We start from the raw sequence: 72089 nt of genomic DNA on the forward strand, positions 1-72089 counted from the left end.
TATACCCTGCTACCTATACTGAAGGCCCATATACCCTGCTACCTATACTGAAGGCACATATACCCTGCTACCTATACTGAAGGCCCATATACCCTGCTACCTATACTGAAGGCACATATACCTTGCTACCTATACTGAAGGCCTATATACCCTGCTACCTATACTGAAGGCCTATATACCCTGCTACCTATACTGAAGGCACATATACCCTGCTACCTATACTGAAGGCCCATATACCCTGCTACCTATACTGAAGGCACATATACCTTGCTACCTATACTGAAGGCCTATATACCCTGCTACCTATACTGAAGGCACATATACCCTGCTACCTATACTGAAGGCCCATATACCCTGCTACCTATACTGAAGGCCCATATACCCTGCTACCTATACTGAAGGCCCATATACCCTGCTACCTATACTGAAGGCCCATATACCCTGCTACCTATACTGAAGGCCCATATACCCTGCTACCTATACTGAAGGCCCATATACCTTTCTACCTATACTGAAGGCCCATATACCTTGCTACCTATACTGAAAGCTACCAATATTGAAGGCACCCATACCTAGCTAGCTATACTGAAGGCACCTTTACCTCGCTACCTATACTGCGGGCAACTATACCACGGATCGCACAATTCGTATGTGCAGGATTCGTTAGATTCGGGATTCGAAAGGTTCGAGATATTCGAGAACCTTTTTAGATTCGGATCCGGATTCGGATTCGAAGAAATTGTGGATTCGTCCCATCCCTATCTTAAACCTGCATTGGTGGTGAGTTTTGGAAACCTTTTTGATTTACTCCGAAATTGGGAATTAAGTTGAACATAAGAAGGGCCAATGTGTGCAGGATTATCCGCCCCTGTCCCAGTTGATAGGTCGGACTGTGTAGCCTCAGCCTCACCAAAACCCTCAACGTATAGATCTTCAAGATCTTGTAAGGTAGCCAAGTCCTCCTCAGTCCAATCCGATGAAAAAACGTTGTTTTGTGGGGCCAAGTTTCGACCTCGGAATGACCTGAAAAGCGCCTTACGACAAAAAATCTGTAAATCTACAATGAATTCAAATTTATCGAGGTTCTGTACTCGACAGAAACCAAGGCCCTTTTGCAAGAGTGACTCAAGCGCCATTGGCAGCTGACATCCCGTAAGATTAATAACTTGCAGATCCTCCGAGGCCGGATCAACTTTCATCTTGACTGCCTCCTAGGGGACCACATTATTGTCCCCCAGAGGTTGCACTGTCATAAAAAAGCACCAGACGCTGAGGGTGAAGATGAGGCACTGGCTCCGGAATGGTCCACTGCTGTCCCACATCCTGCCCCTAAAGTTTCACCTGTATCTTAATCGTCAGTGTCTGACTTATTTTTATTCTTATTCTTCTGTGAATTTTTCTTTTTATTGGGGTTTAATGATCTCAAAGGATATCGAGATTTTGTTTGTTGTTTATCTGAATTCTCTCCTGCCGATTGAGGCTGCGAGTCCTCACTGCCCACTATAGAATCCGATTCCCCACTTGTTGGTATTGGTTTTGGCCCCTGTCTGGGGGGCTTACCCCTAGGTAGAGGATTTCTAGGTTTGCTCTCCCAGCGATAGGCAGTGCCAATTTTGTAGGCCAAACGATCGCCATTGATTTTGCGATCCTTAGCAATAATCAATTCACGATTGTATTTCTTAATGTGGGCAGTCAGCGACTCGCTCCTCTTTCTATAGAGAGAATCCCCAGAGTAATCACTAAGTTCGCCTGTAATCTTTTTACTTTCAGCTTCTACTTCCCCCAACTCAGTCTCGTCTAATTCTGTTAGCAGAGACAAGCACACTTGTGCACAATTGTCAAAATTACTTTCCCACTTTTTTTTTAAAATCAGAAGTGATGTTTTTTCGGTGGGGAAAAATCTGGGTCCTCAACCATGCCGGTGCAAAATGTTCATCTGAATAAATTTTATTATATTTTACATTCCACCATAACCTGGACTTGCGTTCATATAACCGTTCTAATTTTCTAAAACCGGAATTGATAACCTGTTGTGCCCCCCTACTCTCCGTCGTAAGTGCACAGTCACTCTCCACCTCGGACACAATCTCATCCCACTGTAACATATTATCTCTTACAAAAAACGAGGAGTGTCCTCACTGTCCCCCTAGGGCTAAAATGCCCCAGTGTAACCTGTACAAGCAGGTATTCTACTCCACAGGGAGAGTGGGCTAAAACTCCAAAATCTGATAAGAATCACTGTGCATCTGACACAAACGTTTGGAGAAGATAGAATTCTACAGATGCTATCGGTGATATTCCAAAAATCAATAAAGAAAGATGATATCATAAATCTAAACAAGTATATTTTTATTAGAATTACATCAAGGAGAATGATAAAAAACCCATGAGATGGCCACCTCCTCACATAGACCCCAAGCACACCTCTGACACACACATCACTGGCCAGGTAATGGTATGAGCTCATATATTAGGAGGAACCTGTCCAGAGTTCAATCAGCAGATGAGAGACAGTCCAGGATTGACCCAGCAAAAGCAGCAAATAATCATCCAGAGTAGCAGAAAAGCAGGCTGACAGTGTGTTAGGAGGCAATAGCGTTGCTTAAGCCATGCATCAAACCATGGCAGTTATAATCACTTGTATGAGCACTACCACAATATCTCACCCTCCTGTGATCCACACGTGTCTGAGGATGTGAGCAGTCTGTCAGTGATGATGGGTGACGAGCCAGATGGGGTTCTGGAGTCCACTGGGCTATGGATGTGATGGCTATCAGCGTCCGCTCCTGACCGTGGGTGGTTATGGTCAGCCAGATAACCCTGCAAGCAAAGCCAATGGTAATGATCCCGGTGTGCTAGGAGCGCTTAGGAGCGCCAGTCCGATGTTGCGTGATGTCCTCCAAATCATGTGGTAGATGGCAAGGTAGGCGAGGGGCCCGTGGGAGGAGATGGCGTCTCATGCAGGCACGGCCCTTACATGTTTCGCCGTTCTCACGGCGTCATCAGAAGGCATGCCTGCGTATCCGGAGTGCAGATTCAAATCTGCTCACAGAGCCAATCAGAGCTGAGCTGAAGTGCGTATCCGGACCAGAAGTGACGCGTGCGGGCCACCGGAGCGAGCAGATGGATAGCAAGCTCTTGCCCTCACGTCACATAGGTCCATCATAGCGCACCTCCAAGCTACGGTGGTTCTAACTAATCAAACGCACCACACACATCACATTCACACTAGCCTCAGATGAAACAAAGGGACAAACCCAAACAACTTGAGATATTGCATATATAGAAATGTCATGCGTAAAGAGATAAAGGGACATACACAAATACAGCTCAAAGAGCGTCTATATAAAACAAGACGCCAGCGAGCAATGCACAGCATATTGTTACAACCAGATGAAGACGCTAAGCAAGTTACACCACCTCATATGTCTGAGTTAGGCGACACTATGGACATAACGTGTGAGGAGGAGAATGATGAAGTACCTGCTGTTGGTGCAGTTTTGGAGGTGTCTGAGGCAAGCAAAGCTGGGCAGGATGATTATGATGATGACGATGATATGGATGCCACGTGTGTTCCCAATAGAGGAGGAGACGAGTTCCTGAAAGAAGCAGGGGGAGCTCATCATCAGAAACAGCTGGTGGCAGTGTCCAGCACCATGTATCGCCACCTATGGACAGCCAGCCAACATGCCCTTCAACGTCAGCTGCTGATGCCACGATAGTGCCATCACCCCAGGGGGCTCAGCGGTTTGGAAATGTTTTAATGTGTCTGCCTCAGATCAGAGCAATGCCATCTGTTCTCTCTGCCTCCAAAAATTGAGCCGTGGAATGGTCAACACCCACGTAAGGACAACTGCCTTATGAAGGCACATGCAGAAAAGGCACAAACTGCAATGGAAAGAGCACCAGAGGAAAAGCAGCACGCAAAAGAAAAGCCACCCTCCTTCTCCTCTTCCTCTTTTAGGTGCAGCATCTTCAGCTGCTTTCTCCCTTGCACCTTCACAGCCACCCTCCTCCACTCCGCCTCTGACCTTGAGCGGTTCCTACTCCTCTGCCCACAGCAGCCAGGTGTCTGTAAAGGAAATCTTTGAGTGGAAGAAGCGAATTTCTGCCAGTCACCCCCTTGCCCGGTGTCTGACAGCTGGCTTGGCGGAACTGTTATCTCGCCAGCTGTTACCATACCAGCTGATGGACTTTCGTAAATTTGTGGCCATTGGGACACCGCAGTGGAAGATGCCAGGCTGCAATTATTTCTCTAAAAAGGTGATACCCAAACTGTACCGTGAAGTTGAGAGGCAAGTGGTGTCATCTCTGGCACACGGCGTTGGGTCTAGGGTCCACCTGACCATAGATGCCTGGTCTGCCAAGCACGGTCAGGGCAGGTACATTACTTACACAGCCCATTGGGTCAACCTGGTGACCGATGGCAAGCAGGGAGTATGTGGCTGGGCAGCGGACCATTTTGTGACACCTCCTCTCCTCCTGCCACCTCCTCTCCTCCTGCTACATCCTCTTCGCTGTCATCGTCCTCCTCCTCCTTGGCAGTTCAACTCTACTGGTTCTGCAATCTCCTCTCCAGCTATACAGCCCCAGCTCCCCAGGGCCTATGCTGCATGCCAGGTACGACGGTGTCACGCCATCTTAGACATGTCTTGACTCAAAGCGGAGAGTCACACTGGAGCAGCTCTTCTGGCTGCTCTTAACAAACAGGTGGATCAGTGGCTGACCCCGCACCAGCTGTAGATCGGCAACATGGTGTGTGACAACGGCAGCAATCTAATTTCTGCTTTGAATTTGGGAAAGCTGACACATGTACCCTGCATGGCACATGTGCTGAATCTAATCATTCAAAGATTTGTGTCAAAGTACCCAGGCTTAGAGGACATCCTGAAGCAGGCCAGGAAGTTGTGTGGGCATTTCAGGCAGTCTTACACGGCCATGGCATGCTTTGTCAATATTCAGAGGAGAAACAAGTTGCCGGTGAGACGCCTGATGTGCAATAGCCCAACTCACTGGAATTCAACCCTCCTTATGTTCTCTCACCTGCTAGAACAGGAGAAAGCCCTCACCTAGTACTTCTACAACTACAGTAGAAGGACACACTCTGGGGACATGGGGATGTTCTGGCCCAAGAACTGGACACTCATGCAAAATTCATGCAGGTTCATGCGGACGTTTGAGGAGGTGACCAACCTGGTGAGTCACAGTGAAGGCACCATCAGCGACTTGATCCCATACGCTTACTTCCTGGAGCGTGCCGTGCGTAGAGTGGTGGATCAAGCTGTGGAGGAGCGTGAACAGGAACCGTTACAGGAGGAAGCATTGTGGGATCAATTCTCATCAGAACCAGATGTTTCCTCAACACCTGCGGCAGCACAGAGGGGGGAGGAGGAGGAGGAGGAAGAGTCGTGTGGGGAAGAGGAGTCAGACTCGGATGATGAGGAAGGTGTTTCTTCTTCTTCTTCTTCGGAGGAGGCGGCGGCAGAAGAACAACTGCAGCAGGCGTCGCAGGGGGCTTGTGCTGCTCAACGTTCCCGTGGTATTGTTCGTGGCTGGGGGAGGAGGAGGACTTACTTGACGTCACTGGGGAAGAGCAAGAGGAGATGGATAGTACGTGTGGATCCAACTTTGTGCAGATGGCGTCTTTCATGCTGCCCAGCCTGTTGAGGGACTCCAGTATAAAAAAACTCAAGGGGAATGAGCTGTACTAGATGGCCATGCTACTAGACCCTCAGTATAGGCACAAAGTGGCAGACATGTTTCCAAATCACCAGAAGGCAGAAAGGATGCAGCACTTGCAGAACAAGCTGGCAACTATGCTTTACAATGTGTTTAAGGGTGATGTCACAGCACAACGCAATAAAGGAACCACTGCCAGTAATCCTTCTCCCATGTCGATGCAGGCAAGGACAGGACACTCCAGTGATCTCATGGTGATGTCGGACATGCGGACATTCTTTAGTCCAACCCCTCGCCTTAGCCCTTCCGGACCCATCCTCCACCAATGCTTGGACCGGCAGGTAGCCGACTACCTGGCCTTAAGTGTGGATATAGACATTGTGAGCAGCGATGAACCCTTGGACTACTGGGTGCGCAGGCTTGACCTGTGGCAAGAGCTGTCCCAATTTGCCATCCAACTTCTCTCTTGCCCTACCTCAAGTGTCCTGTCAGAAAGGACCTTCAGTGCAGCTGGAGGCATTATCGCAATTTGATCAGCTGGACAGTCACTGTTGTTCTATCATTGAGCTACCACAGCCCGGCGACCATATGGGCTTGAAAACCACCACAGCCTGCACTCTTGCCACGGTGCGCACCAGTCCAGCACAGCCGTCACAACACACACAGCTGTTTGCGGTGCGTTACACAGTGAGTTTGGTGTGTCAGTGTGAAGCAGTACTCTAATTACAGTCCCTGATTGATGTATACACATGCAAGATGTTTTAAAGCACTTTAGGCCTCCAATTTAGCATACAACGTGATTTCTGCCCTTAAAATGCTGCTTTGCATCAAATCCAGATTTTTTCCCCCGGACTTTTGGCATCTATCCCACTCAACCATGCAAAAAATCAGATGTTAGACCCCTTGAAACATTTTTTCCATTACTTTTGTGGCCACCATAAGTGTTTCTAGTTTTCAAAGTTCGCCTCCCCATTGAAGTCTATTGCGGTTCGCGAAAGTTCGCACGAACCGAACTTTTGCGGAAATTTTGCGTTCGTGGTTCCCGAAATGAAAATCAGAGGTTCGGGCCACCTCTATTCATAAGGTTTGATATCTTTTCATAAGGTGTGATATTAGTTCATAAGGCGTGATATCTTTGATAAGGTGTGATATTTGAGTTATCATGGTTTAGTGAATCAAGCCCAATGTATGTCAATTGAACACTTTTTTGGGGTCTTTTTTATTTTATTTTATTTGTTTAAACACATGCATTTTTATACCAATGAGGCCTGGTGATGTATCTCCTGCCACCAGCATCCTTCAAAAAATACAAACATTTGCAGAAAAAACACAGACAAAAACATAGCAGGAAACACATAAAGACAAACTGACAAACATGCAGGCACATACACATTAAAATGTCTTCTTTTTCACAGGTATACCTGTATACATGTTCAGGAAAGCTGCTCTGTGGCACTGTGGTGCAGACCTCATCTCCACAAGGGACAGCATTTGAATGACGTTTATGCATTTTACACATGTTTTTCTGCACTTCCTCAGGGTTATCCAGTTTCTTCCATGCTCTACAAATTTACAAACAGATTATTTGTTTTTTACTCAGAAGCTGATGATAACATGTGACGTGAGTTCCCTTCAGGGCATGGACTGATATCAGCGGTTCATTGACCTTTGTATTGCTCTGCAGAATATGGTGCTATTTGAAGAAAGAAACTGTTTGGAAATGTAACTTCATCTGTGGTGTATTTATGGCTGCTAGAGGCAAATATGAATGATAGCATTAAGCAAGGGAGGCTCTAGCTTTTCTCAGTTCCGTACATGCAACATAATCACTTTAAGTGAAAGGGAAAACAATATAAATGGTCATAGTTGTTGTGCCCTCAGGTTAAACATTGACTGATAAACTGCTCCATCAGCAAACATTCAACTGTTTCTGACTATATTGACATTCCAACTATCCTCTGACACCTCAGTAATATCAGTAGGGAAGCAGCAGGGGAGCGATAACTCTTCACGCTACTACACTGGTAATGGTGACAGTGTTTATTCATGCAAGAACTGGAAGCCATCTTTATATTGTTCCAAATTTTACTGACAAGTTAGAGAGACACTTGTGGCAGTGGTGTCTCCAGGTAGGGTTTCTGTGTGTGTGTAATAGTAAAAAGTGTATTGCTTAACTACCTGGGGACTGCCTAACACCGATGGGTGTGGCCACGGCGGCAGCCTCAGGACCACCTAACGCCAAGTCCTGGGGCTGCAGTTTGCAGGAGATCCTGCGCAGGCTGTGCACGCATCTCCTGCTCGGGGGGCGGAGCTCCGTCCCGCCTTCAGTCTCCGAGCGGCAATCGCTGCTCGGGAGACTGTTAGACGGTGAAAGCGCCGTCTCATTACATGTACAGCGCTGTCCCCCTGGGAGACATGAGGGTGATCGGCTGTCATAGGCTAAAGCTTATGACAGCTGATCACGCTGATTGGCTGGCGGAGGGAGGGAGGGGGGAACAAATACATAATAAAAAATCAATGAAATTTATTTAAAAAAAAAGACAAACAAACACAAATAAATAAATAAACAAACCGAGCCAAATCCAGGGGGCAGTCTGACCCCACCAACAGAGAGCTCAGCTTGGCTGCAGTGGCCAACAAAGAGCTCTGTTGGTGGGGAGAAAAGGGGGGGGGAATCACTTGTGTGCTGTGTTGTGCGGCCCTGCAGCTTGGCCTTAAAGCTGCAGTGGCCAATTTAAAAAAAAATGCCTGGTCTTTAAGGGTGTTTACCACTGTGGTCCTCAAGTGGTTAAACAACAGCTATCAAAGAAACTGTTCTTCTGTAAACCCCACATACCTAAATGGCTTTTAGCCAGCAACAATAGGAAACTTTTCAGGAGTCTCTCATCACAGCCTGTGTGAAAAAAAGTCTTGTTTACCTGCTGTTTGTAGCAATTTGTGTCGGCATTAGGGGGAGGGGGAGGCAGAACTGAACTGTAACCTAGCTGTAAACTGTTTACTTTCCACTGCGAGGCAGAAAGAGAGAGAGACAGAAACACACAGACATAGCTGCAACTGATGATTATTTACACACTATTAGAGGCTATATTTCTGATTTCTATGATTCTGAACACATTTTACTCACAGTATTAGAGCCAGTGAAGATTGTTTATGTATGCTGGATGTGCTGGGCACAGTCCTACATAATAATGCTCACAGTGAAAACTGTTCTCTGTAAATGTCATATTTTCTTCTCATAACAAATGAAGAGATGAAAACTATCCTTTGTATTGCTATTTGCTAGTAATTACTGGAAATAAACGTGGCATTTAGAATTTTAGTTAACTTTGATAGTTGTCCTTTAAGTATCCAAAGTTCAAGAAAGTAGACATATATCATTGGATTAAGTAGTAGGCTTATATTAGAGCATTTCAGAACACACACTAGTTGTTTCAAGTTTGACCCTTGAACATATACATTGTGACTAAATACCCACCCCACAGGAAGTGACATATAGCATAAATATGAATTGCCTAGAGTGCTGAAAAGTTTTTAACAGAAGATGAAAAATTTACCGTCTAGGAGAAAACTTGGGAGAAAAAAGGGAATAGGATCAGGCTCATAATGTCTACCTCTAAAGTGTGAGGCTAAAGCTACAAAACGTACATTCTATCATCATATGCATTCTATAATACCATTCCAGTAGATTTATTTCTAAGTTTCAGTCCATAACTGAATTATTTATACTTAATTTTTCTGTAGTAGATTCCCCCCTGTAAAGAACAACTATACATACTATTAAACACATTCATCCATCTTGGATCACATTGTAACAAAATGTTATTCCTGTCCCTTCTTTCCAGGTTTCTTGCCAGTATTAAAATTGTCACCACCTGTGATAAACTGAATGTAAATCAGGTAGAGGTACTATTTAACAACGAGAAAACAGTTACGTGAATTGGATATTGGGGCTGTTCTAGATGCAGATCTATGTCATCTGCCCATCACATTAGGCGCTTTCTTTTGGCTTCTATGACAATGTAATAGACAACCTCTCCTACTACACAGAATCAGAAAATCCAAGCTATGCTTGAGGGTTCTTCCGGATTTCAAGGAAACCTATGTTGATCTTCATGATGTGAGTTATAAGTTGCTGGTGCCTGGGGATCTGTACAGTGTGGAGTATATAAGAACCCCTGCTCTGGTACATAAGAACCTTCACTAACTTTCCTTCCAGCAAGCACAATACTCACTAGAATCATCAGAATTATGTGTATCTAGAATCCATCTTAAAGGAGAACTCTGAATATAGTCTTCTGCTGAAACAGTGGTTCTTAAAGTAAATTAATAGCAAGAACCTAGAAGATTCTTACATCTATAGCTTGTCTTAGATGACGATTATAGATTTCCATCTAGAAGAGCTTTAGGGTCTTTTCACTTCCCTAGCCTTTTTTACATCCTCCAATTCGGTTTCACATAATTGGCTCTCAAAAACGGACTCTTTCTCATGTGGGCTAAACACAATGCCGTTACTGTCATGTACATGAGAGGGGGAGGCAGATTGTGTCTTTTTCAAATGGCAGCATGTACTGTATCCAACAATTTATCAACAACAGCCAATGGCCCATATGCAATTAACTTTTTCTCCTGAGTTTTCTACTAGATGATATTTATAAACAAGTCAATAAAATGCATTTGAAGCCACCAGAAAAAAAGAAAATACTCAAAATAATTTTGGTAGTACTTTTCACTTACTTTTTGGTGCCTTTTTAGTTAAAAAGTGCTGGAAAGTTATTTTAAATCAAAGATGAAAAATGTTCTTCTAGGAGAAAACTCAGGAGAAAAAGTGAATTGCATATGGCCCAATATGTTGTAGATGTTGTTTCATGCATGATGTATCGGGAACAGTATATGGGCTGCACCACTAGACTTCGTGGACTTCTAGTAATAAACAAGTACATGCAGAGAATATGAGATCCTTTAATTTTAAAGGTGTGGAGAAATTAACTCATGCAGTTAGAGGAGGGGATGCATATCACAAGCTTCTATTATGTGAGGCTAAGTGGATCTATAACTTGGGGACTAGAATACTGGGAGATTTGAATGCAAAATGGGATCTTTTGTACTAATATCTATGTTACACCTCAGTCGATAGGCACCCTAGTGAGGGTATCCGTGTGCTAAGCTGATATGGCGCTGTAGTCCAGCAGCTCCCAAAGCATAAGTAGAAGAGATCAGCAGCACCACGCAGATGTATTTAAGCTCTTTATTGCATAAAGATAAAGCCCAGGGACAGCGACAGACGCTGTTTCGGAGGCAAACTCCTTCCTCAAGCTGTATAGGCTCACTCAAAGAGATAACAACCACAATAGCATTTATATACAGTTTCTTCATATGTAGTTTATGTATTTAAATGCCCATGTGGGCTATTATATGTGGGAGAGACCACCCAGCGTTTGCGTGAACGTATCTCCTCACATAAATCGGCCATTAGGACCAAGAATATGTCTCAATCTGTCTCGGCCCATTTTACCCAGTTCCGCCACCCTATACCACAGCTCCGTGTGCAAGTCATTGATGGGGTTCCTGTTCATTTTAGAGGTAACAGGGAAAAATAATTACTTAGGTGGGAGGCGGGTTGGATCAAGAGGTTGGGTACCCTGGGAGGGGGCGGTCTTAACCGGTATTACGAACTTTCTTTTTGCATTTAAACCTTTATATTCAAATTGAGTGTAAGATTAATTGATATATTGTGCCCTTACATATTTTTGTGTGGTCTGCTATGCCGCGTTGGCGGTGTGCTGACTGCCGAGTCCAGCTATGTGTGTTTCCCTTGTGGGTTACACTTTGAGTATACTGGGAGTTGCTGTTTTTTGATGTGTGGGCTTCTTTATTGCTATTGTATTTTTTACATCTAATACAATGATTTATTCATAAGGGGGGTTATCCATTATGGCACACTCAGCGTTACTTATACCACAGCACTAACATTTTTTGCTTTTGGTCATCATTTGATGATTTATGATGCTGACTTTGTCAGCATGTGATGTATTACATGCGTTTTACGCTTCAAGTTTGCGGATTTCTGCGTTCGGCATAGCGGCTATTTGTATGGTTCCGCATATGACCTTATGCGTACGCTTTTACGCTTTCTTTAGGACACTTTTATGCATGGACGCAGTTTAGTTTTTAAGGATATGACACTTTTTAAATTCTGCTGTGGTAACGGCTGCTGATTTGCATATCTGTTCCCCATCAGGTCCTCTCATTATGCTTTGCCCTGTGATTGGACATTCATGTTTTTTTGTATTGTGATGTTATCTGATTGGTCCATGTGACCTTATTGAAACTGTATATAAATGCCATTGTGGTTGTTATCTCTTTGAGTGAGCCTATACAGCTTGAGGAAGGAGTTTGCCTCCGAAACAGCGTCTGTCGCTGTCCCTGGGCTTTATCTTTATGCAATAAAGAGCTTAAATACATCTGCGTGGTGCTGCTGATCTCTTCTACGTATTAATATCTATTACATTAATGTGTTTAGGTTTCTTTTGAAACGTTAGCATTAAAGTGATATTATATTGAATTTAACTGTGTTGTGACAACTCCGGTCCATACTTTCTATAGATCTGATTACCTATCAGTTGTGTGGCGGAGTTGACCCTATATATGTCATATCCTTTGTGTGTTGCCCAAGATATGACTATGAAACAAGTCACCTGCCTTTTCTACTTGTCGTTTGTGCCTAATAAAAGTTCCTGGATGCATTATGCCGTGGTGTGCTGCGGGCTTTCTTGCTGAAACTACATTTATTAATAAATAAGAGTTTTATATAGAAGAAAGTCTCCAGGTGTTTGGCAACTTGAACGATGGCTGGAACAGGGACACTTTGCTTGAGGATTATAAGTGGCATCCCTACCAATAAGAACTGTAGATAGTTAACTAAATATCTAATAACTTTCTAAGAGGGATGAGAGGGGGCAAACAACCCTCCTTGACCCTGCCTGTGGACACCCATGCATACATAACTCCCCTTTACACGCTTAATATATTCAGACACCTTCTAATTCTTTTCCTCTGTAATCCTGAGGATGTATCTTTCTTGTGTCATTTTTATTATATTGCTTTTCATCTGGGACTCTGTGCCAAGTCTGCCAAGTTTGAATATATTGCATTAAACATGAGGAGGAAAAAAGTTTTAATAGACTAATATTTTACAAAGGTCATTTGTATAGAAACGGATTTGGTGATTTTTTTTAAAATATGTGTTTACTGCGTATCCTGCAATACACCTGCAGTGAGGAAGATTAAAGTATCTAACTTATTATGAATGTACAATAAAAAATGGAAAATGCTCCTTTTTGAATGGGGAGATAATTGAACTGTGATTTAGAATAGAGACAGTTTGTTCAAGCACAACATTGCGGTGAACATTAAATTCATCTGGAAGTGAAAATTTTAGGGTTTCTTTAACCTTAAAATTCTTTAAAAAAAAACTTAAACCATAGAAATAAGCATTATGCTTAACTCACTAAAAGGTTTGCCAAAGCTAATATCAAAAAATCTTTATGACAAAAAAAACGAGTTGATGACCTCCAACAAATAATTTTTTATCTTATCAAGGTTATAAAGACCGCAGGAAAGCAATCTCTTATCTTCTTCTGAATAATTTTCCACAATAAGTTACTTATTTAAGGTTAATTTGCTTCTCTCCACATAAACACATTATGAATTCCATAATGATGCATTAAGATAACTCCAATGAACACATCTGATTTCACAGACAATCCATTAGACCACCACACTGGTCAGCCATCAGTCCTGCACTCACATTAACATAAGTAATTAGCATTTGATCACTGTCTCAGTTAGCCTGGTGAGACTGCAGCCATTTTGAATTCTTAAAACTGTAACCTAGCACATAAGATTACATCCCTTATAAATATACTGCTTCCCAACATTATTTTTTTATACAATATTTTATAGTAGATATCAAGGTCAGAGAACAGAAAAAAAACTTGCAAGTTTCACTATATATCTATTTGCCAACATAAAACCAGCAAATGGTTATTCAGGTAATACCTTTAAATTTGGGACCAGGGTAAGTAGAATCTATGCTGCATCTGTGGGTCTCTAACTCTGATGCAGCATAGATTCTACGCCATGGCTTACCATGGTCCCGAGCCAATTGCTGCTCCAGGAGGAAGTGAACTCGGCTGCCAAGTGACCACCAAGCATCCTCCTATCAGTCAAGAGCCATTTTCACTGGCTCCTGACCTCCTGATCACTGTGAGCCAATCATAGTGATCGGGAAGTGAAAGCATGAAAAAAAAAGCCTTTGGTCTTTAAAGGGACCAGAGGCACCCGGCCCAAAGGAGTTAATCACTAATTGCACTTAGTTTATTGCAAACTTTCAAAGCTGACAGATTTTAACTGTTTATTTTTTCCGCTGGAGTGGTCCTTTACGTTTCTTCTTCAGCCTGAAACAGAACTGGATCAGAACGGTACAGTAAGGTTTTCATCCAGTTCTGTACAATGTCTGGAGAAAAAACGTATGGTTTGATTCACTAAGGTGCAGGATCATGTCCTAAACAGCTACAGGACGCGACAGGGCTCAGGGCAGAAGTGAAGGAGCATGGTGGGCAGCATGGTGGCATAGTGGTTAGCGCTCTCACCTTGCAGCGCTTGGACCCCAGTTCAAATCCCAGGCAGGTCAACATCTGCAAGGAGTTTGTATGTTTTCCCCTTGTCTGCCGGGGTTTCCTCCAGGCACTCCAGTTTCCTCCCACATCCCCAAAACATACAGATAAATTAATTGGCTTCCCCCTAAAAATTGGCCCTAGACTACGATACATACACTACACGATACATACATAGACATAAGACTATGGTAGGGACTAGATTGTGAGCTCCTCTGAGAGATAGTGTCAAGACAATATACTCTGTACAACACTGCGTAATATGTCAGTGCTATATAAATACTTAAATAAATAAATAAGAGCGGCCTCTAAATACAAGGTTAGCAGCACATGGTACACGGGCTGCGTGTAGCGTGTGCTGAGGATTTTAACTAGCGCTGTCCTCATGGGGTAATCTCAGTATTTTCTTTATTCTTTACAAAAGCAGTTCCTACCTGTTTGCATACAGTATATGTTGCCAGTTTGAATGAGCAACTGCCGTTCCATAGGTGCCTTCGAAAATAAAGAAAGACCTGAGAATTCTCCATTAGGAGGTAAGCTAGTCCAAAACCTGTCAGATTTTTACTATCTTCTTTCTCCCCTTCTTTATTTAATTTTATGAAATAATTAAATTTGATTGGCAAATTCTGATTAGCAAATATGATGAGACTTTATGCCCAACACCAAGAGAGTGGTGATGAAGCCTATCAATATGGTTGGGCCTTCATAAACTGTGGCTAGGCTCTGAGCTAATCAAGAAAAAAAAAAAAAAGATTTTTACTATCTACATAGGGAAAAAAATAATAATTAGAACAATTAGCTCACTTTACTTTAGGGAAGATGTACATTTTAAATATACTGTATGCATAAGCAAGATTGAAGATGTTACACTTTTTCTTGACAATGGGGCTTTAAAGAGACTCTGAAGCAAAAAAAAAAAAATATTATGATTTAATGAATTGGTTGTGTAGTACGGATAATTACTAGAACATTAGTGGCAAAGAAAATATTCTCATATTTTTATTTTCAGTTATATAGTTTTTTTCTTTTATAACATTGCATCATTCTCTAATATTTGCAGTTTACACACTACTCGGCATTCTAAATGCATTTTACAGAGCAGGCTAGTGAACTTTTGAACTGTCCTCTGCAGGAAATAAAAAACAATACAGTGACTGACACTTGAGATAATAAGCTTCAGAAGACAGAGCTCTTTGTGACTTTGAAAGTCGTGGAGCTCAATGGCTCTTTTGCATAGATAACAATGGGAGTTTCTTAACTCTTCCTGTACTGGAAATAATATTTGACTTATGTCTCTGCTCCTAATGTTTTATTTCTTAGCTGTACTACACATACAAATCATTATATCATAAGTTTATTTGCGCTTCAGTGTCTCTTTAAGCAACACAAATATAGTTACATCTCTTTCAAATGCTGCAACAGCTCTTATATGCAATCATATTCAGGCAGCTTACAGTAAATAATAAGGTACAAAAATAGATCCATGAGTGAAATAATTAAATTTACTTTATTCTGTAATCAAAGATATCTCCAAGTGGCATTACAATACAGGCATTCTTATTTCCATGGAAAAGGAAATACATGCTAGCATCACTTTTAATTATGCAAATATGGTCATTCAGTTTCATTTTATGAGAAGCATTATTTAAATGAGTTTTAATGTTAAGTGCAGCTTCTGGGCAATCTATGTATTCCTGAGAATCATGAGACTATTGTAATTGAACCATTTCAAAACTATATGCCCTTTAAAGTTCTTGCAGAAACAGCACTACTGTTTTTTTAAGCAAGATTCTATACTTTTTTTTAAACTTCTCTACAGAATCAATTGAAGTCAGCCTCTCAATTTTAATAGCTGCTTATAAAATAATTACTTTCCTTCGTAAAAATTATGCAAGGTTTTCAAGAGGTGCATAAATGTCAATAAATAATTAATATTTTATTATTAAACATATTTTTATTACTCAAACATGTATTAAAGAACCACAGTAAGTATGTTTTTACTTACCATACCTGAAGTTATGCAGAAAATTAGAGAGCTGTAGTTGGGCTATTAATAGCTTTGCTGAAGACGTACCTCTAAGTTACAGTGGTTCAGTGCATTTAAAGAAAACCTGAAGTGAGGGGGTAGTGGAGGCTGCCATTTTAAGCAATGCAAATTGCCTGGCTGTCTTGCTGATCCTCTGCCTCTAATACTTTTAGTGGCTGTATATTGTAATGGTTAAGGGCTCTGCCTCAGGAGATGTGGGTTCAGAACTCGGTTCTTTCTGTTTAGTAAGCCAACACCTATTCAGTAAGGAGTCCTTGGGCTAGACTCCCTAACATTGCTACTGCCTATAGAGCGCGTCCTAGTGGCTGCAGCTCAAGTGCTTTGAATCCGCTCGGAGAAAAGTGCAATATAGATATTATTTGTCTTCTCAAGCCATAGACCCTGAAGAAGTATGCAGATCACGCCGCTGACGTGGCGTGTGTGACGTCACACATGCACCGCCGTGCTATGCGCTGGGAGCTTGTATGAGGCTAATTGAGAATCGGACGGGCACTGCAACACAGGACAGGTAATGTATAAATGCACACATGCACACATGTACAGTTATACACTGGGAAAACAGTGTCGGGGGTTTTGTAACGTTCTTTGCTCATCTTGGTATCGCTCCCCATTACCGCCATTCACCCGATCGAGCAAGTCGGCCCTACATCTTGCAGCATGTATGACTGAGACATTGCATCGTCGATCAGGCATGCACTTGGTAACTAGAGATGTCACGAACATCACATTTTCCGTTCGCAAGTTGCGAATGGAAACTTTTGCAAATGTTCGCGAACAGGCGAATCCGGCAAACTGCCATCGACTTCAATGGGCAAGCGAGTTTCATAACTTATAAAGACTGTTTCTGGCCACAAAAGTGATGGAAAAGTTGTTTCATGGGGTCTAAGACCTGGACTGTGGCATGCCAAAGGGGGATCCATGCCAAAAGTCCCACCAAAAATAACGGAGTTGATACAAAGTTGGGTTGTAATCTCTAAAGGGCAGAAAACACATTACATTCCTACAAATAATGCACTGGAGTGGTAATGTACCTGCAACTTAACCACTTGCCGACCGCCTTAAGCTGATGGGCGGCAGCAAGGGCTGGGCCCAAACGACCGCAATACGCCCATCGGCGGTGGCGGCGGCGGGCGTGGTTATGTGTGAGGCGATGAGCTGCCGGCGACTGGCTCCGCCCCCCGCGCTGTAACCCGCCGGCCGTTCGCAAGCGCCGGCGGGTTACTAGCACCCGGATCGCCGCACGGATAGTGTATAATAGGCTTTGTAATGTATACAAAGCCTTTTATACTGGCTGCCTCATGCCCTGGTGGTCCCAGTGTCCGAGGGACCACCAGGGCAGGCTGCAGCCACCCTAGTCTGCACCAAGCACACTGATCCTGCCCCCCCCTTCCCTCTAATCGCCCACAGCACCCCTCAGACCCCATCCCCCCCTGCCCACCCCCCAGATCCCTGTTTGCACCCAATCACCCCCCTAATCACCCATCAATCACTCCCTGTCACTATCTAAAAACGCTATTTTTTTTAACCCTAAACTGCCCCCTGCTCCCTCCTGATCACCCCCCCACCCCTCAGATTCTCCCCAGACCCCCCCCCATGTGTACTGTATGCATCTATCCCCCCTGATCACCTGCCAATCACCTGTCAATCACCTGTCAATCACCCATCAATCACCCCCTGTCACTGCCACCCATCATTCAGCCCCTAACCTGCCCCTTGCGGGCAATCTGATCACCCACCCACACCAATAGATCGCCCGCAGATCCGACATCAGATCACCTCCCAAGTGCAGTGTTTACATCTGTTCTCTACTCTAAACACTCACTAATTACCCATCAATCACCCATCAATCACCCCCTATCACCACCTGTCACTGTTACCCATCAGATCAGACCCTAATCTGCCCCTTGAGGGTACCCAATCACCCGCCTACACGCTCAGATTGCCCTCAGACCCCCCCTTATCAATTCACCAGTGCAATATTTACATCTCTTCTTCCCTGTAATAACCCACTGATCACCTGTCAATCACCTATCAATCACCCATCAATCACCCCCTGTCACTGCCACCCATCAATCAGCCCCTAACCTGCCCCTTGCGGGCAATCTGATCACCCACTCACACCAATAGATAGCCCGCAGATCCGATGTCAGATCACCTCCCAAGTGCAGTGTTTACATCTGTTCTCTCCTCTAAACACCCACTAATTACCCATCAATCACCCCCTATCACCACCTGTCACTGTTACCTATCAGAATAGACCATAATCTGCCCCTTGCGGGCACCCAATCACTCGCCCCACATGCTCAGATTGCCCTCAGGCCCCCTCTTATCAGTTCGCCAGTGCAATATTTACATCTCTTCTTCCCTGTAATAACCCACTGATCACCTGTCAATCACCTATCAATCACCCATCAATCACCCCCTGTCACTGCCACCCATCAATCACCCCCTGTCACTGCCACCCATCAATCAGCCCCTAACCTGCCCCTTGCGGGCAATCTGATCACCCACCCACACCAATAGATCGCCCGCAGATCCGACGTCAGATCACCTCCCAAGTGCAGTGTTTACATTTGTTCTCTACCCTAAACACCCACTAATTACCCATCAATTACCCCTTGTCACTGATACCCATCAGATTAGACCCTAATCTGCCCCTAGGGCACCCAATCACCCGCCCACACCCTCAGAACACCCTTAGACCCCAGCCCTGATCACCTCGCCAGGGCATTGCTTGCATCTATTTCCCCCCTCTAATCACTCCTTGAGACACCCATCAATCACCTCCTGTCACCACCTGTCACCCCCTAGCACACCTACCCATCAGATCAGGCCCTAATTTGCCCCGTGTGGGCTCTTGATCACTCGGCCAAACCCTCAGACCCCCTTCCGATCACCTCCCCAGTGCATTGATTGTATCTATTTTCCCCTCTAACCACCCCCTGAGACACCCATCAATCACCTCCTGTCACCCCCCTAGCACTCCTATCCATCAGATCAGGCCCAATACAACCTGTCATCTAAGAGGCCACGCTGCTTATGACCGGTTCCACAAAATTTGCCCCCTCATAGACCACCTGTCATCAAAATTTGCAGATGCTTATACCCCTGAACAGTCATTTTGAGAAATTTTCCTGACTTCTCATGGTTTTGGGCCCGTAAAATGCCAGGGCAGTATAGAAACCCCACAAGTGACCCCATTTTAGAAAAAAGACCCCCCAAGGTATTCTGTTAGGTGTATGACGAGTTCATAGAAGATTTTATTTTTTGTCAACAGTTAGCGGAAATTGATTTTTATTGTTTTCTTCACAAAGTGTCATTTTTCACTAACTTGTGACAAAATGGGGTCACTTGTGGGGTTCCTATACTGCCCTGGCATTTTAGGGGCCCTAAACCGTGAGGAGTAGTCTAGAAAACAAATGCCTCAAAATGAATAGTGACGTTGGGCCCCTTAGCGCACCTAGGCTGCAAAAAAGTGTCACACATGTGGTATCACCGTACTCAGAAGAAGTAGTATAATGTGTTTTGGGGTGTATTTTTATACATACCCATGCTGGGTGGGAGAAATCTCTCTGTAAATGGACAATTGTGTGTAAAAAAATCAAACAATTGTCATTTACAGAGATATTTCTCCCACACAGCATGGGTATGTGTAAAAATACACCACAAAACACATTATACTACTTCTCCTGAGTACGGCAGTACCACATGTGTGGCATTTTTTTGCACCCTAACTGCACTAAGGGGCCCAAAGTCCAATGAGTACCTTTAGGAATTCACAGGTCATTTTGCGACATTTGGTTTCAAGACTACTCCTCACGGTTTAGGGCCCCTAAAATGCCAGGGCAGTATAGGAACCCCACAAAAAAAATCAAAAAATTGTCATTTACGGAGATATTTCTCCCACCCAGCATGGGTATGTGTAAAAATACACCCCAAAACACATTATACTACTTCTCCTGAGTACGGCAATGCCACATGTGTGGCACTTTTTTGCAGCCTAACTGCGCTAAGGGGCCCAAAGTCCAATGAGCATCTTTAGGCTTTACAGGGGTGCTTACAATTAGGCACCCCCCAAAATGCCAGGACAGTGAACACACCCCACAAATGACCCCATTTTGGAAAGTAGACACTTCAAGGTATTCAGAGAGGAGCACAGTGAGTCCGTGGCAGATTTCATTTTTCTTTTGTCGCAAGTTAGAAGAAATGGAAACTTTTTTTTTTGTCACAAAGTGTCATTTTCCGCTAACTTGTGACAAAAAATAAAATCTTCTATGAACTCACCATGCCTCTCACTGAATACTTTGGGATGTCTTCTTTCCAAAATGGGGTCATTTGGGGGTATTTATGCTATCCTGGAATTTTAGCACCTCATGAAACATGACAGGGGGTCAGAATAGTCAGAGATGCTTGAAAATAGGAAAATTCACTTTTGGCACCATAGTTTGTAAACGCTATAACTTTTACCCAATCCAATAAATATACACTGAATGTTTTTGTTTTTTTTATCAAAGACATGTAGCAGAATAACTTTCGCGCTCAAATGTATAGGAAATTTTACTTTATTTGAAAAATGTCAGCACAGAAAGTTAAAAAAGTCATTTTTTTGACAAAAATCATGTCTTTTTTGATGAATATAATAAAAAGTAAAACTCGCAGCAGCAATCAAATAGCACTAAAAGAAAGCTGTATTAGTGACAAGAAAAGGAGGTAAAATTCATTTAGGTGGTAGCTTGTATGACCGAGCAATAAACCGTGAAAGCTGCAGTGGTCTGAATGGAAAAAAAGGCTCTGGTCCTTAAGGGGCGAAAAGACTGTGGTCCTCAAGTGGTTAATGTAGCAACAATAGCAGTAGTACTGTGCACAGCTCTGGATGTCAGTGGGCTGTGGAGTGTCACACACAGAGAAATGCAATAGAACTATCAGAATACAGTTAAATAATAATGATGCACTGGAGTGGTACTGTGCCTGCAGCTTAATGTAGCAACAGCAGTAGTGTGCACACAGCTCTGGGTGTCAGTGGACTGTGGAGTGTCACACACACACACACAAAAAACAGGAGACCAATGTACTAGCCCTTTAAAAGGGCTGTTTTGTGGTTCTTTCACAGCATGTGAGTAACAAGAACACAGGCCTAGCTAATACTTTCCCTACCTATCTGCTGCAAGTCTGTCCCTGCTCTCACTAGTCACACAGTCAGCAGCAAGCAGAGAATGAATTCAATATGGCCATCGCAACTGCTTTTTAATAGGGGCAGGAGTCCAGGAGGGGATGCTAGCTGATTGGCTGCCATGTGTCTGACTGTGAGGCAAGGGGTCAAAGTTTGGCTCCATGATGATGTATAGAGGAGGGTCGAACATGCCATATGTTCGCCATGAATGCAAACAGTGGAGATTCGCCGGCAACTGTCCGCCGATGAACTGTTTGGGCCATCTTCTATTGGTGACACCAATTTTAATATGATTCGATTATAATAATTGAGTTGGGTGATCTATTGGCAGCCAAGTCGGCTTAATAGTTAATCAGATAACCAGATGTGGAGGTTTACATCAGGTATTTGCATCTGCCTTAAATTAGGAGGCCAAATTCATGAAGCCTGAACACCTTCCTGTATTGAATATTAATACCACTCTTAATAACAGTGGTGGCAATGCAAACACAGTAACACCGTTTTATCTTAAATGTACAGTCTTGTGAATAATGGAAGCCTGTGGGTAAATGTTTTTGCTTTGCTGTTTAAAGCTGGATTACTGCAGCTCAGAATTGTAAAGTAAAAATAGCAACCCATTACACATATTTATATGAAAGTCCATGAATCTCATGCAATATACAAAATGTAATGATATTTCTATGTAAATGGAATGACCTGCACAGAAACCTCTCATGCTTCTATATGTAACGATGATTTGTATTGAACATGATGTCCTAATTCATATAATTAATCTACGTATCTTTATTGCAGTTGACCTTGGAAAAGTCAATGAGTCTGCCAATGGAGAATGTCTAGACGATGTGTAATTGATTCAGACCCTATATAAAGCAGCATAAGTGCCTATTTCATCAAATCCCTTTGTGTTTGTGAGATTCTTCCTATGAGATTATTGATTTGCTAGACATGGAGATGTACATTGATGAGGCTCTTGTTTGCGAACTAGCTCAATGTGTTGTTTACATACTTCAGAATGTTAATCTTCTTTTTATTAAAAGGTAAAAAAAAAAAAACTGCTCTCCATACACCACTGTTGTACTTAGTGTTGTTGCAGGGCCACCATCAGAAATGTTTGAGCCCCATACTGGGCAAACCTACTGGGTCTCCTCACTCCCATCTGCCTCCACATGGCAAAGCACAATTTTTGAATGCCTGAAAACACTAACGTCCAGGTGTCCACTTTTCATGCACTCCCATGGCTGGGAGCATTCTGTGTATGCTCAGTTTGTCAAGACTGCACAGAATGCTACCAACTATGAGTGTATAATGGAGGAAACATGCGGCACAGAACAGTGCATGTTCAGTGCCCCACAACCCAGCTGGATTGTGTGGACTTCAGAAGAGCACACCGGATAGGACTGAAAGGGTATTGAGGAAGCTGATGGACTACAAGGAGTTGGAAGGAGCTTCAGGTAAGTAAAAATGCTTTCCCGTCATTCGTCGGTTAGGTTTACTGTAATCACTAACTGACTAAGGTAACTCCTGGATGAGCCTCCACCACCTCTCATCATATTAATGAGCAGCCCATGTGTGGCACTGTTTGCTGGGCCCCATATTCACGTGGGCACCATAAAGCGGCCCTGTATTGATGTATTGCAGAGGTACACATCTTAGTGCTGGTAAGTCCCGGTGAGGAATGTAATTGCCAGCTAGTTAGCTACCAAAAAAGGATTGGCTGGTTATTGCTTTGGTTTTGAGTGGTGGGATGCTATAATGAAAAGGCGTACATAAGCTTATATACTTCTTTTACCATAGAGGAGACCAGCTTGGGAGCTCCTTGAGCCAAGACAGTAAAACACGCAGCGTGGTTTATGTGTTGAGCCATTCAGCTCTTAGTCACGGCTCAAAATATATAAACTACACTGGCTGTGCTCTAATAAATAGTCTGGAAGATCCCAGGCTGCCTGCTGGCTAATCTGTTGTAGATTTCATCTGTTTGTAAGTATATTGGGCTGTGCGTGGTTGCTGGCTTGGTACCAAGGACATGACAGGTGAAAGCTCTGCTATTATGCCTTCTGCACTATATTGGTTCACTTCTATCTATCTATCTATCTATCTATCTATCTATCTATCTATCTATCGACACATCTTTTCCATGTACTCAGACAGCCACATAATGTTCACGGAAGATGAATTCCACTTCCTTGGCAATAGATGGCTACAGAAGTGATTATGGTTCTATGCATAAGGACTACAACTAGGTGTGCACTACATTCAAGCGCTCTAAGCAATTTGGCAGCTCTGTGAGAACTCTTGTGTTTGCAACTATAGGTGTTTGGGTGTGGTAGAACTCATGAAGAAGAATTTGAACATTCGTACACAAATAAGAAATGGAGGGGCACAAAAAGGAACAAATCCAGAGAAAGCATTACCAAAAATAGCCACAGGATGTACCTTTTGATTCTAGGCCACCGCAGTTAAAATCTATGCCCTGTTTATGTCCTCTTTAGCCTGCCAGAGTGTAGATTTCACCTTTTGCGCACATCAGCCCTTCCTGTGGCTCTTCACGATCTTGCAACACTGCAGCCTGCTCACTCTGCTGTCACAGTGACAGCAGAGCTTCCATATTTCGAACAAGAGCCAATTTCACTGGCTTCTGACCTTGTAATTACTATGAGACAATCACGGTAATCACTGTTTACTAAAGGGAAAGGACGGCTCTGGTCCTTAAAGTGAACCTCCGGGCTAAAAATCTACTCAGCAGAACTAAAAAGGCTTGGTGTTTCTTTAACAGTTTCACAACATCAGAACTTTGTTTTTTCTTACCAAAGCATCATTTTTAGCTGCATTTTTAGCTAAGCTCCACCCATCAAAGAAAAAATGCCTGGGCTTTTTTTCCCTGATGCTGTGCAGAGCATTATGGGATTTCCTATGTTGTTATTCATGTTGCCTAGCAACTGGGGAGAGGTGCTCAGGACACAGGACAGATGGAACTGTGTCTCATGCTCCCTGTCACCTCCTTTCAACCAAAAAGATGGCTGCCATCATGAAATCAAACATATGCCTGTTCTTTTAAAACAGTGTGGGTAAGAGATTATATTACCGATCTATATTAATTAACATAACTAATGTAACTTAATGACAGTATGTTTGTTTAGGCTGGAGTTCCTCTTTAAGGGGTGGAACCGTCCGGTCCCAAAAGGGTTAATATTCAAATAAAGACAAAACAGAAGACACTTATATAGCGCATTTCTCCTGGTGGACTCAAAGCGCCAGAGCTGCAGCCACTAGGACGCGCTCTATAGGCAGTAGCAGTGTTAGGGAGACTTGCCTAAGGTCTCCTACTGAATAGGTGTTGGCTTACTGAACAGGTAGAGCCGAGATTCGAACCCAGGTCTCCCGTGTCAGAGCCAGAGCCCTTAACCATTACACTATCCAGCCACTCCAATACATTCCAACGACCCAAGATTATAGGTAGTTTGCCCCACAGAATGAACAGACAGTTGTATTCAATGAGGAGTATATGAATGGACATTGTTATCTTACCGGATCTTCTATTTAAAGTTGAGCCAATAGCAAGCAGAAGACATGAAGCTAGAAATAATCAGGGCAGTTTGTAAATGCTGAGGAGGATACAGATACAGCACTTGTTAACAGCTACAGTGGTCTAGGAACAAGGACTGCAATACTTGCTCAGGTGTAGCAGAATCATGAAGAAGTGTTTGAACAGTTTGATCAACAGTTTTTTTTTTGTTTGTAAGGCTCTGACTTTCTATACTCACTTCCTGATTCAGGCTGCATAGAAAATAAAAGTGACACATGATCATTGCCAGAAAACCAGTGATACACACAGGGCTGTATTTAGGGTTTGGGCTCCCCTAGGCACCCCAAACCTACGACCCCCCCCCCCCAGGAGGAGGACATTGGTGATAATTAGGCATGGCCACAGAATGCGGTGGGCGTGTCCATAACACCGTGGGTGTGGTCAATTAAAATTTCCTAGTAAGAGTGCAGCCCAAAGTCGGTGGGGCCATGTTTTCTCCCCAGGTATGAGTAAAGTGACCCTAAAAAAGCAAGTAGGAAATGTCCCCCCCCCCAACCCCCCCCCCCCCCACACACACACACACATTAGCCAGTGTTCTCTCGCACAAAATAGTGGTAGGTATTAGATTGTGAGCTCCCCTGAGAAAAGTCAGTATGACTATGTTCTCTGCAAAGTGCTGCAGAAGATGCCAGTGCTATATAAATACATAAGAATATGGTAGGACATTAGACTATGGTAGGATTAGATTGTAAGCTCCTCAGAGGATAGTCAGTGACATGACTATGTACTCTGTGAAGTACTGCTGAAGATGGCAGTACAATACAGTACAGTAGTATGGCAGCATGGTGGTGTAGTGGTTAGCGCTCTCGCCTTGCAGCACTGAGTCCCCGGTTCAAATCCCAGCCAGGTGAACATCTGCAAGGAGTTTGTATGTTCTCCTTGTGTCTGTGTGGGTTTCCTTAAGACACTCTGGTTTCCTCCAACAACATACAATACAGATAAGTTAATTGGCTTCCCCTAAAAATTGGCCCTAGACTACGATATATACATACACATATGACTTTGGAAGGGATTAGATTGTAAGCCGCACTGTAGGACAGTTAGTGACAAGACAATACATACTCTGTACAGCGCTGCGTAATATGTTGGTGCTATATAAATAACTAGTATAAGTACAGTCAGTGGCGGCTCCAGGGTTTTTTGGGGGGGTGCTATGCAGGTGCTGGACCAATTTTTGTGGCTATAACCTGCAGCGCGCGAAAAAATGGGCATGGCCATGACCAGATGAGGGCGGAGCTAACTGTAATTTAAAGTGAACCCGAGGTGAGAGTGATATGGAGGCTGCCATATTTATTTCCTTTTAAAGGGACACTTAAGCCAAATAAAAAAAAATAGTTTTACTTACCTGGGGCTTCTACCAGCCCCCTGATGCTGTCCGGTGCCTACATAGACTCGCTCCGATGCTCCTGGCCCTGCCGGCAGCCACTTCCGGTTTTGGCGACAGGAGCCGACAGGCCGGGAACGCGAGAGATTCTTCGCGTTCCTGGCCGTAATAGCACCCTCTATGCTGTTATAGCATATAGCATATATCATATAACAGCATAGAAGGCGCTATTACGTCCAGGAATGCGAAGAATCACTCGCGTTCCCGGCCTGTCGGCTCCTGTCGCTGAAACCCTAAGTGGCTGCCGGCAGGGCCAGGAGCATCAGAGCGAGTCTACATGGGCACCGGACAGCTTCATGGGGCTGATAGAAGCTCCAGGTGAGTAAAACTCATTTTTTTAATTTGGCTTAAGTGACCCTTTAAACAATACTAGTTGCCTGGCAGCCCTACTGATCTATTTGGCTGCAGTAGTGAACTGAATTACGCCAGAAACAAGCACGCAGCTAATCTTGTCAGTTCTGACAATATTGTCAGAAACCCCCGACCTGCTGCATGCTTGTTCAGGGTCTGTGGTTGAAAGAATTAGAGGCAGAGGACCAGCACGGCAGCCAGGCAACTGGTATTGCTTAAAATATTGCTCTCACCTCGGGTTCCCTTTAAAAGTGCAACGCAAAGACAGTGGGCCCAAGTTTTGGTCACCCTTTCCCCAGAAAATTCACATAATTGTGCAGGTTTTCTCAAGAAAATACACGTAATGTGAGCAGATTTGATGGGAATACGAGCAATAATGTCAGCAGATTTGATGGGAATACGAGCAATAATGTCAGCACAGATTTGATCAGAAATACGAGCAATAATGTCAGCAGATTTGATCAGAAATACGAGCAATAATGTCAGCAGATTTGATCAGAAATACGAGCAATAATGTCAGCACAGATTTGATCAGAAATACGAGCAATAATGTCAGCAGATTTGATCAGAAATACGTGCAATAATGTCAGCTGATTTGATCAGAAATACGAGCAATAATGTCAGCACAGATTTGATCAGAAATACGTGCAATATTGTCAGCAGATTTGATCAGAAATACGAGCAATAATGCCAGCAGATTTGATCAGAAATACGAGCAATAATGCCAGCAGATTTGATCAGAAATACGAGCAATAACGCCAGCAGATTTTATCAGAAATACGAGCAATAATGTCAGCAGATTTGATCAGAAATACGAGCAATAATGTCAGCAGATTTGATCAGAAATACGAGCAATAATGTCAGCAGATTTGATCAGAAATACGAGCAATAATGTCAGCAGATTTGATCAGAAATACGAGCAATAATGTCAGCAGATTTGATCAGAAATACGAGCAATAATGTCAGCACAGATTTGATCAGAAATACGAGCAATAATGTCAGCACAGATTTGATCAGAAATACGAGCAATAATGTCAGCAGATTTGATCAGAAATACGTGCAATAATGTCAGCAGATTTGATCAGAAGTACGAGCAATAATGTCAGCAGTTTTGATCCGAAATACGAGCAATAATGTCAGTAGATTTGATTAGAAATACGAGCAATAATGTCAGCACAGATTTGATCAGAAATACGAGCAATAATGTCAGCAGATTTGATCAGAAATACGTGCATTAATGTCAGCAGATTTGATCAGAAATACGAGCAATAACGCCAGCAGATTTGATCAGAAATACGAGCAATAATGTCAGCAGATTTGATCAGAAATACGAGCAATAATGTCAGCAGATTTGATCAGAAATACGAGCAATAATGTCAGCAGATTTGATCAGAAATACGAGCAATAATGTCAGCAGATTTGATCAGAAATACGAGCAATAATGTCAGCACAGATTTGATCAGAAATACGAGCAATAATGTCAGCACAGATTTGATCAGATATACGAGCAATAACGCCAGCAGATTTGATCAGAAATACGAGCAATAATGTCAGCAGATTTGATCAGAAATACGAGCAATAATGTCAGCAGATTTGATCAGAAATACGAGCAATAATGTCAGCAGATTTGATCAGAAATACGAGCAATAATGTCAGCAGATTTGATCAGAAATACGAGCAATAATGTCAGCACAGATTTGATCAGAAATACGAGCAATAATGTCAGCAGATTTGATCAGAAATACGAGCAATAACGCCAGCAGATTTGATCAGAAATATGAGCAATAATGTCAGCAGATTTGATCAGAAATACGAGCAATAATGTCAGCAGATTTGATCAGAAATACGAGCAATAATGTCAGCAGATTTGATCAGAAATACGAGCAATAATGTCAGCAGATTTGATCAGAAACACGTGCAATAATGTCAGCAGATTTGATCAGAAATACGAGCAATAATGTCAGCAGTTTTGATCAGAAATACGAGCAATAATATCAGCAGATTTGATCAGAAACACGTGCAATAATGTCAGCAGATTTGATCAGAAATACGAGCAATAATGTCAGCACAGATTTGATCAGAAATACGAGCAATAATGTCAGCACAGATTTGATCAGAAATACGAGCAATAATGTCAGCAGATTTGATCAGAAATACGTGCAATAATGTCAGCAGATTTGATCAGAAATACGAGCAATAACGCCAGCAGATTTGATCAGAAATACGAGCAATAATGTCAGCAGATTTGATCAGAAATACGAGCATTAATGTCAGCAGATTTGATCAGAAATACGAGCAATAACGCCAGCAGATTTGATCAGAAATACGAGCAATAATGTCAGCAGATTTGATCAGAAATACGAGCAATAATGTCAGCAGATTTGATCAGAAATACGAGCAATAATGTCAGCAGATTTGATCAGAAATACGAGCAATAATGTCAGCAGATTTGATCAGAAACACGTGCAATAATGTCAGCAGATTTGATCAGAAACACGTGCAATAATGTCAGCAGATTTGATCAGAAATACGAGCAATAATGTCAGCAGTTTTGATCAGAAATACGAGCAATAATATCAGCAGATTTGATCAGAAACACGTGCAATAATGTCAGCAGATTTGATCAGAAATACGTGCAATAATGTCAGCAGATTTGATCAGAAACACAAGCAATAATGTCAGTAGACTTGATCAGAAACACAAGCAATAACGTCAGCAGACTTGATCAGAAACACAAGCAATAATGTCAGCAGACTCGTTTAGAAACACAAGCAATAATGTCAGCAGACTTGATCAGAAATACAAGCAATAATGTCAGCAGATTTGATCAGAAACACAAGCAATAATGTCAGACTCAGCAGATTTGACCAGAACCAGACTACAACAAATACCTTACCTATTCCGGCGCGCAAGGGAAACTCTGCATGCCACCGCCTGGTCTAGTGATGTCACTAACTAGACCACAGCAGCGGCATGCAGAGATCAGGATGATGTCCCAGCCGGCCGCTGCCACTCTACTGGAGGGCGGCTGGGAGCGATTTCCCCTCCATGTTTGTGCGTGCTCTCCGCCGCTCCCCCCTCATCCCCCCCCCCCCCCCGAAAAAAAAATACAAAAATTTGCAAGAAAAAAAATGTAAAAGAAAAAAATATTAAATAAATTCACCATAGGTGCCCCCCCCCCCCTGAGGACCCGCCCATGGCACCGTCCCATGGGTGCCTCTTAATAGATACGGCCCTGGATACACAGAGTATCTAGTAAAATCAAAGTGAATGGGAATTGGTAGGATTTTGTAAAAGAATGAAAGGAATCTTAAAGCACCCTCATTAACCACTTCAGGACCACAGTCTTTTCGCCCCTTAAGGACCAGAGCCTTTTTCTCCATTCAGACCACTGCAGCTTTCACGGTTTATTGCTCGGTCATACAACCTACCACCTAAATGAATTTTACCTCCTTTTCTTGTCACTAATACAGCTTTCTTTTGCTGCTATTTGATTGCTGCTGCGAGTTTTAGTTTTTATTATATTCATCAAAAAAGACATGAATTTTGGCAAAAAAATGACTTTTTTAACTTGCTGTGCTGACATTTTTCAAATAAAGTAAAATTTCCTATACATTTGAGCACGAAAGTTATTCTGCTACATGTCTTTGATAAAAAAAAAACCATTCAGTGTATATTTATTGGATTGGGTAAAAGTTATAGCGTTTACAAACTATGGTGCCAAAAGTGAATTTTCCCATTTTCAAGCATCTCTGACTTTTCTGCGCACCTGTCAGGTTTCATGAGGGGCTAAAATTCCAGGATAGTACAAATACCCCCCAAATGACCCCATTTTGGAAAGAAGACATCCCAAAGTATTCAGTGAGAGGCATGGTGAGTTCATAGAAGATTTTATTTTTTGTCACAAGTTAGCGGAAAATGACACTTTCTGACAAAAAAAAGAAAAAAAAAAGTTTCCATTTCTTCTAACTTGCGACAAAAAAAAATGAAATCTGCCACAGACTCACTATGCTCCTCTCTGAATACCTTGAAGTGTCTACTTTCCAAAATGGGGTCATTTGTGGGGTGTGTTCACTGTCCTGGCATTTTGGGGGGTGCCTAATTGTAAGCACCCCTGTAAAGCCTAAAGATGCTCATTGGACTTTTGGCCCCTTAGCGCAGTTAGGCTGCAAAAAAGTGCCACACATGTGGTATTGCCGTACTCAGGAGAAGTAGTATAATGTGTTTTGGGGTGTATTTTTACACATACCCATGCTGGGTGGGAGAAATATCTCCGTAAATGACAATTGTTTAATTTTTTTTACACACAATTGTCTATTTATAGAGATATTTCTCCCACTCAGCATGGGTATGTGTAAAAATACACGCCAAAACACATTATACTACTTCTCCTGAGTACGGCGATACCACATGTGTGGCACTTTTTTGCACCCTAACTGCGCTAAGGGGCCCAAAGTTCAATGAGTACCTTTAGGATTTCACAGGATGGTGAGTTCATAGAAGATTTTTTTTTTTTTGTCACAAGTTAGCGGAAATTGATTTTAATTGTTTTTTTTCCACAAATTGTCATTTTCCGCTAACTTGTGACAAAAAATAAAATCTTCTATGAACTCCCCATACTCCTAACGGAATACCTTGGGGTGTCTTCTTTCTAAAATGGGGTCATTTGTGGGGTTCCTATACTGCCCTGGCATTTTAGGGGCCCTAAACCGTGAGGAGTAGTCTTGAAACCAAATGTCGCAAAATGACCTGTGAAATCCTAAAGGTACTCATTGGACTTTGGGCCTCTTAGCGCACTTAGGGTGCAAAAAAGTGCCACACATGTGGTACCGCCGTACTCAGGAGAAGTAGTATAATGTGTTTTGGGGTGTATTTTTACACATACCCATGCTGGGTGGGAGAAATATCTCTGTAAATGACAATTGTTTGATTTTTTTTACACACAATTGTCCATTTACAGAGAGATTTCTCCCACCCAGCATGGGTATGTGTAAAAATACACCCCAAAACACAATATACTACTTCTTCTGAGTACGGCGATACCACATGTGTGACACTTTTTTGCAACCTAGGTGCGCTAAGGGGCCTAACGTCCTATTCACAGGTCATTTTGAGGCATTTGGATTCTAGACTACTGCTCACGGTTTAGGGCCCCTAAAATGCCAGGGCAGTATAGGAACCCCACAAGTGACCCCATTTTAGAAAGAAGACACCCCAAGGTATTCTGTTAGGAGTATGGTGAGTTCATAGAAGATTTTTTTTTTTGTCACAAGTTAGCGGAAAATGACACTTTGTGAAAAAAAAAACAATACATATCAATTTCCGCTAACTTGTGACAAAAAATAAAATCTTCTATGAACTCATCATACACCTAACAGAATACCTTGGGTGTCTTCTTTCTAAAATGGGGTCACTTGTGGGGTTCCTATACTGCCCTGGCATTTTAGGGGCCCTAAACCGTGAGGAGTAGTCTTGAACCCAAATGTCTCAAAATGACCTGTGAAATCCTAAAGGTACTCATTGGACTTTGGGCCCCTTAGCACAGTTAGGCTGCAAAAAAGTGTCACACATGTGGTATCGCCGTACTCAGAAGAAGTAGTATAATGTGTTTTGTGGTGTATTTTTACATATAACCATGCTGGGTGGGAGAAATATCTCTGTAAATGACACATATTTGATTTTTTTTACACACAATTGTCCATTTACAGAGAGATTTCTCCCACCCAGCATGGGTATGTGTAAAAATACACCACAAAACACATTATACTACTTCTCCTGAGTATGGCGATACCACATGTGTGACACTTTTTTGCAGCCTAGGTGCGCTAAGGGGCCCAACGTCCTATTCACAGGTCATTTTGAGGCATTTGTTTTCTAGACTACTCCTCACGGTTTAGGGCCCCTAAAATGCCAGGGCAGTATAGGAACCCCACAAGTGACCCCATTTTAGAAAGAAGACACCCCAAGGTATTCCGTTAGGGGTATGGTGAGTTCATAGAAGATTTTATTTTTTGTCACAAGTTAGTGAAAAATGACACTTTGTGAAAAAAACAATAAAAATCCAATTTCCGCTAACTTTTGACAAAAAATAAAATCTTCTATGAACTCATCATACACCTAACAGAATACCTTGGGGTGTCTTCTTTCTAAAATGGGGTCACTTGTGGGGTTCCTATACTGCCCAGGCATTTTACGGGCCCAAAACTGTGAGTAGTCTGGAAACCAAATTTCTCAAAATGACTGTTCAGGGGCATAAGCATCTGCAAATTTTGATGACAGGTGGTCTATGAGGGGGCAAATTTTGTGGAACCGGTCATAAGCAGGGTGGCCTCTTAGATGACAGGATGTTTTGGGCCTGATCTGATGGATAGGAGTGCTAGGGGGGTGACAGGAGGTGATTGATGGGTGTCTCAGGGGGCGGTTAGAGGGGAAAATAGATGCAATCAATGCACTGGGGAGGTGATCTGAAGGGGGTCTGAGGGGGATCTGAGGGTTTGGCCGAGTGATCAGGAGCCCACACAGGGCAAATTAGGGCCTGATCTGATGGGTAGGTGTGCTAGGGGGTGACAGGAGGTGATTGATGGGTGTCTCAAGGTGTGATTAGAGGGGGGAAATAGATGCAAGCAATGCACTAGCGAGGTGATCAGGGCTGGGGTCTGAGGACGTTCTGAGGTGTGGGCGGGTAATTGGGTGCCCGCAAGGGGCAGATTAGGGTCTAATCTGATGGGTAACCGTGACAGGTGGTGATAGGGGGTGATTGATGGGTAATTAGTGGGTGTTTAGAGGAGAGAAGAGATGTAAACACTGCACTTGGGAGGTGATCTGATGTCGGATCTGCGGGCGATCTATTGGTGTGGGTGGGTGATCAGATTGCCCGCAAGGGGCAGGTTAGGGGCTGATTGATGGGTGGCAGTGACAGGGGGTGATTGATGGGTGGCAGTGACAGGGGGTGATTGATGGGTGGCAGTGACAGGGGGTGATTGATAGGTGATTGACAGGTGATAAGTGGGTTATTACAGGGAATAACAGATGTAAATATTGCACTGGTGAATTGATAAGGGGGGTCTGAGGGCAATCTGAGCATGTGGGCGGGTGATTGGGTGCCCGCAAGGGGCAGATTAGGGTCTAATCTGATGGGTAACAGTGACAGGTGGTGATAGGGGGTGATTGATGGGTAATTAGTGGGTGTTTAGAGGAGAGAAGAGAGGTAAACACTGCACTTGGGAGGTGATCTGATGTCGGATCTGCGGGCGATCTATTGGTGTGGGTGGGTGATCAGATTGCCCGCAAGGGGCAGGTTAGGGGCTGATTGATGGGTGGCAGTGACAGGGGGTGATTGATGGGTGGCAGTGACAGGGGGTGATTGATAGGTGATTGACAGGTGATCAGTGGGTTATTACAGGGAATAACAGATGTAAATATTGCACTGGCGAATTGATAAGGGGGGGGGGGTCTGAGGGCAATCTGAGCGTGTGGGCGGGTGATTGGGTGCCCGCAAGGGGCAGATTAGGGTCTAATCTGATTGGTAACAGTGACAGGTGGTGATAGGGGGTGATTGATGGGTAATTAGTGGGTGTTTAGAGGAGAGAAGAGATGTATACACTGCACTTGGGAGGTGATCTGATGTCGGATCTGCGGGCGATCTATTGGTGTGGGTGGGTGATCAGATTGCCCGCAAGGGGCAGGTTAGGGGCTGATTGATGGGTGGCAGTGACAGGGGGTGATTGATGGGTGGCAGTGACAGGGGGTGATTGATAGGTGATTGACAGGTGATCAGTGGGTTGTTACAGGGAATAACAGATGTAAATATTGCACTGGCGAATTGATAAGGGGGGGTCTGAGGGCAATCTGAGCGTGTGGGCGGGTGATTGGGTGCCCGCAAGGGGTAGATTAGGGTCTAATCTGATGGGTAACAGTGACAGGTGGTGATAGGGGGTTATTGATGGGTGATTGATGGGTAATTAGTGGGTGTTTAGAGGAGAGAATAGATGTAAACAATGGATTTGGGAGGTGATCTGATGTCGGATCTGCGGGCGATCTATTGGTGTGGGGGGGTGATCAGATTGCCCGCAAGGGGCAGGTTAGGGGCTGATTGATGGGTGGCAGTGACAGGGGGTGATTGACGGGTGATTGACGGGTGATTGACAGGTGATTGACAGGTGATTGACAGGTGATCAGGGGGGATAGATGCATATAGTACACGGGGGGGGGGGTCTGGGGGGGGGGGGTCTGGAAAGAATCTGAGGGGTGGGGGGTGATCAGGAGGGGGCAGTGGGCAGGGGGGGGGGATAAAAAAAAATAGCGTTGACAGATAGTGACAGGGAGTGATTGATGGGTGATTAGGGGGGTGACTGGGTGCAAACAGTGGTCTGGGGGGTGGGCAGGGGGGGGGGGGGGGGGTCTGAGGGGTGCTGTGGGCGATCAGGGGGCAGGGGGGGGGAAATAAGTGTGCTTGGGTGCAGACTAGGGTGGCTGCAGCCTGCCCTGGTGGTCCCTCGGACACTGGGACCACCAGGGCAGAAGGCAGCCAGTATAATAGGCTTTGTATACATTACAAAGCCTATTATACATTGTTTCAGCGGCGATCCGGGTGCTAGTAACCCGCTGGCGCTTCCGAACGGCCGGCGGGTTACTACGAGCGGTGGGCGGAGCCAGTCCCCGGCGGCTGATCGCGTCACGAATGACGCGATCGCCGCATAGCCACTCCCGCAGCCGCCCCCGCCGATGGGCGTATTGCGGTCGTTTGGGCCCGGACTTTGCCGCCGCCCATCGGCTGGGGGCGGTCGTTAAGTGGTTAAAAGCTATGCTGAATATAAATTTGCCTTTTTAAAACAGAAGGTGTTTTTAATAATTCAGCTTAAGCAAAAAGGAATGCCCGGTTGCCAATTCTGCTGTGGGAATGAATATGCAAATCACTCCTTTATGGGGTCAATTCATAAAGCATTACCGCATTCGATAATGCAGAAAACAGCTGACTTTACCCAGCACTAAGGAATTTAAACAAAATGTTACCACAAATTCGAGAGCAGTGAGGTGAATTACCAACTTGTGCGGGAAATACCTCAACACAAATATCAGTAAATGTCAATTCATAAAAGCTACAACATGCGGTAAAGCACAGGAAAATTACCATCAGATTTGATGTGGTGAAATCAGAGCAGAGTTTGTGCAAGAATGGGCTGGGAGCCGTGACTCTGAAGCAAAAGCTTCAGTGAGCTATGATTGACAGGAGCAGGGAGTCAATAGAAAGAGCCCCTGCAAGAACCCTGTGAACGTATCTGATTGGACCCACAGACTTCTCCGGTGGGACCAGCATTCCTACCCCCCATGCAGCTAGCAGAGAGATTACAGAACAAAACAGGATGTCTCTTACTATTGTAATGCTGTCTGTGCATGGAACAGCATGTAGCAACACAGACAAATCACACTGTTCTGCTGTTAACGACAAGGAGCTTCGGTAAATTACCGAACATCTACCGCACCTGTGAAAATATTAATAAATTAGCACACAAAAGTGCGGTATTAGCCCAACCAGATTTTTTTCCCACACAGTCTTTTATGAATCGAACCCTATGTCTCTGAAAAGTCAAGCATACACCCAGAACTGCAGGTTAGCAGTGTGCCTATAACCTCTTTTACAGTGCCGTACTAATCCAATTTGCTGACAGTCATTTTTGGCTAAATTGGCCTTCATCTGTCTAAGGCATGGATTAAAATGGTTCCATGGGTAGGACTTGTGAAGTATAGGTTTTACAGAATTCACAGTTAAAGGGGAACTTCAGCCTAAACAAACATACTGTCATTGAGTTACATTAGTTATGTTAATTCAAATAGATAGGTAATATAATCTCTTACTCACCCTTTTTTAAAAGAACAGGCAAATGCTAGTGATTTCACGGGGGCAGCTATCTATTTGGTTGAAAGGAGGTGACAGGGAGCATGAGACACAGTTCCAACTGTCCTGTGTCCTGATCGCCCCTCCTAGCTGTGGACGCTAGGCTACAAATCTCAAATTCAAATTAAAAATAAAAACACATTTGCGCAAAAACAGCAGAAGGAGAACAACAACATCAGAAATCTCATCATGCTTTGCACAGCATCAGGGGAAAATGCCTGCTCAGATTTCGTTGATGCTGCTGAGTTTAGCTTCTGTGCAGCTAAAAATGAGGATTGGGTAAGAAAAACAACGTTCTGATGCTGTGAAACTGTTAAAGAAACACCAAACCTTTTCAGTGCTGCTGAGTAGATTTTTTTATTCTGGAGGTTCACTTTAAGTCATGGTGAATCAGAACCAATACTATCTCTTCTTACAAAAAAGCTATATTAAATATAAATTTGCTTTGTTAAAATGGAGGCATTTGCAATGAATCAGCTTAGTGAAACTCCCATTATTAATTATTATTATCATTTATATGGCGTTGACATCTTCCACATGGCTTTATATAATATATAGTAACTGTCTCTCTGAGGGGCTCACATAGTATTAAGTCCATCTTAGTCTAGGACCAATTTTAGGGGGAAGCCAATTAACGTATCTGTATGTTTTTGGGACGTGGGAGGAAAACAAAGTGCCTGTAGGAAACCTACACAGTCACAGGAAAAACATACAAACACCATTCAAATACTACCCCGGCTGGGATTCAAACCAGGGACCCAGTACTGCGAGATGAGAGTGTTATCCACTATGCCCCCTTACTGCCCATGATGCATCACTTCTGCTGAGTGAGTGAATATGCTTTGGAGTCTTTTATATAGTTCTGTATGGCAATGCCTTGCTTGATACAGCATGACAGCACCTGAGACCTAAATGTCATACAAAATACATTTCTTGTGGCCAAAAACACAAAGTAAAAAACAAAAACAGGTACATAATAACATGTTTATTCAACAAGGGAAACTAAAGATTAACCAAAAACAATATCAGACATTGCAGTACCACCTTCTGGCATCCTTACGGTATCTTGATCTTTGCATGAAGTAGATTTCAGATTAGACTAAGCTCTGCCCTCTAGTGTCTCTCAATGAAAGGCACCTCTGTTTTATACACATTTCAGATGTATGTGTGCCTCCATCTTTGTTAACTTCATTAACTCAGCAAGATCATAGGTTTATTGACCAGACAGATAAGAGAAGAGTTGTGCGGCTCTTGAAGATTAACATGCCCAGCCCTTCTAGCCATAAAGCAGTTAACAGCTGTAATTCATCTGCTGTAATGGAATAATTATTGATCTACTAAAATGCTACATAGATGGCTGATTGTAGGAAGATATTGCTACATTTTATCCCTGTGCTCAAATATCACTGTTATTGAATAAAAGAGAGGCAATATTATCATTTAACACGGTGTTATTGTTCTTCCTCAAGAGACAGTGTCATTTATTAGTCAGTGATTGATTTCACATGTATTGTACCTCTGCCTATTGCTATGCATATTTTGTAGCAATTCTTGAAGGTTAAACTAGAACACAATGTCCACAGAGGAAAGGACTTGAGGATGCTTCAGATAAGATAAATAATTCTTTCCTCATATGGTCCACTTATTTATCTTACAATTACACTACCCTTTTTTCAAGAGAATTGTCTGTGTTTGTTCCAAGACTGCTTAATATTTCCCTTTATTGATGTCTAGTACAAAGTTAATTCCATGTCCGTGACATTCTAGTAGTCCTCAAACATACAATATTTGCATTCACTCTAATGTTAATCTTGGAGTTCCCAGCCTCTTGATTTAAGCATGTCTTTGTTTTCAAACTCTCTGAACGTTTTTATGCTGGGTAAGAAGAAAGCTTTTCCATATTCACAGGAAGTGGAGATTTATCTGCAAACATTCAACTGAAAAACATGCGATTAAGGGTATAGGTAGGAATCACAATGTTCCACTACAAGTGCAGAATGTACTTTTCATTGAATATGTTGCCAGAAATACAACAACCCACCAGCATGTAGCTACTAGCTGGTGATGACGAAAACATTTTTGAGCAACAATTCCATCAAACTTTTTAATTTTTTGGGTTCTCGTATTTATCATGAAATGTCACGGTAAAAATATCAATTTTTCACAATAAAAAAATTCACAGTAAAAATATAGTTTTTTAACATGTTTGCACTTTTCCCAAATTATCATGGTAAAACATAAAAATACAAGGTACTTTTACATACATTTTCTCAAAATTGAAAATCGCATTTTCATTGTGAAAATGACTGGTGAAAATTCGCAAGCAACACTGCTACTAACTAGTTTAAGTTGTAGCAAACCTTACTCTACAAAAGTCCCCTCAACTTCTCCCTACATCATACATGTCAAACTCCAGCCTGTGGACCAAATCTGGCACTCAGAGTCATTAAATTTAGATCTCAAGTGGTTACCCAACTTTGCATTATGTTTGGCCCACTCTAGACCAGCAGGGAAGCTATATTAGAGGTGAAGCCCTGGAACACTAGGGATGCCATATGGGTGAGGTAGGGGGAAAGCACTAAACACTAGGAAACTGTATAGGGAAGGGTTGGGGCCTCTAGACACCAAGGAACTGTACAGGGGTTGGAGGGGGGCCATTAGATACCTAGGAACTTTATAAGTTAGGAAGGTGGCCAGTAGACAATGAGTTTGGCCAGAGACTTGGGCCCAGTGTACAATTTCAGCCCACTTTGCATTTGAGTTTGACAACCCTGCTCTACATGCATCGGAACCAGTCAAGCCTCTAAACCACTGTCTTTAATGCATTTTGTGAGAATGCAATGTACTCTTTCATGGAAATTCTCATCTTTACAAGATTATGAAACTGCTCCCCAAAATTCTGGGGAAAAAATTGCAGATTTGCACACCACCAAAATAGAACAGGTATGTGGGAAATCAAACGTTAAAAGCCTATCCACATGATCACAAAGGGAGCACATGTCAATTATACCAACAACAAACATAGCATGTTTTGTGCTATTAGCACGTGCAACACGCACCTTCCTAGTGTAATGCATGTTATAACAGCAAGACTCACGTTATGTAAATAAGAAGGGTTGCACTGTTTGCATAACGCACATTACGCTACTTGTGTAAGTACTGGTAAAGTTGCCGTGCAATGCAATTTTACAACTGCTTTGTTAATATACTCCAATGAAACTAATACTGTCACAAACTTTCCTTAACAGGGGTTACAGTCAAATGCCCTGCTTCATTGCTATGTATATTAAATCTGCCTCAAAAGCCTTTTCTCAGTAACATAATATTCATAACACCAGCCTGAAAATTTTTCTAAAAGCTCTGTCTACATCCTACTCCGTACAATCTAAACAGCATAATTATCCTAACTATCCTTGTCCCTGAGAACCTACTGCTAACTTTTTTGGCAAACTCATTAAACATGATTTTAAACTTGTACAAACTGGAGACAAAGGAAAACATTGCACTGCTGCAAAAATAGTTGCTTTTTTTTGGCCAAGTTAGGCTTTCACAAGTGAATACAGTCATCAATCAAATGATGGATATAAAAATGTGCTTAACGTAAAGCCGGTGAGAGAAGGTGTACAGTACGTGTGGTACTGGAAAGACTGATGGCTGTTTCGAGCTGAGTGGTGCTTCCTCTGAGGCTTTTAACTTCAGAAGCTTAATTTGATGTAAATACAAAAACATATGAATAATGCTTGACCACTTTCCCTTCATGGCCATCAACCCATGTGGTGGATCTGGAATAAAATCAATAAAAATGAAATTCTCCCACTTTTAAATGCTATGCATGCACTGCCTATGTTTAAGTATACACCAGGTATTGGACTTCATGGCCAATGCACCTCTATTTGGCTTTGAATGTAGCTGGTCACATAGGCAGTGGATTGCCCGGTAGGGAAACCTGTACCTGCGTGCACAAAAATCCACATTCATTTCACTGGAGCTAGCAGTAACTCCTGAATGGAGGGCTTCAGGAAACCATGCCTTCTGTGCACTGTAATAGTGGAAATATCAGAAGAGGCACTCAAAATGTAATAAAATGTATTAAAAACATTAGCAGTTGAGAAGTAGCTTACATCAAAGGTAGACACAAGTAATGTAAAAGTGTCCCCAAAATGAATTGCTATAGTACAAATAAAATTTATATTTTTTCATTAGTTCTACCATTGAGGTAAGCCATGGTGTCTACTATTGGGGTAAGCCACCTCTCAATTGTTTGCGGTGTTTTTAATATATTTAATATATTTTATCGCATTAGGGTGCCTCGTCTCCAGTTTTACCTTATTGCATTATCCTCTTTGGAAGGTGAACACAAGTACCACTTCTGGTACTTGTGGACCATTTTTTCAGCATCCAGAGAACAACTGTCCCCAGTCTAGAATTTGGTCCCCAGGTGGAGTCAGGCTTTCTCTACTAGCTATTCAAGGTGCTTACCTTTATGAGTATACCGCTTTCTAATATCTTCTACAATTGAACTGACAATACTATACTATCCAGGCTCCTTATTACATTTTATCATGTTTTTAAAGTGAACATCTTACTCCTCAAGCTTCTGCACATTGGCCTCAATTCACTAAGCTTTGTCAACCACTTTATCAAACGTTTGATCATTTCCCTCATAGGGAAAACCTCATTTTGAATTCACTAAGGTGTTATATATTAATCAAATGTTTTATCAATACAACGTTCAATAAATCTATAACACCTCCGTGAATTCAAAATTAGATTTTACCCATGAGGTAAATTATCAAACGTTTGATAAAATGTTTGATAAAGCTTAGTGAATTGAGGCCAATATTGTGACCACATGGACCTCTGAACAGAACATATTGGCTTCCCAAACAGTGATGACATCTGCAACAGCAAGTTGCAAACCGTCTTCTTAAAAACTCAGGTCCTATGAATTTCCTTTTAATTTGACATGTATTTATTTTTTCATCCATTGAGTGAATATGCAAACTAGATAGAAAATATGCTGTATATTTTTTATCAATCTAAGATGAAGATGTTCTATATTAAAAAGATGTTCCATCTCATACAGAAATTTAGTAAACCTACATACATTTTCTAAAACTTTCCCTATGAAAGTCTTCTTAAAGGACTTACGAGGTGACATGTGACATGATGAGCTAGACATGTGTATGTACAGTGCCTAGCACACACATGACTATGCTGTGTTCCTTTTTTTTTTCTCTGCCTGAAAAAGTTAAACATCAAGTATGCAAGTGACAATTTCTGTCTGGGTCGGGACCGGGTCGGACTGGGTTAGACTATAGCATAACCCTCACTGATAAGTAGTGTTGGGCGAACACCTAGATGTTCGGGTTCGCGAACGTTCGCCGAACATCGCCGCGATGTTCGGGTGTTCGCGACGAACTCCGAACATAATGGAAGTCAATGGGGACCCGAACTTTCGTGCTTTGTAAAGCTTCCTTACATGCTACATACCCCAAATTTGCAGGGTATGTGCACCTTGGGAGTGGGTACAAAAGGAAAAAAAATATTTGAAAAAGAGCTTATAGTTTTTGAGAAAATTGATTGTAAAGTTTCAAAGGAAAAACTGTCTTTTAAATGTGGAAAATGTCATGTTTCTTTGCACAGGTAACATGCTTTTTGTCGCCATGCAGTCATAAATGTAATACAGAGAAGAGGTTCCAGGAAAAGGGACCGGTAACGCTAACCCAGCACCAGCAGCAGCACACGTGATGGAACAGGAGGAGGAGGCGCAGGAGGAGAAGGCCACGCTTTTTGAGACACAACAACCCAGGCCTTGCATGAGGACAAGAAGCGTGCGGATAGCATGCTTTTTACCGCCATGCAGTCATAAATGTAATAAAGATGAGAGGTTCCATAAACAGGGACCGGCAACGCTAACCCAGCAGCAGCAGCAGCACACGTGATGGAACAGGAGGAGGCGCAGGAGGAGAAGGCCACGCTTTGAGACACAACAACCCAGGCCTTGCATGAGGACAAGAAGCGTGCGGATAGCATGCTTTGTACCGCCATGCAGTCATAAATGTAATAAAGATAAGAGGTTCAATAAACAGGGACCGGGCGGCAACGCTAACCCAGCAGCAGCAGACGTGATGGAACAGGAGGAGGCGCAGGAGGAGAAGGCCACGCTTTCAGGCGCAACTCAGGCCTTGCATGAGGACAAAAAAATGCGTGCGCAAAGCAAGGCAATGAGTAGTTTTCAGGACACAATGGGCTATTCGGAGGAGCTATTCCCACCCCCACAATCTTCTACCTGTGAAAGGTCAATGGAACAGCCACAAATGTTGTGCCCGGATTCACAACCTTTTTCTGTGGAAAATGCACCTCGCACTGAAATGCAAGGCAAGGCCGAGGATGAACATGACGTCAACAACTCAACATGACGCAAAATGGGGGCGGAACAGAAAGCTGCTTTCAATGTTTTGAAGGCCTTAATTGCCTCCGGTGGCCAGTTAGATGCATTATTCATCACACCCAAATCCCAGAGCAATGTGTGCAGGAATTTGAATCGCAGGAGGTGTACCGAGATCATCTGGACAAGTGACCAAGTGACAAGTGACCAAGTGACAAGTGACAAAGTGAAAAGTGACAAAGTGACCAGTGACAAAGTGACAAAGTGACTGACAAAGTGACAAAATGACAAAGTGACAAGTGACAAGTGACAAAGTGACAAGTGACAAGTGACAAAGTGACAAAATGACAAAGTGACAAAGTGACAAAGTGACCAGTGACAAAGTGACAAGTGAGAGGTTGTTCTGGGGAGCTCTACTCCACTGCACACAGTCACATATGAGGAGAGGTCTCATCGGGACTGCTGATCCTCCTCAGCTTGCTCAAAGCCTTGAGGGTTCCTGAAGATCCTCTGCTTGGAGTTCGCCGGGGTTCAGCTTGGTGTCGGGGTCGGCGGCGTCCTCCTCACTCCGGCGTGGCAGATCTTCTGTGGAAGGAAAAACAAACAAACATTTTTTAAAGTCCAGTACTGCTTCTGAAGGACTCACCAAGAGATGCAGGAGCGCTTCAATCTAGCGCACCATCGCTCGCTGGGTGATGTCCCTCCCTACGCGCTGGAATTCTACGCTGCACATGCTAGCATGCTTTTGTGCAGTGCCGAGGCGCATTCCAGCAGCTAGCTACCAAGCTTCTGTGGATCTGATTGGGCCACCATGTTGGATCTCTGCCAAGTCCTCCAAAATTTTGAGCAATCCACGTTGCTTGTGACTGAGCAGTGACAACTCTACAGTCAGCATTACAATACCACTGCTGTGTTTACTGAAGAAATCAATGTTGAAGATGGAAACCGCTGGCATGATGCAAGTTGGGGAATCTGAAGATGAAAACGATCAGCGTGATGATACCAACATCAGGCAACCTGCCTCAGGAAACGCTGGTCCCAGCTATGACAAAGAACAGGACAAGGAACAGCTGGAGTTGGAGCAGGAATTGGATGCCCCCACTGCCGAGGGACAGAGCGGTGCACGTTGGACTTCCACAATTTAGCGGGAATGGACAGCAGAAGAGGAAGAAAGTGATGCTGGTGACGAATATGGTGCATCACAACAATCACAACGCTCACAAGAACATGAAGACAGAGGAGTCTGGCAGGATTCTCTGGCACACATGGCTCAATTCATGCTAGACTGCATTGAACGCGGCCCGCGCATTATTCACTATTCATTATTATTCATTATTCTGGACAACACCAATTACTGGGTTTATACCCAGTTTATACAAACACAATGTTAAAAAACTGATTGAAGAAAGTGTCAGACAGGTCAAAAATGGAACAATTCCAGCAGGCCCTTGAGGATGGAGACTTTAGAGAGGAGATTGACATCCTCCTCCTTCTCTAGCCAGTTGTACGCCGACATACTGACTTCAGCAAACCCAGGAGGACCAGGAGGGCAGCAAAGAACACAAGCTGCTGCTAGTGCCCAAAAGGGAATGGTATTGGCAGTGTCCTTGGAGTGGGAACATTTTCTGACACCCATGCAGCAGCCCACAGAACAGCAATCGGGCAGTTCCACGTCCTCCAACACCAATCGCCTGGAGAAGATGGTCAAGGACTACATGTCAGATGGCGTAGCTGTGTTGAACAATCCATCTGCAGACAGACGGTGAGTGTGACAGCACAGAAGGACCATGGCAACTCACTCATAGTACCACAGTTTGATAGTGCTGCCCAAAAAATTATATGGATCCGTGGACCCGGGCAGTACTGGGAAGTGGGAACGCAGATTTTAGTACCTAAACACACGATACAACATGTTTTCCAGGGTCGGACTCTGAGTCACATACAGATGGTCCCGATCATCATCCTCATCATACAACTCTTCTCCTGAGTCTGACCCACCCACCACCTCTGCCACCCCAACATCCCCAGACACAGACCCCTCATCGTCCTCAACATTAACTTGGGATGCTGGCCTGAGCCCGACCTCCTCCTCCACATCAGGCCCCATCATCTCCTCAATGGCAGCCCTCAATAATCGCTCTGGCGCCGGACCGATGGACAAAACGTTCTCCTCCGGGGAGGGCTGCTGCTGACCACTGGCTGCTGGGGTGGATGGTATAGCTTGCGTGGGGCGTTGGCTGTTGCTGTTGTTGGGAGTGCTGCTCACAGCGGAGGTCTCTGAGGAACTCATGGTGAGCTCATATAGTGGTTGACGTTGAGTGGAGTATTACTGATCCCAGCAATATACACACTGACTGGCAGAGTACGCAATGCTATATAGTGGTTGACGGTGAGTGAAGTACTACAGATCCCAGCAATATACACAGTGACTGGCAGTACAATGGTATGGGTGGGTGAGCAGAGTACTACAGATCCCAGCAATGCTATATAGTAATGGGGTGACTGAGTGAGCGGCAGTGTACTACTGTTCCCAGCAGACACAGAGTGGCAGTAAACACAATGCTATATAGTGTGGCTGAGCGAGCGGTGTACTACTGTTCCCAGCAGACACAGAGTGGCAGTAAACACAATGCTATATAGTGTGGCTGAGCGAGCGGTGTACTACTATTCCCAGCAGACACAGAGTGGCAGTAAACAGAATGCTATATAGTGTGGCTGAGCGAGGTACACAGAGTGGCAGTAAACACAATGCTATATAGTGTGGCTGAGCGAGCGGTGTACTACTATTCCCAGCAGCGACACAATGACTGGGGGGACCCTGGCTAGCGTGGCTGGAGCGCGAACTACCCTGCCAGCCTACCCAAAGCTAAACCCACAGACAAATGGCGGAGATATGACGTGGTTCGGGTATTTATTTACCCGAACCACGTGACAGTTCGGCCAATCAGAGCGCGTTCGGGTCCGAACCACGTGACCCGTTCGGCCAATCACAGCGCTAGCCGAACGTTCGGGGAACGTTCGGCCATGCGCTCTTAGTTCGGCCACGAACGGTTTGGCCGAACACCATCAGGTGTTCGGCCGAACTCGAACATCACCCGAACAGGGTGATGTTCTGCAGAACCCGAACAGTGGCGAACACTGTTCGCCCAACACTACTGATAAGTAATTACAACCATAAAACATTTTTCTGTCAGTAAATGGCTTTTAAGAGCAGAAAAGAGATAAAAAGGGTCAATAATTCATAGATTTGAGCTCTAGCATACTTCAATGAAGGTGTCATTGAGCAGAGACAATGAAACAGTAAAAACTTAAAAACTAGGTTTAAATATAAAACAAACTGTGGGATATCTAAAAATGTCATTTTTAGGAGAAGTAGGATAGATATAATTGTTTTTCTCAGAAGTTTATTTTCACCTCGTAAGTCCTTTAAGATGACTGTGTACCTTGCAAGTAATTTAGTTAGCTGTATTGCAAAACCCTACTTGTTTCTATTTTGGAGGATGATATAATGCACTGCAGTGAATACCTTTTTTGTCAGTGGGAGTTATTAGCTGCAGAGATGTGTATAGAAAAATACAGTATCCTGAAAGACATGTCATCACATTTTTTGTGTAACTTAAAGGGGCACGTTGATGAAAAACTGTAACATTTAAAATACATGTGTACACATATGTATAAGATGTATTTTTGTCCCCGAGAAAAATGCTCTGTAGATCACTTCTAGGTAGCAGTCAATTGCAGTAATTATTTTTAATTAAACTGATGGCTCTGGCCTCTTACCAACAGATTTTGGACTAGTCCATCTCCTCACAAAAGGTTGTTAGGGTATTTTTTTTTATTATTTTCAAAAGCACATAACAAAAGGCTTAATCCAACTGGCAAAATTGTGTGTGAGCACGTAGGTTAGCCATATGACTTAGCTGAAGACATCCTTGACAGGAAGGGATTTTAAAATACTAAAGGAAATTTTTAGCTTCCCTATTAGGAAAAAAAGGTATGAACCATTAAATTAAAAACACTTACTGTAAGTGACAGCTACATAGAAACAAAGTAATTTACTGTGCAATTTTATTTATTTTTGAACAAATGCAGATCTTCTATGTAGGTATACATATGTATTTTTAATTGTACAGTTTTCATCTCAGAACCCCTTTAAAGTATTATTTTAGCAAATAAAAAGGATCTGCAAAGTAAATCTGAACATTTTCCTTGCTGCCTTGTGCAGATTTCTGGGTGGGTATTGAACCAATTATACAAGCATACTGCAGCTACTGCTGTAAAATCACAGATTTTTACTATTTGTAGAAACACCATGCCCAGTCTACAAAGGTGCTGTTGCTACAATGGCACCTGGAAATAACAGTTTAGCATGCTGGCAAAGAAGGCATTTTAGAATAGGTGAGAGGCAAAAAATTGCAAAATAATTATCCTTAACAGCCTGTATTAGTTTATTTTTATTTTTTTCAAGAACATGTAAGAAAACGCGGAAGAGCCGCCGCCATGAGCCAGCGGCAGGCGGCTCTTTCCGCGCACGGTGTTGCCACACACGGAGAGGCAGCCGCCTCCTCTCAGCATGAGGCGGCTGTCTCTGTGCAAGGACCCATGGAGCGCGGAGAAACCGTCTCGTTGGACGCGGCGGTTAGCGCGCATACCCCCGCTGCGGAGACACCGCAGAGCGGGGCTGCTGTGGCTGGGACTCGTAGTCCCTCTGGTGTTAGAGTGACGCGCGCGCGCGCACTCAAGCAGAAGATTTATGGCACCCAGGAAGGAGTCAGCTGACCAGGCGGGTCAGCTGACTCTAGCTCCACTCGTCATTGGTCCAGCACTTAGGGAGGTGCTGGGGGAACACCTGGGTATATATACTACTGCCTGGTCATTCCTTTGGTGTCTGGCGTTGGGATCACATACGTGGGAGTACCCAGATCCGTAGTCAGATCCGCAAGTGTGCCGGGACCAGCTGGAGCTGTAATCCTACACTTAGCTAGAATTGTTGATAGCTAAAGTACTAGTTTGACTGTGATTATCTGTTATGACCTATTTGCCTGCCTGACCATCCACCTGAAACTCTGATCTTGTACCTCGATATTTCCGATACTCTGTTGCTGAACCCCGCCTGTACTTAGACTCCGCCTCTGCCTTCTGATCTCGTACCTCGATATTTCTGATACTCTGTTGCCGAATCCTGCTTGTATTTAGACTCCGCTTCTGCCTCCTGATCTTGTACTTTCTCTGTCTGTGTGTGTACGACCTGGCTTGTCCGACCTCGAGAACCGACCTCCCTATTGGAGGCGGTTCCCCGTCCTGTCGGTGGCACCTTCTCCTGAGTGTCATTTTCAGACAATCCTTCCTACTGTCAGTCTGACTCCTCCCGTCTTGGAGAGCTCAGGTCTGCGGAAGGAATCTGCGTAGTACTTCTGACTGCGCTGTGGCTTGTCCTCTAGTGTTACTGTTAAACCAAAACACTACACTCTACTCAGGTGAACAGAGGTTAGCTAGTATATCGGATTATCGGTGATACTGCAGATCACTTATAATCTGGTATACGTCTGTATTCCCCGTGATACTGCAGATCACCGGTAATCAGACCTCTCTGTGCTTCATCGATCGTTACAGAACAACAACCAGCTGGCTGAAAACCTTTTTCTTCCTAGTAACACAACTCTGCCCAAAGGTATTTTAGTACATATGAACTCAAAATCATAATAACTCAATATAATGACTCAATATAATTAATATTGCATTATAATACATTATGTATTTTAAACTCTATTATAACAAAAACAAGCTCCCCTATTTTTCTTCATAGAGTCAGAGTGGCCTCAAAGCATCTGTTTGCACAATATAAACACAATAAAAATAAGTAGTTCTGTTCCACCCCTAAATGCTGCAACAAACAATTTCCAAGATGTGGAGTTTTGTATGAACAGTTTCTCTATTTATTCTTCATTCAAAATATCTTCAAAGTTGCGGACAAAGCATATGGCAACAAATTCAGAGTTCCAATTCACATAAAAGACTGCCTGACACGTGTTGTACGGCCAAAAGACGCTTCCTCAGAGGCACACTGTATACAAATATCTGTTAAAAAACATACAATATAGACTATATGAGTCAAATGCATACCATTAAAGATCTATGCGCATGTCAGGATATGAAGGCCAATGCAAAAATATATATATGCTTATCTTACCAACTATGGTCCAAAGGCAAATACAGCCGTAATCTGCAAAAATGTGAATGTATAATAAACTAGGGAACTGCATAGGGGGATAGGAATATTATACCAACCTCTATACCAGGGGATGGTGTCAGTAAGGAAGGTTCATAATTGAGTGGCCCATTGGTGGGGGTGATGATCATTACTTACCTATGGGATCTGCCATCTTCCTCAGGAGAGATCACAGCTCCTGCATTTTGAAGCTCCCGGCAAAGTTGCATACCCACGACTGCCACATTGTATGTCAAAAGATGTAGTCTGTGCTAAAGTGTAATGTGAAAATAAAATAGGAGAGAGTCCTATCCATACACACTTTCAGGTTAGATAGAGTACTGGCTATATAGGTGCTATTGTGTACCTAACTGGTTGGTGTAGGGTGAATTATTGGCAGACCCAGGGGCGTAGCAATAGGGGTTGCAGAGGTAGCGACCGCATCGGGGCCCTTGGGCCAGAGGGGCCCCGAAGGGCCCTCCCTCAACTATAGTATTAGCTCTCTATTGGTCCTGTGCTCATAATAATCACTTCTATAGATACTTTGAATAGTGGTAATCATTAACAAACTGTTCCCCATCCCCTACTTGCCCTTCTGACACTGTAGTTGCCATTGTCAGGTTTTGGTGCACCGTATCAATTGTTATTTATAAAATGCTTGGGGGGCCCCATTGTAAAACTTGCATCGGGGCCCACAGCTCCTTAGCTACGCCACTGCAGACCAATTACTAGCTAAAATGTCCTAGCTCAAAATGAAGATTTTAGGCTGGATTTAAAGATTTTAAATCTTGCAGAGTGTCAAAAACATTTTGGGGTGAAAATTCAAGAAGATGGGAAAAGCTCATAAAAAATTCTATATGTGGGAGCAAAAGTAGATAATTATAAAACAGAATGAATGAGAGGGGGAAATCATTAGCAGAGTACAGCTTGAATTAAGGATGATATTTCCAACATTTTCCAGTGTGTAGAATTCTGCATTTTGCTATTTTTTGGTATTTACCTTGTGATTTTTGTGCACAGCTTTCGGCAAAATTTTGGATTGCAATTTTTCCATGCATACTAATGAAGTTAATTTGCATGTATCTAGTTCACCTGAAATTTGCATGCATGTATTTTTGTGCAAAAATGTGATTTTTCTGCATCGCCATAGACTAGAATTAAATGCGATTTGTACATCACATGTGGAAAATAGCAGACCTGTTCACTGAATTTTTAATGTAGAAAACCCAGATCCAAAAATGTACTGGAAAATGCAATGCTAATCTAAATATATTACACAGACAAGACACAGAACATTTATATCATGCTTTTCTCCTGGAGGACTGAAAGTGCCAGAGCTGCAGCCACTAGGGCGCACTCTATAGGCAGTAGCAGTGTTAGGGAGTCTTGCCCAAGGTCTCCTACTGAATAGGTGCTGGCTTACAGAACAGGAAGTGCAGAGATTTGAACCCTGGTCTCCTGTGTTGGAGGCAGAACCCTTAGCCAGTACACTATTCAACCACAGCCTTGGCAAATGCACATTACGAATTCTGCATGATGCACAATATGTGAGACTGGTGCATAAAGGCTGCAAATAATGTACATATTCGGAAAGACATGAATCAAACCAGTCTCTCCTTATATGCCATCCATTCATTTATACCCTTCTTTCTTGCATGACAATATACACATAAGTATGTCAATTGAAGTATGAACATAAGAGGGAAATTATGCAATATAAAAGGAAGTAAAAAAAAACCCTTGCTTTGCTCTATTATCTTCCAGAAAGGGTTTATAATATTTATCATTATGGTGATTAGACTATGCATTGCTACTGAGACAAGTCTATGAATTCATTTGGAATTTGAGTATTCATTATCTGTAGCTTGAAGAAGGGAAAAAGCACAATGGCAAATAAGACTCTGAAGAGGGAAATTTCTGTTCCTGTAGAGATCTTGAATGCAGCCCGTAAGTTAAGGAAATAAATTATTGGCTGGAAAGAATAATAAACCAGGTGTTCACCAGCAAAGAAATGTATTTTGATGAGCTATGCAAACCTTTTTTTTTTCGAACAATTGAATTGTTACCGGCTTGATTGCACATACAATAGAAGAATATTTAATACAGATCTGGTCTTTTAATCAAAATGATGGCGCTGAACTAAAGGTTGTCAGTTTTGTCATGATTCAAAAGTAATTATTTTATGCACATATAGGCTAATGGTTAGTCTGATGCACATAATGGAGCTTTAATTGGCTCGGGTATATAATCAAGACATAATTAGAGAACAGCACTTCAAGGTTTCCCATTTTGTCATCTTTGATGTGCGTTGCTTTTCCAGCAGAACAATTTTAGGTAATATAAAGCAGCAGGATATAAATAGTTCCACGAGCCATAGCAGAGAAATTCATTTTTTCAAATCTACTATTATTAAGTTAATAATTACTGTTTAAAATGCGTGAACTCTGACCTTAACTAGTTTTCTGGAATTGAAAAATAAAGATTATGTAAAGTTACATTTGCTTGAGAGGTACTGAAAGGAACAAGCATCTCTTAATATCCTAGCTGCCGTCACAATCTGCAGAGAGCTTTAATTCCAGGAAGAAGATATCTGTTGCAACTTCTACTTTCCTCCCATCTATTTGCAGATGGTTAATTGGAGAAGGAGACATGACTTTAGTTTTCTTGATGTTAACCAGTAGACCAGCTTTGGCACTTTCTTGTTTGACATTCATGACTAGGCTTGGTCTTAAATTCTTCCTCAGTTTTAGCCATCAGGGTGGTATCTTCAGCACATGCCAAATTATTAATATTCCTGCATGGTATTTTAATTCCAGCATGTGACTCATCCAAACTATCTTTTTTCCCATATTTGGCATACAAGTTAAATAAGTAAGGAGACAATATTCAACCTTGTCTGACTCTTTTACCAATTGTAATCCAGTCTGTTATTTCATACCATTTTCTAACTGTTGCTTCTTGTTTTGCATATAGATTTTTCAAAAGATAAATGAGATGGCCTGGAATCCTCATTTCCATGAGAATCTGCCACAGGCTATCATGATCCACGCAATCAAAAGCTTTTGAATAGTCAATAAAGCAAAACTAGGCATTCTTCTGGAATTCCATTGCTTTCTCTATTATCCATTGAATGTTGGCAATATGGCCCTCTGTGCCTCTCCCGTTTCTAAAACCAACTTGCACATCTGCCACGGTTGTGTTTGTGCTGATGGTGACTGTAGCCATGAGATTAAAGCTGGCCACTAACGGTCCAATTTCTAGCAAAAAATCGTTCGAGCGATCCAAAATTCTGATCGGATTGGTTGTAAATAATCTCAGTTGATGGGCACAATCAATAATGAATGATTATAAAAACAATCGTCCGATTGAATTTTCGTCAAACCAAAAATTGGATTTTCTTGTTGGGCGTGATAGATAGGAAGCAATGATTGGTTAGTTGATGGTGTAGTGAACGAGATGTTTTTTACTTGGAAGGAAAGCTATAGGAAGTTTGGACAAGATACCAAAGGACTGTGATGTCACTTTACCAAAAAAAGATAAGTATAGTTAGAGCTATGGGCTTCCCAGTAGTAACATATTACTGTGAAAGTTGGATTATAAATAAGGTTAAAAAAAAATTGGAGCTTTTGTACTGTGGGTGTGGAGAAAGCTACTGAGAGTTCCCTGGACCGCCTGAAGATCTTACCAGTCAATATTTCAAGAAACAAGGCCAGAGTGTTCACTAGAAGGGCTGATTCCCGTATTAAAACTCAAATACTTTGGTCACATAATGAGAAGAATCCTTAATGATTGGAAAAATTGAGTGCAGAATAAAAAGACGACAGAGGCTTAAATGGATGGACTGCATCTGTGGCGCTATGAACATGCTTATGCAACAACTAAAAGAAGCAGTGACTGACAGAGACGTTTGGCACGCCGAAGTACATGTTGCCATGATGAGTCGGAGTCAGCGGACCTCAGAGGAGGACTGATAGGAATAACATAAAACTGACTGATAGGGCAACATAAAAGTCTATTTAAAACACGTATATTGTAACTGCTGTGTGATATATACAAATTCATTCTTGTGATCTACTTAAGTTTTGCTGTGCTATATGGAGGCAGTGCCTAAGGAGGGTGACAACTCTTTTCAGATTTGAGAGCATTTCTATGACTCTACCTCCTGTCTTGAGGAGTTTACACACATCTATAGTTACCTATTTTCTCAAAGCCAACCCTAGGATCTTTCTTTTCCAGCCACCCTCTTAAAGGAAAGGAATTTGCAAGGCCATGTCCCTTCTTCTTCTTTTTGGACATTAACGGAGCTGGCAACTGGCAAGGAGGCAAATCCTAGCCCTCTCAGTAAGTGCTTGTTCACACCTAAGCGGTAATCACGCGATTCTCGCCAACTGCAAACCGCTGGCGGTTTTTAAAACCGCTAGTCCTATTCTAGCCTATGGCAGTGTTCTCACTGCTGCAATCATGAGCGTTACCTGCAGCGGTTTGCCGGCGATTCTGGAGCGATCGCGATTAGCATGTATAGAACTGCTAATCACGAATACTCCTGAAATGCTAATTTGTCCAGTGATTTTTCCATGTTAAATCGTGGGAAAATAACCTGCTGAAATGCTAACACAAATCGCTAGCGTTTAGCGATTTTAGATGTGAACGGGGCCTAAGGGTATTCCATTAGCAGAAGATCTAGGAGCAGTCTGTAGTGGTAAGTAACATGGCAAGCATTTTGAATTAAAAAAATGAAGCCCTAGTAAACAATAACATTGCATACTGAAATCAACAATAGAGAAAGTATGGGAATTCGTCAAACAGAATTATTTTTATGTACTTAGGGTCCTACATCTGGGATTGCAAGATTAGATGCTTTTTTTGTGGTGAATGTAGTCAATTAAAGCTATCATGTCTATATTATATATTATGATAGGAATCTATCCACAGAATTGAAACTATGTTTCAAGATAGTAAATGTGTGTCAATGTTCACCCTGAAAAAATACATTGAAAGGAAACTGAGCATTCTTTAAAAAAAAAGTCAAATTAAATCAAGGAGGTAGGTAACTATGGGTGATGCCAATACCAATAATTATAGTGTATATATATTCGAGTATAAGCTAAAATTTTCAGCCCATAAAATGTGCTGAAAAGTCCTCTCCGCCGCTTATACATGAGTCACCTTGCCCCCCAAAGGCCCCTTCCCCATTTTTTCCTGTGTTCTCCCTCTGAGTGCCTATTTGGATCAAAGCTGATTGATCTGTGCAGTAATCCACCACCCATTTGCTGTGCCTGTCACCCCCCCCCCCCCTCCTTGGCAACATGCTGAGAAGAGCACAGTGATAGAATGACCTCCCTGGTTATGGCGGCTTTGGTGGATTGGAGAGAGCAGCGGCTTCATATGCAGTGCCGAGGATCCCCTTGATTCTCTGTCCCACTTGCTGCGTCCAAATCAACTGCAGTGCCAGGATCCCGTTTCCTGTGCCTGGGGGCATATTTGGCTATGGGAAGGGAAGCTTCCTAATACTGGGGGCACGTTTGGCTATTTATATTGGAGAGGAGGATGCCTCATATTGGGGACACTTATGGCATTTATACTGTAAAGGAGAATACAGGAATACTGGGGAGGGGGCTTATAGGCAGGTCAATTCTTTTTCCTGATTTCTAAGGGAAAAGGGGGTACCCTGCCTTATATGTGGGTCAGCTCATACACAAGTATATCCGGTAGTTTCAGTGACTTAAAGAATAGAGCTTGAGGTTAATAGGATAGATATCACTTCTATGTCCCTAATCCATTTAATTATCATTTAATCCTAAAACAGTGGGCCATGCATACTAGTAATTGTATAATTCCATCATGTTATGCACAACTAGTATGTGGAATTTTTATCAATAATCAAAAAAGACTGATAGCATGCAAAATTATTTGGTGCGTATGTCACCGTTACACTGCAAACATATGGCTATGCTCTGAACATCTTAATAACTGTTTACAGAGTAAAGCACACTCTTTGGGCTACAATTCATAAATGTGTACTGTTCAGAGAGGTTAATGCTGTTTGCATGTGAAAAACATTGCTGCATACAGTTTTCCTACTTACAGATTCTATTGGCGCGCTGCACCTTTAAGACATTCACTGGACCGCAATGTGTACTCTATGAGTGGCTGCTGTAGAATGTGTGCCATTCGCGCTGAGGATGAGGGTGACTGTTTCACACACCCAGCATGTGTGGATTTTTGTAGTGCACTACTTATGGTATTCTCTTTGTTTTTGTTTTAGACTTTGCTTAGACCAATGCTTGCCTTGATAAAGAGATCTTGCATGATCTTGAAACATTAGGCTCATGGTAAATGTCTAAAATAAATATTGCATCACATAACACCACCAATGTTTTTTTCTTTTTTTTTTATTAGAAATTCATTAAATAATTATTAAGGCCTCTCACAATTTAATTAAGTTCAGAATTCTCAGTTAAAGGGCACCCGAGGTGACATGATGAGATAGACATGTGTATGTTCAGTGCCAAGCACACAAAGAGGGAAATACTCACTCCCAAACAGTCCTCTGCTGCTTTATAAAGCCTGCAGGCTGCTTATAAGCCAATAAGAAGTGCACACACATGTTACACCTAGTCTGCAGTGATTAATCAAGCAAAAGCTGAGCAGGTCAGCCAGTCGTTGGAGAGGGCTTCAGTTGCAAATAGACAATGGCTATATGACCAGCATGGGGCACCAGCATGCAGGATATTCCCTCTCATCTGCCCCCCTCCTAACTAAACTGCATGGGAATTTACAATTAAATTAAAAACAATGGTGCACAAGCCAGCCTGGGGCCCCGGGAACTCTCACTGCCCGGGGCCCCAGAACCAGGGGACAGGCTCTTGGGGGTGGCAGCTCCAGGGCTTGACTGAGCTCACATATGGTGTTACATGCTGGTTCTGTGGCCCCGGGCAGTGAGAGTTCCCGGGGCCCCAGGCTGGCTTGTGCACCATTGTTTTTAATTTTATTGTAAATTCCCATGCAGTTTAGTTAGGAGGGGGGCAGATGAGAGGGAATATCCTGCACGCTGGTGCCCCCTGCTGGTCATATAGCCATTGTCTATATGCAACTGAAGCCCTCTCCAACGATTGGCTGACCTGCTCAGCTTTTGCTTGATTAATCACTGCAGACTAGGTGTAACATGTGTGTGCACTTCTTATTGGCTTATAAGCAGCCTGCAGGCTTTATAATGCAGCAGAGGACTGTTTGGGAGTGAGTATTTCCCTCTTTGCGTGTTTGGTAAGTTTCAGAGCAGTTGAGGACAGGCTCTTGGGGGTGGCAGCTCCAGGACTTGACTGCGCTCACATATGGTGTTACATGTTGGTTCTGTGGCCCCGGGCAGTGAGAGTTCCCGGGGCCCCAGGCTGGCTTGTGCACCATTGTTTTTAATTTTATGTTCAGTGCCAAGTACACAAATAACTATGCTGTGTTCGTTTTTTTCTTTCTCTGCCTGAAAGAGTTAAACATCAGGTGTACAAGTGACAGTTTCTGTCCGGGTCGAGACTGGGTCAGACTATAGCATAACCCTCACTGATAATGCCCTGCTGTCCGGTCTCCCTATGACCCGAACAGCCCTACTGCAGTCCATCATGAATGCAGCAGCCAGAATTATCCACTGCTCCCATCGCTCCACCATGGAAGATCCCCTCCTAGAATCCCTCCACTGGCTTCCTATCCAGTCCAGAATCAGATTCAAGATACTGTGTCTGACCTACAAATCTGTCCACAAAAACTGTCCAACCTACATTTCCGATCTTACTCAGAGGCACACACCTAGCCGCTCACTCCGCTCTTCCAATGAACTTCGCCTAACGCCCCCCGCATCACCCAGTCCCATGCACGCCTCCAGGACTTCTCAAGAGCTGCTCCAACACTATGGAACTCCCTACCCCTACCCATTAGGGCAGCCCCCTCCTTCAACATCTTCAAGAAAGCCCTCAAAACTCACCTTTTCACTCTGGCCTACTACCCCTCACAAGTGCTATAAACCTACAGCTGAACTCTGGTCCCCTACCGTTCGTGTCCTTACCTCTCCCTCTAGATTGTAAGCCTTTGGGCAGGGTCCTCCTCCTTTTGTGTCCTACCTGATCATGCATCTCCATTAATGTGAACCCATGCTATGCATCTGAGTGAACCTAACTTGCCTAATCTCCATGCTCCATCCAGTGACTGACTAAGCATTACCTTGTACTAATACTGTGCTGTGTGATCTGGTTTTCTTGTATTTCTGTATTGTCATATTGCTGTATGTCACCCCTAAATATTGTCTGTAACCAAATTAATGTTCAGCGCTGCGTAATATGTTGGCGCTTTATAAATACAATAAATAATAAGAATAATAATAATGATAAGCAATTACAGCTATAAAACACTTTCCAGTCAGTAAATGGCTTCTAAGAGCAGGAAATAAATAAAAAGGGTTAATAATTCATAGATTGAGCAGAGACAATGAAACAGTAAAAACGTACAAACTGCATTTAAATATGAAATAACATTGTGGCATATCTTAAAAGGTCATTTTTAGGAGGAGGAGGATAGATACAATTGTTTTCTTCATCAGTTTATTTTCACCTCGGATGTCCTCAAAGATGCCGTCTTACCATTTGTAAAAACCTTAAAATAACTGAAAGTTTTAGTTAAATTTCCATGTGTAATATATTTTTACAATAGTGTTTCAAACAAATGTAAGAAAAAAATAGAAAAGTGATTTCATTTTTTTTTTATTTTATTTTTCTAGAAAGAAATTTTAATGTAAAAAAAAAAAAAAACCTGTTTATAAACTGTCTATTGCCAGTCTGAAATATTCTAAAACAGAGCCTCATTTCTCAGAATAACCTCAGATTATAATACATCTGACACTTAGTGGGATTTATATGAAAGATGTTTCCATGTCGGTGTTACATAAAGCCATGATTTTGAAAGAAATAAGGAGCATATTGCATTGACTTGTTTCAGCAAGAGACCCTCCAGAGGCTCATTATGAAATTTAGAAAAACTATACGCAGGTAAATACAATCAGCCAAAAATATATTCAGCTATGGTAACAAGATTATGTTTCTTCATTTCTCAGATCTATGACCTTTCACCGGTTTTGAATTGATAAACAGAAGTTGTATCCAAGAAAAGGCTTCTCAAGATCCCGATGGAATAGCTGCTTTACCTACCACACACTTTAACTGCCAAGAGTTTCAACACATAAGGCTCTACTTTACGTGTTTATAGTGTACTTATATCATAAACAGTCCCAAACTGCCCCAATTAACCATGCTAATTATTACTTTAATTTTTAGTATTAGTAGTAGTATTTTGCATTTATAGAGAGTTGACATTTTCTGCAGCACTTTACAGTGTTCACGGAACAATTCACGTCACTAACTGTCTCTAAATTACTTATGGATGACCACAACTATAACATTTCTATATTGCTTTTCTCCCATAGGACTCAAAACACTTCCCAATTCTCCAAAGCCATTTTTGCATTGAAGTATATTTTTGTCTGACTTCAAATTTGGAATTTGGAATTTTAAAAGATTGTTTTTTTTTCAAAAATAAGAACCTTCTTCAAAAGCTGTTATCTCGTGCCCATTAACGCCAACGTAGTTGGTGCAAATGTGTTTTCATTTCCCCTTATGCCTTTGTGAATGTTCTCATCTGTGTGAAAATGTGAAATGTTCAGGCAAATTATGAGAAAAAGAAAATGGCCAAATTCACTCATCACTAACTAACATAGTCATAGTCTAGTCTCCCTACTATAGTCTTAGGCCGCTTGAGAGGCAAAACACATCCGTATGCTTTTGGAATGTGACTAAAAACTGAAATACCTGGAGGAAATCCATGCAAGTTCAGGGAATACGTACACATTTCATGCAATCCAAACTTGACATTCTAGCACTGCAAACCAAGATTGTAAAATATAGGATTTCTTCTCATTATTAATTTATTTGCCTTAAAAAAATAAATAAAAATACTATTTTGTGTAGTTTTATGTGAACATCAATCTGTTTCACCAGTAAATCATTTTATTCCTTTAGCTTTATCTCACTACACTTAAAGGTAATATCTTTCCTCACCTGAATTTACCTTCTTAAATGTATCATTAATGTCGGAATCTTTACTGCTGGCAGGGTGCATCATTGTGGAATGTTGCTTTGTTGTTTGTTTTGAAGTAAGCAGGAAGCACATCTAGTCTCCCAGAGTGCCCTGGGGCACAGACTAACCAGCAAGCTCATGGTGACCCAGAACTCATTGGAGTGTGTAAGGGACTACAATGGTCCTAAAAGCCCCCTTACTAAAATGAACAAAAGTTTGCTTTCCTAAAACAGAAAGAATTTGCGATAATTCAGGTTGGAGTGAGCTTGAGATGTCTCCCAGAGCAACACTGCTGAATATATGCAAATTAACCATTGTACCCTTAGAAGCTAAACACACCTCCAGAACCGCTGGAATGCAATGATGTGTCAGCGTGTTAATTTGTACAGAGCCATAATAATCCAACATGCATACAGACTGTTTTGGATTTTTTTTTTTTTTTTTTTTTCTTACCTCAGATTAGTCTTAATCTCTCCATAGAGACATAAATGCCCCCTAAAAGAGGAATCAGTCCAATCATCATATGGCGTTTATTTTTTTAAACTTTTTCTTAGGTCATAAAAAATCAATATTCTCCAGAAATTAATTTTCCCCACACTCTTTCCTGTTTAGACACATAATACCCCATTATCCTCACAGTCATATCATCCTGACGATAATCTGACAAATTATAATGATACACCTGCATCCTTCTTACAAGCCACAATGGAAAACCATACCTCCTCGCTGTTATAGCAGTATCTTCTCCAAGCATCTCTCTTATTACAATCATTATGTGTAAAGCAACATTATCCGACATACTATTCCACAACTTATTCGTCTCTTCCACCACCTTCACAATCTCTTTAACACAACTTCTAGTTTGTATCACACAGTCCCTCTCAAGTGGCTCATAATACTGCCTTTCAAGCCGCACATTGGGTATACTATGTTCCAATAACACAGTCTGATCACCTCCTTCTCTCCCAGACGCTGCAACACATCTCCTGGGTTGCGGAGCAGGGCTGTCCGGCTGCCCAGCATCTTCCACCTGAACTTCCATCTCATCATCCGAATCTTCCAGTACAACATACGGATTAGGTGACAGGGGCACCTCTGGAGCACTCCCTACCCCCAACTTCAGCTTCTTACCCCCTCCTACTCTGCTTTCCTCCTCCTCCTTCCTCAACCTCCCCCTCCCTCCATGCCTCATCCTTGACTTCTGTTCCTCCCACTCCATCTTATCCTGCTCCTCCTTTTTATCCATCTCTGCACCCCAATCTATGCGCTCCTCTCCCCCCCGTGCCTCCTTTACCTCACCCTTTTTCTCAGAACCTACCACCTTCGGCAGCAAAACCGCACTCTGCTTCTTCTGTGCCTTGGCCACACCCCCCACTCCTGAGGAACTACTACTCCCAGCCCGGCTACTCTGCACCTTCCCGCTGCCCATCCCACTGCTCACTTTGCCTTTGCATACTGACTCCTCCCTCCTCTCTGGCTGACCCGCCTCCTCCCGCCGTCTCCCCCGCTCCTGGGTGGCCCCCTGCCCCTCACTCACCCCCGCAATCACCTCCGCAGTCTTCCCAACACCGGACCCACTCTGCACAGCCGCTTTCCGTGCCCGGGCCTCCTCCTCCTCCTCCCGCAACACGGCTTGCACACAGGTAGCGTCACCCACCGGCTCCTCCTCCCCAGACACGTCACCATCTGCCGGTGCAGCTCCGCTCACTCTCTCTCCATGAGTCTCCTCCTCCATTCGCTCCACAGCCCGGACACAAGAATCATCACCCACAGACTCCTCAGCCGTCACATTCCCATCTTCCGCAAACAGATCCGCCTGGCTGCACGGACTCTCACCAGCCACTCCCACAATCACTCCAGCCACTCCCACACCAGTCACCTCCGCAATCACAGCCGCTGTCACCTCCGCCGCACGCTCATCACTCTCACCAGTCTCCCGACGGCCATCCTCCTCACTGGACACATCACCCTCCTCACTGTCCACATTCAGCAGCCCAACATCCGCCTCCTCACCACCCAGCGTCACATCCATCACAGCCGCATCATCCAGCAACTCCTCCAACTCCCCAATCACATCGGCAACAGTATCCAGAGACGCCGAGAGCGGGACCACCTCACTGACGTCACCACTCTCAGCACCCACACCAGTCACCTCCCCACGCTCCACAGACACCTCCACATTCGCTGCAGCCCCGCTCTCCTGACCACGCCCACCACTCTCTTCAGCAGTCACGTGAGACGCCAAGCCGGCAGAACCTCCGCCCTCCTCTGCCACCGGCCCGGACACCTCCCTCCGCTCCTCCGCAACATTAGTAACAACAGTATCTGGTACAGTATGGTCAATAACACAAACAGAAAACGGAGTCTTCTCCGCCCACCCAGCAAACAAACCTCCCACCTCCCCCTTCACAGCCCCAGCATAAGAGAACAATCTGCGTCCCTTGTTCTTGGTACAGTTCCTGGCCATGTGACCCTCCACCCCGCACAGATCACACACTCGGGGTGCAGGGCACGCAGACGCCTGGTGGCCCCTCTCCTTACATATCCGGCAACACATCTTATTGGGGCACTCTGATCTTATGTGCCCGTACTCAAAACACCCCCTACAGTACTTAGGCTGCCCCTGATAGTAAATGGTACATCTCTCCCCAGCCACATGGAAGGAAGCTGGGGGGTGCACCGTGCCGCCATAGCCATCTGCATCTGGAAGCAATTTAACTTTGTATTTCAGCTTGCTCCTGTAGCAACCATATGGGTTGTACAGCCTCTGAGCCTCGCTGACTTCAGAACAAAATCTCAAAAGAAAAGTCCTCACCACATACTCCTCCATGTAGGGGTTGTAGCAGTGTACAGTAAGTTCCTTCACTCCAGGATCAAAGCAAAGTTCCACCGACATCTTCCTCAGGATGGCATAGTCTGCTGAGAAAGCTTTAAATTTCCAGTTTTCATACACAGCAATGCAGGTTTCCTCGGAATGAAACGTAAAACAAAATAAACCCAAATGAACAAAATCTTGAACCGAATGTAGATCCGTTACCTGGACATTGAATATCTTGAACATCACATCCGACACCACATCTCTCAGGCTGACACTCCCGATCTGGTCTCTAGCAACCTCCACCTTTATGGAGCTGCGCAAATTCCGCCAGTCCGCCATGGCTCCCTCCTTCGCCTCTCTGATTTTCCTAGGACCCCCAAAAGGAGGTCCTCTCGCTAAGCCCTTCCGACCACAACCAAGGTTTTACCCCTGATCGCAGCCAAAAGGCCGAGATGTTTTGGATCCTCATCAGTGCATGGCGTGGATTAATTTGACTCTATGGAGTAGGGCTTGTAACACCGAGAGGTACAGACTAACCAGCAAGCTCATGGTGACACAGAACTCATTGGAGCGTGTAAGGGACTACAATGGTCCTAAAAGCCCCCTTACTAAGATGTTAAGAAAAACAAAAGTTTGCTTTCCTAAAACAGAAAGAATTTGCGATAATTCAGGTTGGAGTGAGCTTGAGATGTCTCCCAGAGCAACACTGCTGAATATATGCAAATTAACCATTGTACCCTTAGAAGCTAAACACACCTCCAGAACTCATTGGAGTGTGTAAGGGACTGGGGCAGAAGGATGTGTGGCTTCATAACCTAGACTAAGCATCACTAGGAGGGTAGAGTTACAGGTAGAGAGGGTATTTTTTTTTATTATTATTATTATTTAGTATTTATATAGCGCCGACATATTACGCAGCGCTGTACAGTGTATATATATATCTTGTCACTAACTGTCCCTCAAAGGAGCTCACAATCTAATCCCTACCATTGCCATATGTCTATATTATGAAGTGTAAGTACTGTAGTCTAGGGCCAATTTTTTTAGAGGGAGCCAATTAACTTATCTGTATGTTTTTGGAATGTGGGAGGAAACCGGAGTGCCCGGAGGAAACCCACGCAGACACGGAGAGAACATACAAACTCTTTGCAGATAGTGCCCTGGCTGGGATTCGAACCAGGGACCCAGCGCTGCAAGGCGAGAGAGCTAACCACTACGTCATTTATAGCGCTATATACATATATGAAGAATTTGTGATGCAGGATAATTAGTGTAAAAATGGGTCTCCTGAATAACCTGAATCATTTATTACATTCTACTATACGTTTCTACAGTTTCTCTTTAAAGGAATACTCTCGCGAAAATCATAAAATGTTAAATACCTGTAAACACATACAAATAAGAAGTACATTTCTTCCAGAGTAAAATGAGACATAAATTAATTTTCTCCTATGTTGCTGTCACTTACAGTAGGTAATAGAAACCTGACAGAACCGACAGGCTTTGGACTAGCCCATCTCCTCATGGGGGGCTCCCAGGGTTTTTGTTATTTTCAAAATAGCAATGGCAGTTGCTCTGTCCAACTGCCAAAAAATGGTACAGCGGGCAGGGAGACTGACCAACATCTTTGTATAAATTATTTTCAGGGAATGACTTTATAGAATAAAGGTCATGCTGAGAATCCCCCATGAAGAGAGGACTAGTCCAAAACCTGTTGGTTCTCTCAGATTTCTACTACCTACTGTATGTGACAGCAACATAGAAGAAAAGTCATCTATGGTTCATTTTACACTGGGAAAAATGTACTTCTTATTTGTATGTGTTTACAGGTATTTTACATTTTACATTTTTTTCGCCATAGTGGTCCTTTAAGGCATCTTCTGTCTCCTAGTCAGTTATTGCACTGTTGACTACTTTGTTATTGTTTACTAATATCTCCACATAAGTGCAGAATAAACCACTTAATTGTGCATATATTACAACATGTTTTGCTTTGACAATTAAAAGTTGAGGTTTCTACATAAGTGATCTGTCAAATACAGTGCATCTCTTCAATATGTACCAATTTAAGAAAGATCTGTGTTGTGGAAGGAAAGTCAGCACTATATCAATGTGTAACATTAAATAATAAATACATATATAAATAAAATGTCCAGTAAGTCTTATACCTAAAAGGCTATTTTCTCATCTGCATTCATTCAATGGCACATTTTTGCTAGAGTCCTAGAGGCAAACATGACATGTTAAAAGAGCAGTGAGATTGTTTGTGTGCAAAAGAGGTTTAAGATTCTGATAAGATATATTAAGCCCTCATTCAATTCACTTTTCTCCTAAGTTTTCTCCTAGGTTATATTTTAGCACGTTATCAGTAAAATTCACTTTAAGCCACCAGGGCCCATATGCAATTCACTTTTTCTCCTGAGTTTTCTCCTAGGTGTTATTTTTACAACTTGTTATAAAATGTTTTTTAAGCCTCCAGCAAGCAAGAAAATACTTAAAATACATTTGATAGTACTTTTTCACCAACCCTTGGGAAATGGTAAAAAATTAGTTTAATGAGAAGATGAAAATTATCTCCTTGGAGATATCTCAGGTGAAAAAATGAATTGCATATGGGCCCAGCAATCAAATACTCAAAATAATTGGGATAGTACCTTTTCACCTACTTTTTGATACTTTTTCCGTTTCAGAGTGCTGAAAAGTTATTATAAAGACAATATGAAAAATGATATCCTAGGAGAAAACTTGGAACCCATATGGAATTAACTTTTTCTCCTGAGTTATCGCTAATGAAATATGAATCCTGAATCCTAATGAGGCTTTCCCTGTCCTCTTGTACCTTCTTGTTTCAGCGCTGGCAGCTAGTGTTGGGCGAACAGTGTTCGCCACTGTTCGGGTTCTGCAGAACATCACCCTGTTCGGGTGATGTTCGAGTTCGGCCGAACACCTGATGGTGTTCGGCCAAACCGTTCGGCCACATGGCCGAACTAAGAGCGCATGGCCGAACGTTCCCTGAACGTTCGGCTAGCGCTGTGATTGGCCGAACGGGTCACGTGGTTCGGACCCGAACGCGCTCTGATTGGCCGAACTGTCACGTGGTTCGGGTAAATAAATACCCGAACCACGTCATATTTCCGCCATTTGTCTGTGGGTTTAGCTTTGGGTAGGCAGGCAGGGTAGTTCGCTCTCCAGCCACGCTAGCCAGGGTCCCCCCCAGTCATTGTGTGTCGCTGCTGGGAATAGTAGTACACCGCTCGCTCAGCATTCTGTTTACTGCCACTCTGTGTACCTCGCTCAGCCACACTATATAGCATTCTGTTTACTGTTCTGTGTCTGCTGGGAATAGTAGTACACCGCTCGCTCAGCCACACTATATAGCATTCTGTTTACTGCCACTCTGTGTACCTCGCTCAGCCACACTATATAGCATTCTGTTTACTGTTCTGTGTCTGCTGGGTATAGTAGTACACCGCTCGCTCAGCCACACTATATAGCATTCTGTTTACTGCCACTCTGTGTACCTCGCTCAGCCACACTATATAGCATTCTGTTTACTGTTCTGTGTCTGCTGGGAATAGTAGTACACCGCTCGCTCAGCCACACTATATAGCATTCTGTTTACTGCCACTCTGTGTACCTCGCTCAGCCACACTATATAGCATTCTGTTTACTGCCACTCTGTGTCTGCTGGGAATAGTAGTACACCGCTCACCCGCCACTGTATAGCATTGTGCTCTGTGTCGCTGCTGGGAATAGTGGTACACCGCTCACCCGACACTGTATAGCATTGTGCTCTGTGTCGCTGCTGGGAATAGTGGTACACCGCTCACCCGCCACTGTATAGCATTGTGCTCTGTGTCGCTGCTGGGAATAGTGGTACACCGCTCAACCACACTATATAGCATTCTGTTTACTGTTCTGTGTCTGCTGGGAATAGTTGCATAGCTGTGTTGAACAATCCATCTGCACCCTTCAATTATTGGGTATCGAAGCTAGACACCTGGCACGAACTGGCAATGTACGCAATAGAGGTGCTGGCTTGCCCGGCAGCCAGCGTTGTGTCGGAACGCTGTTTCAGTGCTGCCAGAGGCATCGTCACAGATGGCGTATCCGCCTCTCCACAGAAAATGCAGACCGTCTGACTCAAATTAAAATGAATCAATCCTGGATTGGAAACGACTACGCAACACTCCTGGACCCCAACCAAGTAACATGAACAATGACCATCTGTGATGGGTTAGCGTTTCCGGTCCCTGTTTATTGAACCTCTCATCTTTATTACATTTATGACTGCATGGCGGCAAAAAGCATTGCTATATCCGCACGCTATTTGTCCTCATGCAAGGCCTGGGATGTTGTGTCTCAAAAAGCGTGTCTCCTCCTGCGGCTCCTCCTGTTCCCTCACGTGTGCTGCTGCTGCTGCTGGGTTAGCGTTTCCGGTCCCTTTTCCTGGAACCTCTTCTCTGTATTACATTTATGACTGCATGGCGACAAAAAGCATGTTACCTGTGCAAAGAAACATGGCATTTTCCACATTTAAAAGACAGTTTTTCCTTTGAAACTTTACAATCAATTTTCTCAAAAACTATAAGCTCTTTTTCAAATATTTTTTTTCCTCTTGTACCCACTCCCAAGGTGCACATACCCTGCAAATTTGGGGTATGTAGCATGTAAGGAAGCTTTACAAAGCACGAAAGTTCGGGTCCCCATTGACTTCCATTATGTTCAGAGTTCGGCGCGAACACCCGAACATCGCGGCGATGTTCGGCGAACGTTCGCGAACCCGAACATCTAGGTGTTCGCCCAACACTACTGGCAGCCACTCAGGCTCCAACAGTAATAGCTGAGCATGATCGGGTCTGCTCTACCGCGCAGGGGCAGAGGGCTCACACCTGTGCAATAGGGTGAACACAATTGGGCTCGGCTTTTTCTGCTGGAGCCAAAGCAGAAAGCCGCTAGTGTGACTTTCGGGGGTACCAGTAACTGATATTTAGCTGATGTGTTCCTTCACACCAACTTGAGATGTTTAGTAGGAATCTCCTGCTGGTACAGAGAGATGCAATCAGCTGAGCATGTAATTGTGACAATCCATCCCTGCTAATCTGCTCCCGTTAGCGTACGCAGGAAGTACGGTGAGCAGACGGACAACAAAGACCGGTTGCTGGATCGTCAGGAGAAGAAGGTTAATGTGACAGAGCGTGCCAACCCTTCTAATCTACTCCTGTTAGCATACGCAGGAAGTACGCAGACTGACAATAAGGATTGATCACGCAGCTGCCGACAATATGTAATAGGACAATCACTCACCAATCCCGTATTACTAGGCCATGGTTGCCATGCAGATCTCATGCACTAGAGACTTCTGGAGGCAAATTCACTGTGTGCGTAGTAAATGGTTAAGATTGGTTGGAGGTGCCCATACATGTACAATCCCGATTGTATGTACAATCGGTAAACTGAAAATATCAATTTTGTGCTGTAAATCGGGTAAATTCGCTGCCACCACTGTCTGGTTGAATGGAGCAGACAGTCTCCAACTAGCTACTCCTAAAAGGAAGAAACGGTTATTTACAACCTAGCTAGCAAATCAACAATTTATAAGACAATAATAAAACAATGCGGTATTATGACTCTGACTCTTCAGAGGGCAGATTCGTTATAGCAATAATCAGATGACCAGAAGAGGCACAAGACTGAACGATAAAATCATTAGTTTTTATTCTAAAACTACATACACATAGCCTAATTTAGCCCACAGATAAGAACAGATTGGTTTGATAGAAAGAGAGTAGAGATGTAAGAGAAACAGAATGTCTTATTGTATAGTTCAAATACTGTTATTGGTAGTCCATGCGGCAATCAAAGTCCAGAATGGCCATTGCCATGCGGCCTGAGGCCTTTGTGAGAAATAATCCAAGATGGAGGTTTTGGCCTGTGTCCTGGCGGGCTGGTCAATTTGATATTAATTCGACATCAGATTAAAGGTGAAGGACCCTGGACAACCTGGGCCCATTTAAGTTATACCTCTCACTTCAGCAAGGAGGAGTTAGGGGCATGGATCACACACCTCTTTGGAACATGAGATGTGCCCGCCCCTTCTCATGGACACAGGAATATACCTGAATCAAGATAGGTGTGCTAATCTTCAAAACCATACAGGTTATGCTAAATCTAATAACATTTTTAGGTCGATCAGAATTTATCGATAACAATGATATAAAACTTGAGGGGTCAGACCCCTGGGGTATTAGAGGGTTATTTTAAAACAGTCTTACTTCAGTTCTGGGGGTCCGATTGGTAAGGAAACCTCTCCGAACCAGTGTCACGTGAAGTCTAATAAACTCCGTGAACTTGAGGGACCTGCTATCTTGGGAGCACCAGAAATATTACAAAACTTTGCCTATTATGAAATATAGTTTTTAAGGTTGGTTGAACTTTTGTGAGTCCCCAGCTGGGGTGATAAGGATCACTCCTGTGTCTTTTCAGCTCAGGCCAGAAGTCTTTGAAGCTCGGACAGCAAGGCTATGTGTCAGACTCCCTGCTGAGATCGGGGCCGATCAGTCTGGAGAAGACGCTGTTTATGAGGTTCTGTCAGGCTGATATCTGCCCTTCATCTGATGGATGAGCTTATAAACTCTCTAGGGGGTCCCATGAGGCCAGGAAACCCGCTGTCACATGTAGGTGAGAGAAGCTATGTAATTAGGAACCAGCCAGCATTTTCTGGCAGAGCCAGAGAGTAAGAAAAAAAGTGTTGATTTAAACCAAAAAAATTTCATTTTGGTGGTTTTGCAGAGAAACTTGCGTTTGTGACTCCATGACGCATTTGATATGTCATATCGATGGCGTCACAGTAATACAAAATCCTCTTTGTGCACATAACTAAGCCATGCACCTAAGGGGACACATTGACACTGATCCTGAAGTTGAATTTCCACTTTTGAAAGTTTTAATTATTTCTGTGTTACCATAGACACAATAATGAAGGAATGAGCCCTCCCTTTTTGTTTTCCACCAGTGGACTTACTCTAAGTTCAGGTCCAGCATCTCTAACTCTTTGGGTCCATTCCAAGCTGTAAAGACCACAATAATCATCTAGGATTCTACATCCCCATTGGCTCCTGTCTTTGGGAAAGAAAATTACTTTAAAAAAAACCAATGGTGACAAAAAAAGTAATATTTGCTCTTCCACAAATATAAATGGAACAAAGATAACTTACCAGGTGTGATTTGGAGTATGAGAGAAAATCACAGCATCTACAAGAAACCCACTCAAACGTCCAAAATCTGTCCAGATACTGTCATAGCTGGGCACCAAACAAGCCCAAGCATGCAAACAAAAATGTAAAAAAATAAATAAATAAATTTGGGAGAAAAATATAAATGTTGTCTATTATAAAGTTACGCTTAACTGTGTCTAAATCACAGTGATTTTTATAGCTACTGTACCAATACTCTAAAGTTGCAGGACCAACGTTTAAAATGTAGCCAGCACGCTGTCTGGGTTGCATGAGGGACTCCACTTTACTTCAAATGTGCATAAAACAGTAGCTATAAAAACACCCTGGCTACTCACATTTTAATGTAGTAATGCATATGCATAATTTACTTTTTCTTTTCTTTAAGAATGTTTATTTAAACGTGTATATACTGCAGCCAGGTGTACAGAAACATAACAGTAAATTTCAGTATGCATAGTCTGAAAAAAAGAATAATAATGAAATGTACAATTTAAAACAGAGAGTTGGCAGCGAATGGCATAGAGATGAAAAACAGTGAACACCACGCTGAATATCACCACAGCCAACTGTGGGAATAGCTTTTGGCTAACTCCTGCACCTGTCGCTTTCTGGCAAACAATTTGCTACACAATATATGAGTAGGAAAGTTAATCTCTGCATGCTGAAGAAGAGCTCTGAAATTTAATTTGAAGATGAGGAGTAAAGGAGTGAATAATAAGAGTAACACGTGTATAGATATGTACAGTATATCTTTTTAAACAAAGCGGGAAAAATGGGCACAGGAGTTGCTTTGGAAAGAAGGGTTCCGCCATAGGTGACCATAATAAAAGCCACAATTTGCGGCAATGAACAGAAATGTGGCCGCATGGAGGCGCCCGATAAAATCATGGGTGCTGGGGCTTGCCACTATGCAAATTGCAGCATTACATAGCGGGTGCGGTTAAGGTTAAGTGACACGGGGTAGTGGTTAAGTGTTAGGTGCCACTAAGGGGGTTAAAAGTTAGGCACCAACTATGTACTGCCACAATTTACATAGCGGGAAGCCTCGACACCCAAGATTTTATTGGGCACTTCCTTGTCCCCAAATTTCCATTCATTGCCACAAATCATGGATTTGCAGCGGGGGGGGGGGGGGGGGTTATATTAAGATTAGGCAACGCAGGGGGTGGTTAAGTGTTGGATGCTACCAGGGGGTTAAGCGTTAGGCGCCAACTGGGAGCGGGTTAAGAGGGAGGGTTCTGTGTGAGAGTTGGGTTAAGTTAAGTCTTAGTAAAATATTGGTAAATATTACCAACATTTTACTATCAGAATTAAGTAGTCATTTTACCAATATTCTACTAGTGGCAATCCCCTGTGCCCTTTTATTCAAGAGCCTTTATTACACAAATGCCGTTAATTGCTCTCTGATCAAATCTGATTAGATAGAGATCTGTTGGTTGCTTATACACAGCAGGCCTATTACCAATCAATTTAATCTTGAAATCTCTCGAGGATTGGCCGCCTCCGTCGCTGCCCCCCTAATGTAAATGTGCCCCCCGGCCTGTGCATTTATACGGTTCACTGTTGCCTGCCACAGTGCCCATCCGGCTTCTGCATTGCCACCCTATGTGGCTACTGGCATATAGCGCTAGGGGCGCTTGTGTGTGATGTCATGTGCTATACTCCGGCAGCGAGGGAGATGCAGAAGATGGATGGGCACCACAACAGGCAACAGCAGACAGGTAAAGTATAACACATTTGCATTATGGGGGACAGCGCCAGGGGTTCTGTCTCGCTTGTCACGATATCCCATGCCATTACTGCCATGGACCAAATTTACCATGACAGTCCGAGATTTCCCAGCATGTCCGATTGATACATCCACCCAATTTCGGGCAGAAATTGGTTGAATCGTTAATCGGGCAAGCTTAGAGTGGCACCAATTTGCATCAGATTTGATAATTATTGAATAGGAGGGTTGATGGGCCGCTGAGTCGTGTCATGTATGGCCAGCTTTAATTTTCCCTAGTATTGACTTTATTTAGTATTAATATAGCGCCAACATCTTACGCAGCGCTGTACAGAGTAGTGTATCGTCACTAACTGTCCCTCAGAGGAGCTCACAATCTAATCCCTACTATAGTCATGTGTCTATGTATGTATCGTGTAGTGTATGTATCGCTGTCTTGGGCAATTTTAGGGAGAAGCCAATTAACTTATCTGTATGTTTTTGGGATGTGGGAGCCTAGGAAACTGTTTCATTGTTACTGGGGAACTCAGCAAGACATCAATATCTCCACCATGAGATGTAAATGTGCAATGTGGAAGTTGAGACTAGGCCTTTTCTACATGGAAAATGGTACATTCTTAAATCCTAGCAGATGTTGATTATTTGCTGGCTGAAGCTGCCTCAACTAGAGTCAGATAAGACGGTGTTAGAAGGAGAGGGAATAGGCTTCTTCGAAGTAGGTCCCATTTCAGCTAACCTAAGAGTACAAGTTTACTTATTGTCCTCTTACAGATTGCATGATGCAGGAATGGTGGAGACCAGAGCCCTT

General features: G+C 43.1%; 1 long non-coding RNA gene across 1 annotated transcript; it reads left to right on the forward strand.

The window, feature by feature from the left end:
* The first annotated feature begins 23090 nt into the window (after positions 1-23090).
* Positions 23091-58669, forward strand: LOC137557743 (uncharacterized). The gene is made up of 2 exons (XR_011029616.1): positions 23091-23229; positions 58478-58669. It is a non-coding gene; the product is annotated as an uncharacterized lncRNA (long non-coding RNA).
* Positions 58670-72089: the final 13420 nt, after the last annotated feature.

Source organism: Hyperolius riggenbachi, chromosome 1, assembly GCF_040937935.1.
Source record: "Hyperolius riggenbachi isolate aHypRig1 chromosome 1, aHypRig1.pri, whole genome shotgun sequence".
Lineage (NCBI taxonomy): Eukaryota > Metazoa > Chordata > Amphibia > Anura > Hyperoliidae > Hyperolius > Hyperolius riggenbachi.